Source organism: Cibotium barometz, chromosome 50, assembly GCF_041138505.1.
Source record: "Cibotium barometz isolate CiBa-2024 chromosome 50, ASM4113850v1, whole genome shotgun sequence".
In the NCBI taxonomy this organism is placed as follows: domain Eukaryota; kingdom Viridiplantae; phylum Streptophyta; class Polypodiopsida; order Cyatheales; family Cibotiaceae; genus Cibotium; species Cibotium barometz.
In genome coordinates this window covers 38,309,766-38,381,854 of record NC_141095.1, presented here as the reverse complement: position 1 = coordinate 38,381,854, position 72,089 = coordinate 38,309,766, and the positions used below count along the sequence as shown (strand labels likewise).

Sequence of the window (72,089 nt, the reverse complement as noted above, 5' to 3'; positions counted from 1 at the left end):
TCTACAAAGAATTGGTGGCCTCTCTTGATCCAAACAAGAGTAGAACCCTCAATCCCTTAAGCCAAAGGAAAGCTCACAAAACTCCATGTAAGTTATTAATTCTACTTTTTTTAAAATTCTAATCTATAATTTTTTGAATTCTTTGCTTTTTAATGTGATTATAATCACATTATAATCTATGGTTTTTTGAATTCTTTGCTTTTTAATGTGATTATGGATTATAAGCCTTGATGAAATGGTTTCCCCCTTCTCTTCATTAAGAATTTTAGCCTTTCTTTATCCTAAAATGAGTAACAAATAAATTGAGTTAAACTTTTCCTATTGATTCCTCTTTAGAAGTGAAAATTTGATTAGATTAGAGTGCTTTAATTCATCTTGGGATAAATTTTAAAGTAAATTTAGAATGTAAAAATTGAGAAATGGTTAGCCATACAAAGGAGGTTATGGCAAATTTTTTTAAAATTTTGTGGAAATAAGTTTTATCTTTATGTTATTCAAAAAGAACAATCCCCACCATTTGTGCATTCTAAAAGCAATTCTTTTTATTTTAAAAGTGTTATTCCTATTTTATGCATAAATAGATGTATAAAAGGATTTTCTTTTATCATAAAAGTGTTATTTTCATTAGATTCAATTTCTATGCATAGAAAGATGCATATTGGATATTTTTTTATTATAAAAGTGTTATTTTCATTAGATTCAATTTCTATGCATAGAAAGATGCATATTGGATATTATTTTATTATAAAAGTGCTATTTTCATTAGATTCAATTTCTATGCATAGAAAGATGCATATTGGATTTTTTTTATTATAAAAGTGTTATTTTCATTAGATTCAATTTATATGCATAGAAAGATGCATATTGGATTTTTTTTAATTATAAAAGTGTTATTTTCATTAGATTCAATTTCTATGCATAGAAAGATGCATATTGGATATTTTTTTTGTTATAAAAGTGTTATTTTCATTAGATTCAATTTCTATGCATAGAAAGATGCATATTGAATATTTTTTTATTATAAAAGTGTTATTTTCATTAATTTCTATGCATCGAAAGATGCATATTGGATATTTTTTATTATTAAAGTGTTATTTTTATTAGATTTAATTTCTATGCATAGAAAGATGCATATTGGATATTTTTATAATAAAAGTGTTATTTTCATTAGATTCAATTTCTATGTATAGAAAGATGCATATTGGATATTTTTTTATTATAAAAGTGTTATTTTCATTAGATTTAAATTCTATGCATAGAAAGATGCATATTGGAAATCTTTTTATTTTAAAAGTGTTATTCTTATTAAATTAGTTTTATGCATAATTAGATGCATAAAGAATTTTTATATCAAAATTAGATTCTCTTTAATTCTATGTTTAATTTCCATGAATATTTGATAAATGAGTAAGTAAATACTCTGAGAGAGAAAATGCTATCGTTTCATATTCACTCGGTTTGTAAAGAGAAAATTCAAGAAATCTATCGAAGTCGAAATATTCAGATAAATGATTAATTTATTCCTCATCAAAATTAATGATTAATTTAGAAATTAGTTAAGTGAATATTGAATGAATGAAATTCAATAAATTAGTAATTGAAATATCACCCCCTTTTTGAGAAAGAAAATTCAGGAAAAAGAAGAAGAGATGTGAGGTAAATATAGAAGTAATAATTTGTGAGAATCAGATAGATGTGAATGAAGGGATGAATAGATGTGATGTGAATAGAGGTGATAAGATGTGAGGTAAATAGATGTGAAGAGATGTAAATCAAATAGATGTGAATGAAGGGATGCATAGATGTGATGTGAATAGAGGTGATGAGATGTGAGGTAAATAGATGTGATGAGATGTTTGATGTGAGTGAGATAGATGTGAATGAAGGGATGCATAGATGTGATGTGAATAGAGGTGATGAGATGTGAGGTAAATAGATGTGATGAGATGTGTGATGTGAATCAGATAGATGTGAATGAAGGGATGGATAGATGTGATGAGATGTGATGTCATGTGAATCAGGATGTAAATGAGTGATATGGGATGTGAGTGGATGTATGTGAAAGAATGGATGTGAATGTATGTAAAATAATGTGGTGTGGATGTGTATGCGAAGGAATGTGATGTGATGAAAAATGATGTGATATGACATGAATATATGTGGATGTGAAGTGATAGATATGAATGTATGAATAGATGAGGGTAGTCGTACAAGTGAACGATTGGATGGATGTGTATGAATGATGAGATATGGTGTGGACAGAAGTGATGTGATATAATGTGGATAGAATGTATGTGATGGGACGGTTATGAGAATGTATGTGGTGGTATGAATGAACGAATGTGATGGATATGAATGAATGAGATGTGATGGGTGTAAATGGATGTGATGTAATTGAATGTGATGTGGGGACGAGAATTGGTGTGGTGTTATGTGAATTGTGATGTGAATGATTATGATGTGATGAGAAAGGGAATACAGATGAAATAAATGAAGAATGATGTGGAACAATGTGGAAAGACGAGAGTTCACTATAGAAACTGTATTTATGACCTGTTTTTTTTAAATGACTGTTAAATGTCAAGAATGCTGGGAAAGCATTTTGACCGTCTTGTGAATGAGGTCGTGGAGACCTAATTAGATAAAGTTACAAAAGCTGATGGAGAGTCAATGGAAGACGTCTCGCGTAGCAGGGTCAACCGAGGACTTGACCAGCCTCGGTTCGATTAAAACGGTGAGCTTCCAGTACGGTGGATGAGGGGAGAGACCAAGGAAGCAGCCTATGAGTGAAGCATTAAGTGACCTGTGAAGGATCCTAGAGGGTGCTAACCATACGGTGCTCGGGCTCTGGGTCGCCGAACGTGCATCCTGGAAGATATTGGAACAAGGAGTAAGAGTTGTTTTCTGAATTCGGGCACGGATCTGGTTGATTGACCTTGCTGGACCTCAACAGATGAGTCCATGGTTCTTTTATATGGATCTATTGGTTGATCTTGCTAATCTTCAACGAAGATTCCATTTTGATATGTGAATATTGCCGAGTACTATAAGAAGCTAGGAAGCATCGAAAAGACCCCTGAGTAGATAGGTGGTGAGCATTCTGGTTGCCAATGATGCCATAGGTACACTGAGAAAGGATTGATCAGTGACTATGATTTCATTAAATGATTGTTTTAAAGACAATTGAATCTGTGAAAAAGGCAATTTTATATTGGGTGTGTAAGTGGTGTGACTAGTTTTGAGTTTGCATGAAAAACCGGCTAGGGGGCCTGGGAACTCTTTTTCATGTGGTACCCGAGACAAAACCTAACCAAATTCCTAATTGGATCCCATCACTACAGTGGTTGGGCGGTTGGCTAACCCATGGGACTGGATGGGCTGGACTGATGGATCCCTAAATTAAGACTCAATTCTATTATGGTATGATAGATGAAGTAAATCCCAGACAAAAAAAATTGTTCTATGGAAAAGAATCAATGGCTATGCCTCTCAATGAGGAAAAAAGCGTTGGTCTCTATGATCCAAGTGCAATCTTTCCCTGATCTGACTATGGGACTTATGGGTTCCGTCAGATCACTTCAGTTAGTTAAGACTTTTTGACTACGTTAGAGAAAATTTATCCTGGAGGAATCGCCTGTGCTTTCCGAGTAAGGAAAGTTTTTTCCACGTTCGGTTTTGGAAGAACCGATGGATTAGTCTCTTATCTGGATATCCGTGGTGGGCGAGGCCCCAAGTGAGGGACCCTGACCCGTGTAAGAAATGCTACTTTAGCTACTAGCAACCCTGAATTTGTTGCGCGGTGGGGACAGGGACCTTACACATAAGAATTATGCTAGCAACCCTGAATTTGTTGCGCGGTGGGGATAGGGACCTTACACATAAGAATGAATTATGCATCAATTTCTTAAAAATTTTGCCATAGCTCTGCTGCTATTACTGGCAGTTTTTAATTTTTATGAAAAGAATAAGACATAGTAAAATAATTATGATAGTATAACTATCTTTTAGCATTAAATCCAATTTATGGATTTATCCCATACTATTACCATATTTTTCAAGCATGAGCATAAAAACCATTTTCTCTTAAACCTCTAGCTTCACAAGCCTAGAGTTTGATTTGTGAATAGAGAATTTCTCCATGAGAAGCATTAATTGAATATAGAATGGGTCATAGGAATGACCATTCTTTGGGGGAGAGAGAGAGAGATGCTTTAAAAAAAACATTTTAATTTAACCATAAATAAAAACTTTGTGTTTAATCACTAAAATCCATTAGAGAGCTTCAATTGCATTAAAGAGCCATCCAATTGAATACTTCTCAGGTAGCTTGAGAGGGATTGAGAAGTGAGAAACATTTAGAGATTAAGAAAAAGACCATAAATCACACTTTATCTCTTATTTTGCTTGATTCTTTAGTCTAAGGAGAGGCCCCCAACTAATCAATTGGTTTAGTATGTTGATGAAGACTCCAAAGAAGGTTGATTAAGAGAGAGAGAAACTCAATTCTCTCCAAATTGTAGAGGATTTTTAGAGGATAATAGAAAATATCATTATTTCAGTATAATATTGGCATGGTATAGTTCACATACTTTTTACAAAGGGCTAAGGATCTAGTTATAGGTGAGGGAGGCCTCTAACCAAGTCCAACTAGGTTCTAGAATTTTCCAGGTTCAGTTTGGCTAAATTTGGACAAGATTTGGACTAATTTGGTTCCCTTTTTAATTTGGTTTGATCTAGGAGAGAGGAGAGATAAAAATATCAGAATATTTTTGAGTTAAAAACTCCACCACACATGTGAAATAGGTGCCTCCTTGAAGTGTCCCCTTCTCCTTACCAAGATGTCAAAAATATATCATTATACCCAAAATATCTCATTTTTTAGTAATATTCATAGTTTTTTACTAATAAACCTTGTACTCAGTCAACTCTTCATCTTATGTGGGCATTTACTCATTTTTGTGTATTTTTCTTTTATAAATTGGATTTATCTCCTCCCCACACTTGGATTGATCTTATTGGCCCCATAGGAACCTTAATTGGACCATAATCCAAAAATTTCTGAAAATCTAGACCCTTAGGCTAAGGTCCTTTATACCTATTTTCAATTAATTCCAATTACACATTGGAAAGTTCTTTTTAAATTTTTATTTTAGGAGAAACCATTTTAGACACTAGGAGGATTTTTATATCCAAAAATATCTCAATTTTGGATTACCTCCCTCTAGATAATTTTCTCTCTCCAGGCCAAAATAGGGCAAAACAGGATCTTTCTTTTATTTTAGAGAGGGAAATAATTATAAGATCAAAAGGGGAGGTTCTTACACCTGCACACCTCAAAGGCCGGAGAGGGAGGAATCTTACAACATATGCAATGAAAAGTTATTTACATTTGTGTGGCCCAAAAAAGCGTAAAGAAATAAGCCTTTGTTTTTTTAAAGCCCATGTTTTTTTAACAGTTAGCAGCAAACTATTCAAAGGTACCGTCGTTGCCACCACGAATTATCCTTTTCTCATTCTCTCTAAAAATAGGTACCCCTTCCACTCCCTCCTTCTTGTTTCATGATGTAGGTTTCCTCCTCCACCTTCTCATTTTATGATGCACGTTTTTCCATTTATTGCTCCTCCACCTTCTTGTTTTATGATGTAGGTTTCCCCCTTTTTCTCTCCTTGACCATTCCTCTCCCTCTCCTTAACCATTCTTCTCAAAGTAAGTGCATGCATATCTCTTCTTCTCAAAGTAAGTGCATGCATATCTCTTCTTTTTTTGTTTTTTCTTTTAATATCCATTAGGGTTTTGCTATTAGGTATTTTCTATTAGGTTTCTCTATTAGGATTTCTATTGACCCTTCTGGCTATTAGGGTTTTGTGTTAGCAAGATTTGGTATTCCTAATAAATCCTAAATTCAACTAGCCCATGTATAGTCCATACTATTCTTAGGGTTTATATTTGTTCTTATGGCTATTAGGGTTTCAATTATATTGTATAATCCATATTGCTATTAGGGTTTTTATTAGTTCTTATGGCTATTAGGGTTTTGTATTAGAGCAAGAGCCCATATAGCAAAATGACTTTGCTAATCTAATAGAGCCCTTATGTATAAACCCTACTAGCAATTGTTTTTATGGCAATCTCTATAAGCAATATCTTTTATTGTTAATACTATCGCACATTAAACCCTAATGCAAAGGAAATGAAAAACGTACAAGAAAACTTACTTGTGGTTTATCTTCCTCTCTTCTTATTCTCAAACACTCCTTTTACACTCTTTTTATTGAATAAAGACTAGGGCTAGTGTATTAATAATTTTTATGGTTCACCTACCTCATTTTATTTTTTGGGTATTTGATTTTTTTTTTGTAGGTTGATTTCCCTCCTCTTGTGGAGAAATCTGCTACTCTAGGTAAGCATGCTCTATGCATCTATGCATGACCTAAGTATGCTCTTAAGCTCTCTTTTTACATGCTCTATGTATCTATGCTCTATGTATCTATGCACACTCTAAAGTTTTCTTTTTGCTTGTTGTATCTCTATGTATATTGTAGAGAGCTCTATGTTATGATGCTTGCTTTTCATATGTAAGGTAGATTCTTTATGTAAATGCATAGATACCTCTTTGAGCTCTATGTATAAAATAGATCCATTATGAAAATGAATAGATCCCTCTTCCAGATCTATGCATACAATAGATCCATTATGAAAATGAATAAAGATCTCTTTGAGATCTATTCATTTGCATATGGTAGAGCCCTCAAGTAAATGCATAGATATCTATCCATAAGGTAGTGCCCTTATGCAAATGTATAGAGCTCTATGAACTTGCACAAGGGCTCTACCTTCTTATGCATAGATATCTCTACATGGTACATCCCTTATGAAAAATGCATAGAGATTTGTTATGCAAATGAATAGAGATCTATGTATTCGCATATTAATGGATCTAACTTTATATATATATATTGTTGAAATATGTAATTTAAAATTGCAATGGGTTTTTATGTGTGAGTTTATGTTTGTGTGGGAACACACCTTATGGGTAACATGAGATATTATGTGAGATGTGATTTATGAGAGTCACACAAGAAGATGTGGGATAGAGATTTCCACATGGCATGATGATGTGTAAAGGAGATTGGATCAATGGCTATCAATATTGGAAGCCTTTCATTGTATGGTTCACAATCTATGCAATAGAGTATTGTTGAGTGTGCTACTGTCTCTCTCTCTCTCATGGATTTCTTGCTATGGTTTAACCCACCTTAGTTTATGCTTAATCTATGTTGCACAATACCATGATCAATCCCATATTAGGTTTCTTAACATGGTATCAAAGCTAGGATGGGCTCTTGATTATGGTGGATATCTATGTATAGTAGTTTTTATGAGAATTTGTCTGATTAAGCATATTACAAGTATGATTTTGCATCTTTTATAATGAAAAAATTAAGCACACTCATTATCATTATCATTGCATTGAGAGAGTATGAAGCTACCAATGGAGTTGCAAGAAGAGAATCTTGCATTTGGAAATCATAAAGTTGCCTACAAACCTAAAAATGGAGATTTCAGCAATATGAAGGCCTTGGAAGCTACCTCATCATCATCAAGTGTAAGGGTCCCCCCCTTCCTAAATAGGGCAAACCTTTAAGATAGTCTACTAAGTCTAACTTGGGATAATTTCCTTCTCTTCGACACCTTAACCATGTAAGATACAAGGATACAATTAGTAGGTATGACCTAGTTCTATCCCACAAGGGGAGCGTGGTCTTTCTAAAGGATTTCTAAAATCAAACCACCCATAGAATGATCAACCTTAACTCGGGCAACCTCTATTCTTGACTTCTAGAAATAACACTTTTTTCCTTGTCTATGCAAGGCACAGCCCCACTGACCTAACCCTCTAGAGTAGGGTTGCCCAGGGATTTATTCACCTAACGTAGAGCTTTAATTAATTTATTGGAAAGTTACCCACTAATCGAGTCCACCCGGTCCATAGGATGTTACCGTCAGGGCATTCCATCCTCCCACTTTCCACCCAACTCACACGTCAATTTCTTTTCTAATTTATCCCACCACACTGTTTGACATAAATAAACAAGTTTCTTAATTAAAGTCCTTACACATGGTTCGTTTAAATAGTCTTTATCAATGATACACAATGTTTACAAACAAAGAATTTAAAAAAATAGATACACTGTTCAAAATTATTCATAGCCAAATATAGGCTCTTTACTTTATTCTATGCCGCTGATCTAGAAGTCGACCTTCTAACCTCTATAGACTAGGTAATCCCTAGGGGACCATACACCTCATTGTCAGTAGTTGGTGAGGACTCAAGCCGGCCTCTCACCCTCTCAGGCTCCATCGCTTGACACCCCTCAGAGGGATGTCTATATGCTAGGGAGGGCTTATTCACTACACACTGGCCTAGGCCCACAGAACTAGGCAGCATCATAATATTCGCCTCCATTGGCAAAATCTCATTCTCCCAATGGGGTCAACTTCAAGCCTCGCTAACGTCACTGCGCCCAGCTACACAAGCATGGAAATATGTTTAGGTCGAGACGACAGAGAGAAGATGTACATGTACTTCTTAACTCAATCAAGATAAAAATTTATAAACTAAACTATAGAATATGATAGATATCATCACTTATCTTGAGAAAACATGAATTTCACAAAAAAATTTGGTATTAAAAAAAGTGGCATCTTCTTTCTTAATTTCTTAAAGTTAACACTAAAGATTAATCAAAAATATCTTTTTGAATGATGACCAATCTAACATGGCCATTATATCCTTGTGGGGCTCCCAAGGGGAGAGAAGGGGGTGACATCTGGAGCAACCTCTCTAGACTCGTACGCATCTCTCGAGGTGATATTTTGGTGCTTACATGAAGTAGCCATTCTACTTGCATTCTTTTAGCCCAAGTTGCCATGAATCCAATGCTTCAGTCGGATCACAAATCGGAGCTCGTTTGCTCAAGTTATGAGCAAAAAATGCCTAAGTGTGAACCACCTCTAAGAGCCTAAAAGCCCTTACTAAAGTTACCGCTAATGGGGGTGGGGAAGGTGTCCTTAAACTAGATTTGCAAGGGAGAAGGCTTCACCTAGAGGGAGAGAATGGAGAGTCCTCCCTTAAGTTTATTCACAGCGGACACTCTACCCTCAAGGATGAGAGGAGGCAAAATATTCTGGAGAAGGGCTTACTTGGAGGATTTTCGGGTAGAGTCCCGCATAGAGTGTTGGGTACGGCCTGTCGGGTCAGACGCTATGCAGAGTGTCAGGTACGGGCAGAGCAAGGTGTTGAGTGTCTTGACTACGAGGTGCTGGGGGGTTTATACAGGTGTAGGTATGGGTACGAGTGCAGGGAAGGGAAGAGCAAAGCGTGGGTGCAAAGGATAGTGTATGGTGAAAGTACACCAACCTATCGCTTGATGGGCATGGGAAAAGGAATGGTACCTGTACGTGGGAAAAAGGTATGGCAACATGGGCGACCATGTGGCAGTCTGTGTGGAGTGTACACTAGGACGTTTAGCCCTTTGGTCCTTGTGCGGGCATTGTACGAGCGTCGAAGTGTGTGTACGACATCTTTTTGGGACACGGACCCCTAATTTGGGACGTCAGTCTCAATATACACGTCGGAGTACCCAATGGTGCGAAAAAAACATTTCGGCGAAAATGTCTAAGGTGTCTCCCTGGTCATAGGGCTGCAGACCGCCGCCTGTCAATCAGACACCCGGTTATGCATTTATTAAGGTTTAAGTTTACCATATTTTAATTGAAAATAAGTAAAAATTTACATATAGGTTTGCTTTGGTGTCCGTTTTGGATATTGTAAAATCTTATATTACGGTAAAATTGCACGCAGATTCCAAATTTGGACTCATCATTCTAAGATTCTAAGTGGAAATATCTTGTTTATTAAATTTTTTATTTTTACACCACAAAAAAACCATAAATTCATGGGAATATATTATTATTGAAGATGGGCATGTTACATTCTTCCCTCCTTAAAGAAATCGAGATGTTCTTATCTTGTCATGAATTCGGGGTAATCCTTTAAGAGTGTTACTTCATCTTCCCAAGTTGCATCCTCTTCAAGGTAATCTTTCCACTATACTAGATGTTCTATAAGAGTTCTATTTACGAAGTTGCCTTTCTCTAGAATCTATGATCCTACTCGGCAACTCAAAGACTCCTTGAGTTGGGATTATAACTAGGCTCATCATCAATAATATTATCGAGATTGGGTACATAAGGCTTTAACAAACTTACATGAAATACACTGTGGACCTTGATATGGGCTGGGAGTAGGAGCTTATAGGCACTTTTACCCAAACACTTGAGAATTGTATAGGGCCCACAATATCTTGGGCTGAGTTTCTTATATTTTCCAAGCGACACAAAACTATGCTTGGGTCACACTCGTAGAAGAACTATGTCTCCTTCCTTGAAGATCCTTTCAAACCTCCTTATGTTAGCATAATGCTTTTGCCAATCTTAATCAGCTTTAATATCTTTTTAGATTGCCTTTGTTTGTTCATCCATCTCTTCGAGAATTTTTTTGGATGCCTCAACTCTTATGGTTGGATTAGAGAAATTTAGAGGAGATAAACATTCTTGCCCATAGAGTGCTTTGAATGGTGACATTCCTATGCTCTGATGATAAGATCATAGATGTATTATAAGTGAATTCTACTAGAAGAAGATATTGAATCCATCTTTTTGGTTCCCATCCACAATATGCTCTAAGGATGTCTTCAATTACTTGGTTGACTCTCTCACTCTGACCATCCGTCTCTAGACGATAGGCTGTACTAAAGCAAAGTTGAGTTCCCAAGGCCTGAAATAAGGACTTCCAGCACTTTGAAATGAAATCAAAATCCCAATCACTTCTTTGACCTTGTCGAGTATGCGATCATTTGGCATCAAAATTGCACTCAAGAAAGATTTGCGGTTGAGTGTATCCACTACCACATTATTCTTCCCAGGGTAGAATTTCATGTCGAAATCAAATCCTTGTAGGATTTCAATCCATCTACTCTTCCTCATGTGGAGGTTAGGCTGGGTGAAGATCCACTTCAGACTCTCGTGGTCAGTTTTATGAGATGGAATTTCCCCCCAAGAGATAATGTCTCCATAATTTGAGGCAATGAACAACTACTAAGAGCTCCAAATCATGGGTGGCATAATTTGCTTCATATTGCTTCAACTTGCGAGAAGTATAAGCCACTGGTCTTCTTGCTTGTCCTAAGACACCACCAAGTGCTAGAATACTGACATCAATTACCACCTCAAATTACCTGGTGAAATCAGGAAGTTTCAGGACTAGCGCTCGCGCTGAGGTAATGGATGGCTTTGAGCTTGATCAAAAAGCTGACTTGATGGATTTGAGCTGAGGTAATGGATGGCTTTGAGCTGATCAAAAAGCTGACTTGATGAATTGGCGAACGCACTATTTTGCAATCTTTCTTAAGAAGATCCATCAAGGGTGCATCTACCAGGGCATAATCTTTGATGAAAATCCTGTACCATCCTATGATTCTCAAAAATCCACGAAATTCACGGATTGATTTAGGGGATGGCCATTCCAATATATCCTTGACCTTGACGAGATCTACCGAGATACCATCTTGGGAGACAATGAATCTAAGATACTCAATTTGATGAGTAAAGAAGGTACATTTGCGTTTCTTAGCATAGAGTTTATGTCTGCAAAAGCAATTGGCAGAACTCTATGCACATACTCAATCTGATGAGTAAAGAAGGTACATTTGCGTTTCTTAGCATAGAGTTTATATCTACGAAGCAATTGGCAGAACTCTACACACATGCTCCTCATGCTCTTCCACCAGCTTGGAATATACTACGATGTCATCAAAGAAGACAGGCAAGAATTCATCCAAGTAGGGACAGAATATATCTTGCATTAGGTGGTTGAAGGTCGCAGGAGCATTAGTTAACCCGAATGACATTATAGTAAACTCATAATGGGGCCATAATGGGTATTGAAAGATGCTTTAGGTGTATCTGCTTCCTTGATTCTGATCTGGTAGTAACCAGACCTTAAGTCTATTTTTTAGACATGGTGGACTTCTTGAGGAGGCGGTAGCCCTGTGAGCTCGTCAGGAAGATGTTAGAGAATTCTTGGAGCCAAGACGGTTTTGTTTCTTTACTAGGTTCAGCAGTTTTGTTAAGCTTAACTACGAAAACTTGTTGTCCCCTACATGCTCCCTTGAGAAGATTCTTTGCCTTGACTACCCTAGACTTAGGTTTACCTGTCTTTCCCTGACTTGATACTACTTGGCCATGCTCATTTTAAAAGTGATACTCCCCTAGTTATAGTGAATACTAGCATTTTTTGCAATTAACCAGTCCATCCCAAGGATCCCATCATAAATTCCTAGCAGGACTCTAAAATGACCATGAGTTTTCTAACTACCCAATTCGAAATCAAGGTTTCTTGCACAAAATGCTGAGACACTACTTGCTTCCCACTAGATAGTTCTACAACCATTCTTCTAGCTTGTTTTTGACCCAAGTTTGATTTTTGTAAACACCTTGGAGAAAGAAATGAATGGGTACTGCTACAAGCAATCAAAAGCTGGAATGGCTTACCATGATGAGTGGCTTACCATGATGAGTGGCTGGGGTTCTACAACCATTCTTCTAGCTTGTTTTTGACCCAAGTTTAATTTTTGTAAACACCTTGGAGAAAGAAATGAATGGGTACTGCTACAAGCAATCAAAAGCTGGAATGGCTTACCATGATGAGTGGCTTACCATGATGAGTGGCTGGGGTTTGAATAACACCAAATTCTTTATTTGGACCTTGATTTTCTATTGCCGCATGGATGGTGGCACGTTCCCCTTTAGCTATATCACCAGAGTTTGTTCTTTGCTTAGCAACACAGGCGGTGCACGGAACTGCTCTGCGGCCTCTGCCATGTCCACCACCTCTTGCACCTTGGTGGATGAGGGTTCCACGCCCTTGATTTGATCTACCACTTTCAGGAAAAGATGATGCTAGCTTGGGACAGTTGGCCCTCAAGTGCCTCAACTCATTGCATTCGAAATAGAGAGGGGCCTCTCTAGAAGAAGCAACATACGAGCGGGGGACAAAAGAGTTGGTTTGCCGCCCTCGAGTGTAATAGGGAGCATTCTGTTGGGGCTTCTTGTAAGATTGATCTTTAGGGTTTGCTTCTTCAGGGTAAGATCTCTTTTGAGGCTTAGCTTTATTAGACTTCAGCTCTTTCACAAGAGGCTTTGCTCGCACGAACCAAAATAAATGGACCATTTTCAACTTTTTGATCTAACAAATCCGCTCTAAATCAGTGGTGATGTTCCCAGTTCGGTCCGCTCTGATGAAAAAATACCTCAGCCCACGATTCCAAAGGTGATATCTACCCCACCCTTGTTGGATACAAGAGGTATGAGGGAGGGACAATCCCTCAAGTATCTGCACCATGATATCATGGAACTCAAAATTTGAAGAGTGACAAGCCATCTAGAAGATGCACTAGAAGACTAAGAATCTCAAGTAGGTGTGTCACCCTCTTCCTACAATCATTCAATCTCAAGTAGGTGTGTCACCCTCTTCCTACAATCATTCAATCACCAATTCAAATTGTTCTAGTAAGTTATTTTATCAATCAGCATTAGGTAAAGCATCTATTCCAAAACAATCTTAATTAACAAGTCCTAGGAACTAAGATTGGCTTCTCTGATACCAATTGTAAGGGTCCCCCCTTCCTAAATAGGGGAAACCTTTAAGATAGTCTACTAAGTCTAACTTGGGATAATTTCATACTCGTCGACACCTTGACCATGTAAGATACAAGGATACGATTAGTAAGTATGACCTAGTTCTATCCCACAGGAGGAGCGTGGTCTTTCTAAAGGATTTCTAAAATCAAACCACTCATAGAGTGATCGACGTTAACTCAGGCAACCTCTATTCTTGACTTCTAGAAACACGCTTTTTTCCTCGTCTATGCAATGCACAACCGCTGACCTAGCCCTCTAGAGTAGGGTTGCCTAGGGATTTATTTACCTAACGTAGAGCTTTGATTAATTTATTGGAAAGTTACCCAACTAATCAAGTCCACCTGTCCATAGGATGTTGCCATCAGGGGATTCCACCCTCCCACTTTCCACCCAACTCATGCGTCAATTTCTTTTCTAATTAATCCTACCACACTGTTTGATATAAATAAACAAGTTTCTTAATTAAAGTCCTTACACATGGTTTGTTTAAACAATCTTTATCAATGATACACAATGTTTACAAACAAAGAATTTTAAAAAAAATCGATACATTATTCAAAATTATTCATAGCTAAATCCAGGCTCTTTACTTTATTCTATCAATGATCTGGAATTTAGCCTTCCAGCCTCTATAGACTGGGTAATCCCTATGGGACCATACACCTCATCGTCAACAACTGACGAGGACTCAAGCCAGCCTGTCGCCCTCTCTCAGGCTCTATTTGATCCTCCCGCCCCTCAGAGGGATATTTACGTGCTAGGGAGGGCTTATTCACTGCACTAGCCTAGGCCCGTAGAACTAGGCAGCATCACAATATTCACATCCATTGGCAAAATCTCATTCTCTCAATTATATGAGAGATACCTTCGGTTGACTTCAGGCCTCGCTAACATCACCGCGCCTGGCTAGCGTCGAGCTAGCGTCGAGGCGGAGAGAAGATGTACCTATACTTCTTAAGTCAATCAAGATAACAATTTATAAACTAAACTATAGAATATGATAGATATCATCACTTATCTTGAGAAAACATCAATTTCACAAAAATTTTGGTATAAAGAAAAGTGGCATCTTTTTCTTAATTTCTTAAAGTTAACATTAAAGATTAATCAAAATCCTCTTTTTAAATAATGATCAATCTAACATGGCCATTAATTCCTTGTGGGGCTCCGAAGGGGAGAGTTGGGGCACCATCTAGAGCAACCTCTCTAGACTCATTGTGTGCGTCCCTCGAGGTGATATATTGGCACTTTTGTGAAGGATCCATTATGCCTGCCTTCTTGTAGCCCAGGTTTTCACAAATCCAACACTTCAGTCGGATCACAAATCAGAGCTCGTTTGCTCAAGTTATGAGCAAAAACCTCCTAGGTGTGAACCACCTCTAAGAGCCTAAAAGCCCTTACAACCGCTAATGGGAGGAAGGTGTCCTTAAATTGGATTTACAGGGGAGAAGGCTGCACCCAAAGAGAGAGAAGGGGGAGTCCTCCCTACACCGCCAGGGGGGGAGGTGGGGGGGGAAGAGAGAGCAGCTAAGGACACTATACCCTCAAAGGTGAGAGGAGGCAAAATATTCTACAGAGGAGTTATTTGGAGATGGGCGAAAATGGCTTGATGGAAGAGGGGTGCTTCATGGGCATATATTATTATTGAAGATGGGCATATTACATCACGAAAGATGCAAAGTGCAGTTTCATCATTGAAGGTTGGTTTTGTGAAGTATGTTTCCTCAAAGTTTTTGGTTTGAATATGGATTTGCTCAAGGTGAATAAGGTTTGATATGTGTATGGGATTTATGAATCCCATGGCCCTTGTGTATGGCAAAATGAGCATGTGAAGATGCACATGTGTGTCGAGGATAACGACAAGCAAGTTAGGGGCTGGTTTGTATTCCATATTGGGCTCATCAGGAGAGGTGTCAGCTCATTAGGTTTGACATAGATGATGCAAAGTGTGTGGAAGTCATGATGAAGGCTTTCATATGGTTGGCACCTCTCGTTTCTTGCAAGAAACCCATAAAGAAGCACCCTTGAATGGTGGTATGCAAGATGGATGCATCTGCATTTTCAAGCTCAATAGTGGGAGCTTGTGCTATAGCCATGCAAATGGTAGTGGAATCCTCATTAGGAGGTTGGGAGGCCAAGAAATTAGCAACAACAAATAAGGCAGCTTGCGAATTCAGCTGCATGAAGATAGCAACTTGTGGATTGAAATGCAATGAAAGATCAAAAATTACACTCATGTGAAAGGAGTGGAGCAGAGCAAAGAGAAGCTTTGGAGCTCCAAGCGATGGTGATTGAATGACATAGCTTTAGGAAGTTTTATTTTAGGTGACATGCCACAGCTACGATGTTGGCAGGTCAAACCCACAAGAGAAAACCTCAGTGACAAGGTTGAAGTAGAGCAGGTACCGGCAGTGAGTGCGTCTCTTAGCCAGCAAGTGTCCTCGTGTGACATGTCCGCTGCACAACAGAGTTGGAGTCCCACAACGAGAGGAATGGCTACTGCACTAGCCTTAGTTGTAGCAATGTTAAACATGGTGCCACTGGCATGCCCAGAGGGGGCTCTGATGCTGCCTTTCTCGGGTAGCATACGGTCAAGTTGAAGAAAGCTGAAGAAGCGCGTGAGAAGGTCGATCGCTATGAGGGTTGAGATAGCAGCAAAAGAAAGCAAGCAAGTAGTCGTGGCGCTTGTTACGCACACAACGTTGGAGCAGCATGGCTACAAAGAAGGGTAGCACAATAGCTGAGTGAGCAAGACAAACAACATGAATCTGTATTGTGTATGTGGTGCATCAAAGAGCAAAGAGAGGAAGTAGTATGATACGTCGCCGAGCATGGAAGGTTTAGGATAGCTTCCTGTGAGATAACAAACTCAGCGTAATCTCGTTCTTTTATGGTGTGAGTGAAAAACTTAACCTAAAAGATAAGGTTTTAAAAAAGCCTTAGTATTTGAAATTTGTGTGGTATAAAGAAATCCAAGGATAAGCCACCATTCACATGATTTAAAGCATTTGCACTCACATGCAATTTTTTGGGAAGATTTTGAAGCTTTTTTAAAAAAATCCGTATATCCTTAGCCCTAAAAAATCAGTTGGACATCGGCTTTACAAACGATGTGGTATTTTTTTATTACATTGAACGGGTTCCCTACCCTTGCATTGGCACGAAATGATTGTATTTGTTTCTTTCACCCAAGTTATGAGGGTACTCTGCCCTAGCCTAGGGAGCTCAAAAGGGATGTAATTGTGGTGTGCGTGAGTTGTGCATGTATGGGCATTGTACTGTTTGGGGTTGGTTCTTTTTCTCAGAAACGTGGGTGTCTTAAAAGCACTTGGGTGGCTCTGCCTGAGAAAAATGGTGCTTGAAATAGACTTGAGGTGTCTAGGTTGACTAGACACATGTACACACACTTGTTGAACACTCCAATTTGCATTGAGGGAGAGTGTTGAGATTGGCAATGCAAAATTGTTGGGGTTGAGAGATGAGTTTCTCAAATTGAGAGATGATTAGTTCATATACCTAAGTTTACATTAACGAGGGGTGTTGAAATATGCAATGTAAAATTACAACAAGTTTTGATGTGTGAGTTTATGTTTGTGTGGGAACACACCTTATGGGTAAGATGAGCTATTAGGTGAGATGTGATTTATGAGAGTCACACAAGAAGATGTGGGATAGAAATTGCCACGTGGCATGATGATGACTCTCATAAATCACATCTCACCTTATGAGCTATTAGGTAAGATGAGCTATTAGGTGAGATATGATTTATGAGAGTCACACAAGAAGATGTGGGATAGAAATTGCCACATGGCATGATGATGTGTAAAGGAGATTGGGTCAATGGCTATCTATATTAGAAGCCTTTCATTGCATGGTTTACAATATATGTAGCAATAGAGTATTGTTGAGTGTGCTACTCTATCTTAGGCTCTCATGGATTTCTTAGTGTGGTTTAACCCACCTTAGTTTATGCTTAATCTATGTTGCACAACACCGTGATTAATCCCATATTAGGTTTCTTAACATAAATCTCTCTTTAAGCTTTATGCATATAAGAAGGTAGATCACTTATAAAAATGCATTATTAGACCTCTAGGGATAAGGTAGACTCCTTCTACATAGAGCTCTCTTTGAGTTCTATGCATAAGGTAGAGCCCTTATGAAAATGCATAGAGCTTTATGAATTTGCATAGTATAATTATCTTTGATCTCTATGCACAAGGTAAAGCCCTTATGTATAAAGTAGAGTAGAGCCTTTATGTAAATGCCAAGAGCTCATGCAAAGGGCTCTACCTTATGCATTTTTATAAGGGCTCTATCTTACGTATATCTAAAAGAGAGCTCTATGCATAAGGTCAAGTTCTTATGCAAATGTATAGAGCTCTATTTGAGATTTAATCATAAGGTGGAAGAGCCCTTATATAAATGCATATAACTCTCTTATACATACATGAGAGCCCTTACGCACTTGCTTGAGTGATTAGGCAATCACTGCGATTGGCTTTAGTGGAGATCCCACATGATCTTTGTGAGAGCGGTTGCACCGTAGGAATAGGAACCTCCTCGGTGTGACAACGAGTGCAGGAGGGTCGCGAGACGACGAGAAGCTATCCACACGTGACGATGGAGCTCTTGAGCATAGCTCAAGCTTGACAGATTGGAAACTTCCCATGACATTTGTTAGGTTTACATTATTTATTCTACCAAGACGTGAGAACCATTAAGTAGAGTTACTCTCCTTGGTCTATGAAGACATGAAAACTGTCAAATAGAATTACTCTCCTCCATAGTTAGTTAACCTACAAGATGTCAAAATGTGTAATATGATGATATTCACAATTCCTTAAAAACAATAAAGTCACTAGATTATTAGCCCAAAGCTATCCCGAGAACATGGAAAAACACAAAAACCTTACTCCACGTAATAATTACGTCAAATCCATCTCATAGCTTGTTGCTTTGGGACAATTGCTTTGGAATAAACTTTGAGAACATAGGAAATTTTATTATGTGCCCAAAATGCAAAGTATTTACATTAGGTTTTTAGAACATGGAATAGACTCTCCTCGTGCTAAATACTGAGCCAAAGCTCCACCAAAAAGGTCCTCAAACAGGTCTTAGACTACCTAAAACTTGCTCCCAACACGTATACCATTGTTGGAGTTTTTACATAAGTTGGCAACCTTTTTTGATCTTAGGCCATATTAATAATGTATTAGCCAATATTACCCATCTTTAGTAGCTTGAAAACCCTATGACTTTACTTGAACAAAAGTGAGGCTCAATCTTCACCTCCAAACTACACAAAACACATGTCAAAAACTACATTTTTAAAGTCCAGTCTTCACAATATGAATTAGCACCCCTTTGAACCCCATAATTATGATCTTGGGGCCTCTAACTTTGCAACTGGATCTAGCCTCGATGGCCTTCCTAAGATGCAGTAACACCATGTCAAAGCTCATATTCACAATGATTCCAAGCTCACATTATTGAGACCAAAAGGCCTAAAAGTCTCTTTCAAACTTTCAAATTCGCGACACAATAGATGAGCTGGAATGAGTGTTGAGTCGAACATGGAAGCTCTTGATTTGTTGTAGAAAAAAATCGTCTCTTAGAGATGATAAATCTTAAGTCATTGACTTATTAATCTTGAGCTAGCCTAAGAACATTAATCTTTAGTCCAATAGCAATAATACTATCAAATCCATCTAATATCTTGATTTGGCACCAAGTTTGAAAGCCCAGTATTTTTTAAGTCTCCTCATGCCAAATATTGAGCCAAGCCTACACAAACTCTTAACACATGCAACATTGTTGCAGCTACTATAGGAGATGACCACCAGTAGGCCCTTTTAATAAACTAAAAACTAAGCCCAAATTAATAATTTTTCAAGAAGAATAGCCAATCTCTCCTAGTTAGCCAGGGATTCACTTCAAGGTCTTCTAATGGAACATCACCACAGCAAATTTGCACAACTAAAACTATAATAGAATTGAATATCTAATAATTTCAAATTCCCTTTTCTTTGGGAACCAAAATTGTATACAGGCCCTCTTGGAAGTTCAGACAGGGCTTGTTGGAAGTTCGGACAGGTACACTAAATGTGAGTAAATTACCTATAACTTTCACATTATTACTCATATGATGTTCCCACTTTTCATATCACAAATTCACATAACATCGAGCTTAACTTGACTTATCGAGTAATTTTTGATGTGTTTTACTATTTTCTATATTATTTAAAAGGCACTAGAATTGTTAAAAAAACACACTATTTTGTCCTCCCACCACATCTACCATTTAAAATGCTCAATTTATATGGATTTGGTGATGATTAGATTGGGGTGGAAGACTAGTAGAATATGGATCTAAGATAAAATTACAAATCTAACGGCTGGAATTTTTATAGATTTACTTTGAAAAATTTGTTATGAATGTTAGAGGCCCATTAAATCAATTGTAATTTAATTCTAGAAAATTAAATATTGAATCTTTTAATCTAAAAACTCTAGGGATTAATATAATTATTATCATGAATTTATTTAAAAAATTTTGGCTTAATTTAAGTATGGAAAGGTCTATTTTCAATCCTCCCAAGTGAAAATTCGCATATTATGTCCACTCTCCCCTTTTCAAGTCTAAAACCAAACCTAGTTAGGTTTGGAGATCTAGGCTTGGTAATCTTCAAATCCTAAATATCATGCCATTTGTGAGGCTTGGGTAGGCACAAATCTTATATGTGCATGCCACTTGTGAGGCTTGGGTGGGCACAAATCTTATATGTGCATGCCACTTTATGTCCACATCAGCTTCAAGAGGATCCACATAAGCACCTTGCCACCTCCACCCTCCATGTCAACATGGTCAACCTAGTTGACTTCCCACCTCATCATCCTAGTCATCATTAATGCCACATCTTCTTGTCACTTTGCATGACACCTCGCACACCTATGACACGGAGCACCTCCTTCCCACCTTCCCTTTTTTTCCAAAAATATATTTTTGAAAAAGTTAATTTAGTATATTTTTAGTACTTTCCAAAAAAAGAGAAATAAACTATAGAACTTTAAAGAATTATATATATATATAACTTATTAATATAAAAGAATTTAAAATCACTAATTTCAAAGATTATATTTTTAAAATTAGATAAATAATATTTTTTGTAAGTCCATGTTATTTTATTTTAAAATTTTAATTTTTTGATTTTAATATTTCTTGAAAATATTTGTGTAGGAAAAACCTTTGAATAAAATTTTTAAAAAAATACATTATGAAAGAAAATGTAGTTATAGAATTATAAAATAAAAGATGAAATTTAAAATATATTTTAATATCTACTAATGATAAATATTTAGATTAATAAATATTTTTTATTAATAATATTGATTTTTAAGTGGATAATAGTTTTCTTTTACTTTATGTTTATCTTAATTATCCAATTAATCATAGATAGAAAATCCAATGAGATTTGAAGTGAATAACCTATTTTTCCTATATAAACACACATCTCTACTATCCCACACACATCTCTAGTATATCTCATCATTAAGCCTTCATAATTTTTTATCTCTTAGCTTCCTTAAGAATGGATTCTCAAAGTTATAGGAGTCAAAAACGTGATAGGATTAGACTAAGTTCAAGAGGAGGAGAGGAAAAGGGTAGCTTGTGAGAGAAAGAGAGAGTGGAGAGCACGCCAACGAGTAACATCTTCCGTTGGCGATGATCCAAGCCTTGCCCCTCCTCTTCCACTTCCTCTCACTCCGCCCTCTTCTCCCCCTCTATCCCTTAGTTTAGATAATCCACATGAACCATCCCTTCCTGAGCCCCCTTCTCTTCCACAAGGACGCCCCCCTTCTTTGGATGCCTATAGTGTGTATAGGAAAGAACTATCAAAGTTAGGGGCGCATCATCGTGCCCATGCAGTCTTCCAATCCTATTTCAAAGACCTCACGCCTTCATCACATGCGTGCTTGATGCTTTGATTAATCTACCAACGCATCATCGTGCCCATGCAGTCTTCCAATCCTATTTCAAAGACCTCACGCCTTCATCACATGCGTGCTTGATGCTTTGATTAATCTACCAACTGCGGGGCTTTTTATGACATTGGAGGAGTCAAAGAGAGAGGAGAGCTGTCATGGTGGTGCTACAAAGTGTTTGTCATTCCTATACAGTTAACAAGAAGAGGAACTCTGCGGACAATTTGGCTACTCCATGGGCTACTGTGGTATCCATAAGTAGCTCCCAAATGAAGGGTAAGGTGATTGCCACATCTCGCATCCTTTCCATAGCACTTCATGCACTTAAAGTTGGGTCTATTAGATGGCAAAGTTTAGATGCCAATGAGGCTACTGCTTTGTGGGCGAGTAGTGGTCATGTAGCTAGGCATGATTGCCTACTAGATGAAACACTAAAGCCTTGATAGAAAGTTTTTGGGAGGAAAATTGTCATGCCTCACCAATTTTCAAGAAAGCTTTGCATAAGAGAGTCACAAGAGGAGTGCTCATTGAACACAATGCTTGCTTTCATGAAATTACCCAAACAGACTTGTATTCTCAGTTTGTGGCATCATATCCAGACCTTAAAATTGGGCAAAAGTCTATAAGCCTTGGTTTGTGAGGTACTCACAACAGTGTGACACATGTTGTTGTCACTAGCATGTTGAGTTCCAACTTTTTTATGATGTGTTCCGTTCTCTTATTGGGCATAAAGAGTTGCCTCACAGTCCTCATGATTTTATCCTCTCTTTTGTGTGCACGAACGGAGGATGCCCATTTCCATAAGATGCCTTGTGTGCAGAGCAATTGCACATCACGTGTTTCACTTGCACATCTACAGATGGTAGACTCTTGATGCAAGTGACCAAGAGATAGTGCCATGGGCAGTCCAGGAAGTTGTAGCTCATGGACAAACATACACCACGTTATCACTTCACAGCCACATATAGGGAGAAAATCTACCCCTATATACGGCATAGTCATTGTGCCGAGTGGAAGGATTGCAGAGTTTCCTATTTTTGTGGTTGTCTATGTAGTTGATTTTGCAGAGAACTACACCCTCACACCTTTTCTCAGGAGATACAATCTGAGTATTACTTCTCGGAGCAGGTAATGGTTATATTTCATAATATTTGTTTTGTGTTTAAGCTATATTACTTAATTGATTTTTTGTGTCCTAATCGTCTCTCTTCCTTACCTCACCAGGTTGCTATTATGGTCCACATTAGCTATCGACATGCAGAGGAACATGTAGATGGGATAGCGACTACCCCTGAGGCCCGTGCCATTATCCGAGAGTATCATTTCTATATCAGTGATGATCGTTCACATGATTCACATTTTGTCAACATTTTTTTCATCTCCATGAAGATTTTTTACGAGATTGTGGGGTCACATGTGGCCAATTCGATGGGTTTGGTCAAATGGCTGTGGTGCATAGTTCAAGTTGGCGCACGATAGTTCTATTGCCTCTACATGTAGTACTTATAGTTCTCTTGGATTCATAATTAAACTAAATTCATTAGAACATCTTAAAGAAAACAATAACTAAGACTTGTTTTATGGGTTTATAGGTGGCACGTGTAGTTTAGTATCCGAGTGATTTGGTCATTCTTTGCGACTGGTCATCGGAAGGGAAAGCATGATGGTGTGGGTGCGTGTGTGAAACGTGCTCTAAGACATCATCAACTACAGGAGGGCAGGATGTTGAGTGGTTCAGAGATGCATGCCATGTGGTTGAGTGGTGATCCCAACATTTGTGTGGGAGTTCAGCATCATCCTATCCCAAACGTGTTACTTGGATTGTCGGGAGATTTTTTGGGTATGTGGATGGTGGCATGATTGGCCGTAGAGGCCCCCATGATTGTGACACAGTTCTAGCATCTTGGGCTTACATCCCATCAGGAGCACGTGCATGGCGATCCCCATGATTTACCCACGACGGTTTGCATGCTTTTGTGGAGCATGTATGGATGGCGATTGGTCAGATTGTGCCTCGAGAGGATGTACAGATGCATGGATATAGACATTCCTCTCCCCCAAGTATCCTTCACATCCCAGTGTTGTCCAATAAGCACACAGGTTTTGTGTTCATGACATATTTGATACAAGAGGGTGATGTATTTGCCGTTATTGCCAGTGAGGGCAATATCGAGGGAGTAGACTACTATCTGATGAGTTGCACTAGGCCAAAGTGCATCCTTGACCAAGTTACATTGGATGATCATGGGTTTTCTTTTGATTCACATAGCATGATTGTGGCAAGCCGGTTCTACCAGCACATTGGACTTTGTCAGGGAGTCTTGAGTTCTAGTAGTGGCAATGGGAGTTAGAGGCATTTCAGTACTCTCATTTAGTGCTTGCTTCTGCCAAGCTCACTCTTGATCGAGGTGGCACAGAGCCGAAAACAAAGATCTTGCCCATGTTTTTGGCTTCAAGTGGATGACCATGAGAAAATTCTAGAGCATTTGAGAGCTAGAGAGGGTGCTGCTGGTTAGATCTCTATCTTGATAGTGGCTAAACTTAGACTAGCTGGGTTAGCTCACTTACATTGTACTCAGATTTATTGGTAGTGACTAGCCTCAGACTAGCTCGGGTAGCTCATTTACATTATGCTTTGATCTATTGAGTTAGTTGGCTAAACCCAAAGTAGCTAGATTAAATCACATTCTGATGTACTTAGTTGATGTTTATATTTTATCAGTTAGCCTCAAACTAGCTCGGGTAGCTCATTTACATTATGCTTTGATCTATTGAGTTAGTTGGCTAAACCCAAAGTAGCTGGGTTAAATCACTACCCGAGCTAGCCTCAGACTAGCTCGGGTAGCTCATTTACATTATGCTTTAATCTATTGAGTTAGTTGGCTAAACCCAAAGTAGCTGGGTTAAATCACATTCTGATGTACTTAGTTGATGTTTATATTTTATCAGTTATGTCTTTATTGAGGATCATTACGTTTTGGTTAATGTTAATGGTTTATGGATTTTTTTAACACTTTGGCTACCATATTGTTTGTTCAACACTTAGTGCTCGAGAGGCCATGGAAAATCCCGCTCTTCCTCATGCCATCTCTCTTCCCCATGCTATCAAAGCATGCTTGGGTACGATGGCATGGGGAAGAGCTGGATTTCCATGGCCTCTCAAGCACTAAGAGACTTGAAAAATCTGCATTGGGCGTTAATTATTGCTAACCCAAACAAACTTTGCCAACATTCACAAAGTTTGGTCAGCATTGGAGCATGTTTGGATTAGCAATTAGCGCCCAGTGCAGATTTTTCAAGTCTCTTAGTGCTCGAGAGGCCATTGAAAATCCCACTCTTCCCCATACCATCATACCCAAACATGCTCTGATGCTGACCAAACTTTGCGACCATGTGGGGGGACCACCCCCACGTGCTCACAAAGTATGGTCAACATCAGAGCATGGTTAGATAAGCAATTAGCACCCATTGTATATTAGATAAGCAATTAGCACCCAGTGTATATTTTTCAAGTCTTTCAATGCTCGAGAGGTTATGGAGAATCCCTCTTCCCGATGCCATCGTACCCAAACATGCTCCGATGCTGACCAAACTTTGCGAGCATGTGGGGGTGACCACCCCCACATGCTCGCAAAGTTTGGTCAGCATCGAAGCATGTTTAGATAAGCAATTAGGGCCAGTGTGGATTTTTCAAATCTCTTAGTGCTCGAGAGGCCATGGAAAATCCCGCTCTTCCCCATGCCATCGTGCCCAAACATGCTCCGGTGCTGACCAAACTTTGTGAGCATGTGGGGGGGATGTATCTTCCCTATGCCATCGTGCACGATGGCATGGGGAAGAGCGAGATTTTCCATGGCCTCTCGAGCACTAAGAGATTTGAAAAATCTGCACTGGGCCCTAATTGCTAATCCAAACATGCTTTGATGCTGACCAAACTTTGTGAGCATGTGGGGGTGGGTCCCCCCCACATGCTCGCAAAGTCTAGTCAGCATTGAAGCATGTTTGGGTACTATGGCATGGGAAAAAGTGAGATTTTCCATGACCTCTCAAGCACTAAGAGACTTGAGAAATCCACACTGGGCACTAATTGCTAACCCAAACATGCTTCAATGCTAACCAAACATTGTGAGCATGTGGGGATGGGTCGCTCCCCACATGCTCAAAGTTTAGTCAGCAGCATCAAAGCATGTTTGGGTATGATCGCATGGAGAAGACCGAGAATTTCCATGGCTTCCAACGCTAGGAGACTTGAAAATTCCACACTGGCCGCTACTTGCTAATACAAACATGCTCTGATGCTGACCAAACTTTGCGAGCATGTGGGGGTTGGCCCCCCTCACCTGATTGCAAAGTTTAGTCATCAATGGAGCATGTTTGAGTATGATGGCATGGAGAAAAGAGGGATTTTCCATGGCCTCTTGAGCACTAAGAGACTTGAAAAATCTGCACTGGGCGGCGCTAATTTCTAATCCAAACATGCTTGGATGTTAACCAAACTTTGTGAGCATGTGGGGGTGGGTCCCCCCCCACATGCTTGAAAAGTTTAGTCACCATCCGAGCATGTTTGGGTACAATGGCATGGAGAAGAGCGGGATTTTCCATGGCCTCTCGAGCACTTAGACTTGAAAAATTCGCACTCGGTACTAATTGCTAACCCAAACATGCTCCAAATGCTGACCAAACTTTGCAAGTATGTGGGGGTGGGTCCCCCCCACATGCTTGCAAAGTTTGGTCAGCATTGGAGCTCGTTTGGATACGATGGCATGGGGAAGAGGGATTTTCCATGGCCTCTCGAGCACTAAGAGACTTGAAAAATTTACACTGGGCGCTAATTGCTAATCCAAACATGCTCCGAATGCTAACCAAAATTTGCAAGCGTCTGAGGGTGAGTACCCCCCACATGCTCGCAAACTTTGTGTGCATGTGTGTCCCCCCACGTGCTCGCAAAGTTTGGTCAGTATATATCGGAGCATGTTTGGGTACGATGGCATTGGGAAGAGCGGGATTTTCCATGGCCTCTTGAGTACAAAGAGACTTGAAAAATCCACACTGGGCGCGGTAATTTTGCTAACCAAAACATGCTATGATGTTGACCAAACTTTCGGAGCATGTGGGGGTGAACCCCCCCCACATGCTCGCAAAGTTTGGTCAGCATCCGAGTATTGTTTGGGTACAATGGTAGGGGGAAGAGCGGGATTTTGGATGGCCTCTCCAGCACTAAAAGACTTGAAAAATCCGTACTAGGCACTAATTACTAATCCGAGTATTGTTTGGGTACAATGGTAGGGGGAAGAGCGGGATTTTGGATGGCCTCTCCAGCACTAAAAGACTTGAAAAATCCGTACTAGGCACTAATTACTAATCCAAACATGCTCCGATATTGACCCAACTTTTTGAGCATCTGGGGGTGGGTCCCCCCCACATGCTCACAAAGTTTGGTCAGCATTCGGAGCATGTTTGGGTACGATGGCATGGGGAAGAGCGGGAATTTACATGGCCTCTCAAGCACTAAGAGACTTGAAAAATCCACACTGGGCACTAATTGTTAATTCAAGAATTATCCGATGCTAACAAACTTTGTGAGCATGTGGGGGTGGGTCCCCCCCCCAACATGCTTGCAAAGTTTGGTCAGCATTGTAGCATGTTTGGGTACGATGGCATGGGGAAGAGCGGGATTTTCCATGGCCTCTCAAGCACAAGAGACTTGAAAAATCTGCACTAGATGCTAACTGCTAATCCAAACATGGTGCGATGCTAACCAAACTTTGCGAGCATTTGGGGGTGGGTCCCCCCACGTGCTTACAAATTTTGGTCACCATCGGATCATATTTAGGTACGATGGCATATTTAGGTATGATGGCATAACTAGATTTTCCATGGCCTCTCGATCACTAAGAGACTTGAAAAATCCACAATGGGTGCTGATTACTAAAGGAAACATGCTGTGATGTTGACCAAACTTTGCGAGCACGTGAAGGTGGGTCCCCCCCACATGCTCGCAAAGTTTGGTCAACTTCGGAGCATGTTTGGGTACAATGGCGTGGGAATATAACTAAAGTGCTAAAAAAAAGCCATAAACCATGAACATCAACTGAAATGCAATGATCCTCAATAATGAAAAAACTCATAATGATATAAACATCAACTAAGTACATCAAAATGTGAGCTAACACAACTACTCTAGGTTTAGCCACTAACTAGAGTGCGACGTGAGATAATGAGGGGGAAAAAAAAATTTTGTGGTTTTATAATCTCGATCAAGGTTTGGTGGCGTGCATTTTAGGGTTTGCAAGATCAACGCATGTGGTTTTAGGGTTAAGAAAAAACGTCCCCAATATTCGTTTGATTTTAGGGTTGGTGATGATCGATGACTTCAATTTGAAATAGGTATCTCGATCGAGATAAATGGATGGCTACGATTTTGAGTGAGTAACTCAATCGAGATACGTTGGACGGTCGCAATTCGACTATATATCTCGATCAAGATATGTCAATGGATGGAATCGCATCTTATGGATTTTAATTGACGAGTTGGATTATATGGACATATCTCGATTGAGCTATTTCTATAGCTTTGATTGCATCTTGGTATCTCGAACGCGATATATGAATGGATGAGATCACATCTCCATATCTCGATCGAGATACCTCAATGGTCGAGATTATATTTCCTTATCTCGTTCGAGATACGTGGACGGTGGAGACGGCATCACTGAATATGATGAATGTACATTTGCGTGGGCAAGTCAAGGGGGATCCACTGTGGCATTGACGTGGATCCGAGTGGCCTACATATTTCGATCGATATAGTGAGGTGGATGACATTTAATTGTGACAGCGATGGTGACTTGCCTTCCGAGCCTTCTGGCGTGGTAGTCGTTGTTGGTATCTCAATCAAGATATGGGGCTTTTGGCTCTAGAGGGACGTGTCATTTTTTTATTGATGGCAATATCACAATAGAGATACTTCGTCCGAGAGTTTTGCTCGTTGTGTCGATGTCCCAATTTTAGAGAGAGTGAAAGAAAGTGAGGTGACCCTCATCTTGCAACCACCCATTTGAGGCTTGCAAAAGCTTGTGGACTTTACTTGACCACCAAAAGTGTCTCCATGTGGGAAATTCTAGGAACCTAGGAAGGATCAAAGTAAAGCCTAATCATGGTTAGAAAATGTGCACAAATAACACTTAATAAAGATGGAAAGTTAATGAGTCAATAAGCTCCAAAACACACACATCTATTGCATTGCTAATTTTCTCTCTTACAAATGAACACCAAAAGCACACACATATGTTGCATTGCTAATAATCTCCCTTACAAATACATTATAATATAGCTCATGAGAGTCACACCACCACACAAACTCATGGCTATAAATGTGCCAAACTTGTGGCCACATATCTTATCACTCTTTTATACCTTTTTGGAAACTTTTACTCTTTTTAGAGATTCTTTCTTCCTTTTTATAATCACCACATACAAACTAACCTTTTCCCAAGATCCAGATAAATGTGCACATTAATTGACAAGGCTCACATGCTTTGCCTCCAATTTCAACTATGCCTACCTTTACAAAAAAGTCTTCAAATTTTTTGAATCATTCTCTCTATTCTTGCCCTTTCCATAACATTCGCCACTCCATGTAGTCATCTCATTTGTGCTTTGCCTCCGATTTCACCTATGCCTACCTTTACAACTACCGTGTAAACAAGCACAAAGGTGACTCAAGGTGCCTCTATTGAAGTTAAAGCCTAAGCAATGGGAGTCAAGTCGAGAGTTGGTCGAGTGACACCACCACCCCTACCCACAAGTCCGTGCTTGGCCCATGTTGAGGATTCCTCCACGGCTTGAATAAGGACCTTGTAATTAGATCTCCATCGCCATTCCTAACCATAAGAAAGCCATAAGCCCATGACTTGTAAAGATGCAATATGATGATTAAGGGAGGCCACACTCTTGCCAAGTAGCAGCAGTCTGATCCCTTTGTACACTCCTATCACGTGGCAAAATGAGATGGCTACATAGAGTGACATGTGAGGTGAATGTTGTGGCAAGGGCAAGAATAGTAAAATATACTAGTGGGGACTGCAAGGCGAGTCAGTAATCTGTGCCCCTTGTACACTATTGCCAAGCAGTAGTCTGTTCCCTTTGTACACTTTTGTCACATGGCAAAATGAGATGACTACATGGAGTGGCGAATGTGCAAGAATAGAGAGAATGATTCAAAAAATTTGAAGACTTTTTTTGTAAAGGTAGGCATAGTTGAAATTGGAGGCAAAGCCAAAATAATACCTTGAGTGCCAAATTTCTGCAGTGCATGGGCACTTTAACGTTGGGCGTCGCCGTCTGTAAAGGCGCTACAGTTCCACCACCTTAAACCTCCTCACTGACTATGCGGATGTGAGACCAATCGTCGTTATCTTTATCATCTAAGCTTCTGTTGCATTAGCACAGCGAAAGGAAGCAGCCATTGCGTCTCTCGTTTCGATAGGAGCGATTCTATCTTTCAAAGTTTTCTGCTCCAGAAACCCTAGCTGGCTCCTCAGTACCATGAAGCGTGCAAGAAATTCTCGTCCTCTGCTTCATACTCACATGTAAGCATTTCACTTCTTCATGCATCTTCTGGAGAAGTACCGAAACCCTAAGGCTAAATACAGTTCATTTGATCTTTTTGAGATTATCAATTGGATCAGAAACCCTAATTATCTCTGCACTGTAAGGCTATACGCAGCTCATTTCATCGGAAAGAAACTTCATTTTCTGTGTGTAAGATGGTGATATCTCACCGAAACCCTAATTTCTCTGCTTTTTTGAGAAAGGGAAAACGCATGGTCGTATTTGGACGAAATCAAAAGCACATTCAAAGGCGATCCACAGAAAATCGACATTTTCTTCCAAAAATTGCAAGAGTACAAATCAAAGAGGTGAGAAAAAGGCTCTGTTGTGGTGCCAATCCTACTATTTGTATCTGTTTACACAGCAGATTGTTTTAAGAGCTGAAAAATCGATGAGAAGTGTGAGTTTTTCTCATGAATTTGACTTCTGAAAGCATGATAATCATCATGATATTGCAGATTAAATAAAGATGCGTTAGTGGACTATGTAAGGGTATCCTTCAAGGATCACCAGGATCTGATAGAAGGCTTTGAAGCCTTACTTCCCAGTACCTCTGAGACAACACCTGAACACGAAGACGACCAGGTATTGCAGATTTTTCTTTACCAAACTTTGCAGTCCGTTGGTCATTGTTAGGCCGTGCAAAATACTGCTGCTCTAGAAGTCTGTTTTTTTCTTTTTTTTGTTGGATGGCGATTGCTATGTGGATACTAACATCTATCAAGTTGTTGTAAAGCTCTTTGAATTGTATTCTGGTGATAGGCATAAACTTTTTGGTTGGAGATTAATATCTTCCAAAGACCTAGAGGGTTTGTGAGTCCAGAAAAGTAGTACAATGTATCCATGATGCATTTTGCAACATGGAAAGAGAGATTAACATCTTCATCAAGAGACCTGTAGGGTTTGTGAGACCAAAAGGGTAATACAGTGTATTCATGATGAATATTGCAACATGGAGAGAGAGAGAGAGAGAGAGAGAGAGAGATTAACATCTTCAAAAGGCCTAAATGGTTTGTGAGACCTACAATGTATCCATGATGAATATTGCAACATGGAAAAGAAAAACTAAACAAAACTAGCTATATAAGTTAAAGTATCCATGTGATGCTACATGATGACAACGTGTGGTGATACAACTATACCATCGTCCTGTAGAATAGGGTGCAAAGAAGCCATAACCAAAAAGATAGTACAATGTATCCATGATGAATATTGTAACATGGAAAAGAAAAACTCAACAAAATTAGCTATATAAGTTAAAGTATTTATGTAATGCTACATGATAATGTGTGGTGATAAGCTATACCATCTTCCTCTAGAATAGGGTGCAAAGAAGTCATAGCATCTCCCCTCTATGAAGGGAGCTAGCCATGTCATCAAAGGATATCCTAGATCTATAAGTGCTTGGTAGAGGGATGAGGTATCTAAGATCTAGGGTGTCTGGCTATTAGAAGAGATCGCACTTGCTCCACTAGTGATACCTTATGTACATGGGTTGAGAAGATCACACATACTTGTAGGCTGTCATGGACCTAGTTGGTCATGTTTGCTATTAATTCAAACATCAGGGAGAGTTCAATGTATGGATTTTGCACTCACCTTTACACATAGATCCACATTAATACCAGATTCTCTCATGTTTTGATCTTCCTAGTAAGTACAAAGATCATACCCTTACTGTTCTTGTATTGGTTTTAAAGTTTGTTAACACCATTCCTACTTAAGTTTTTTTTTTAAATCCAAGGTAATATTAATGCTTGAACAGTAGTATTGCTTAAGTGATAGTTTTTGCCTATGTAATACCAAGAACATAGGATTAATTTCCCTGAATAAAGTTTTACAAGAGAAGAGAGGACGGAGTTGTCATGGCTTTGCTTTGTGAAACTATTTGTCCTTACTAATTTTTACCTAAAATTTAAATATCTCTTATGTTTGCTCATGTAATCGCTTTGTTTTTTCGCTCATATAAACTTGTAAGCTTGAATTCATTTTTGTACTACAAAAGTAATAGTAGAGGTTCTAAAACCTTTATATATTTATGTATGTGTGTGCATGCGTACGTGCGTGCATGTGTGTGTGTGTGTGTGTGTGTGTGTTGCTAGTTTAAAATATATATAATATCCACAGATGAATAGACAAAACTTTTCATGAAGCCATACCATCTTGATTTAAAGAAATACATGAAACAAGTTCAACTATAAGTCATGTACATTTTAGAGCCAATGATGACAAGATGCATCTAGTGGAAATAAAATTAAAATAGCAAGGGAAGCTTCTTTGAAATTAACTACAAGAGAAGAGAAGGTAGGTCCTCCATCCATACAAACAGACAAACAAATTGTGAGCCTGAATGCGTATTATAGTGTTAGTGGACCTATCCACATGTTATAGATGTCACCCTATCTCCACAAGTTTTTTTAAAAAAAGCCTAACCAAGCTAAATTATGTAAGTCCAAGTAGCACCTAACACTACATGTACTGATACATCCAGTTGTTATGTGTTTATCCAACAATCACCATTAAATCTATGTTGAAAGAACCTCCATTTAGCAACTTTATTAATCTTATGAATTTTTTATGAGCCAGCCTGTGTCTCTATCAATCTTAAAATCTTGCTACGGACCTAGAAGGAGGACCTAAACAGAACCAGATCGAATAGGTGAAAGGGGAGTGTACTTCCTCTCAGTAAGAGTAGACTAAGTGAGCTGAAGATAGCAAAGTATTCATTGCTATATAACTAGCAAACCTGCATACAATTTCTAAGGAGTAGCACCCCTAGAGCTAAACCTTGTAGGTTTCAATAAGATGTTATTATTTGAAACAGACTCTCAAAACTCAATAAGACTATAATAATCTTAGTAAGACTGTAAAAACACTTGTGAGAGTGTTGAGTCAAGCTTGAGTCATATAGCATCAGCTAAGAGTCATTAGTATCCAACAGGGTCAAGTGAGTGTCAAAACCCCTCAATTGAGGTTGTGGAAGAATAGAGTCAGTCTTTTTGGGTTGAGAGGAAGCTATTTTGGTTCTAGTTTGACAGTCAGAAGTCAATCTAAGTCAATCAAACAATTTGTGGGCTAAAGGATATCTTATAGAGTCAGCCAAAAGATATCTCATGTTGATTTAGGGATTATAAGGCTGAATTTTTATGAGATTTAAGGTTTTGGAAGGTTTTTAAGCCTTAGAGGATATATAAGTGGAAAGATCTGAGTTAAATCAATCAACTGAACTAGATAGATAGGACTCGAGCAGTTATCATATTTGAAGGTCAGCTAAAGTGAGGTAAGATATTGTAGTGTTCAATATTTGTGGGATCTAAAGTGTTTGAAGGTCTATGAGTATCAAAGAACACATAGATAAGGAGATCTGAATCAGCTGAGTCAACAGAATCAGTTTAGCCAACCTAAGTCAAATAAGAGCCAGTAGAGGATAACTGACAAATTAAGTAGGGTTTTTGGTTCTGGAGGAAAATCTAATGGTCTAGAGGATAAGAATCTGACAAAGGTCAGCAAACAGTTAGCTGAATCAGATTACAACTAGGTAGTAGTCAGCTGAGAGTTAGTTGGGGTTAGTTTAGGTCAGCAGGTTTCCGGAGAAGGTTTGCAGGTTGTCAAAGAAGGTCATGTGAGGAGATAGGGTTGAAGATCAGGGTTGTTCAGAGTCATATCTAACTTAAGAAGACATTTTAGAGGATCAACTGATTCAAGTTGAGTAGAGATTCAAAGGATAGTTGTAAATTTGTTGTGTGCCTTGGGCTAGGCAACTCATAACCATCTATAGTATATATTTAGTATGAGCAGATGTAGTTTAAACAGAGTGATGATCATGGCCAGAATGAACCCATGTTTATAACCATGTGTATTCATAGTTCAAAACAACATTCTTTCATTTTTCTCAAATACTTACCATGCAGAACAATTAAAACAATATTTTGATCCAACAATATTCAGAGCTAAAATACATAATGATGTACATGAATATAGTTCCATAGATAAGTTTAATCACGTGCAAAATACCAACTTATTCAAGTATAAAAAATTCAGAGCTAAAATACATTTCAAAGCCACAATTTTTTGATCCAACAATATTCAAAGCTAAAATACATAATGATGTATATGAATATAGTTCTATAGATTAGTTTAATCACTTGAAAAATACCAACCTATTTGGGTATTAAAAAAATAATGTTTTTCTTAAGTAGTTGTATACTTGGACAAAAAGACCCCCTGCAAAGGCATGGGTGAGAGACATTGTGTAATGCTCAATAAGAAAGCAGACATGTTAAGTGAGTGAAAGAACCCACCTGCATTCTAATATATAGGTCATGACTGAGGCAGAGCGGACGAGTCTTCCATCTTCGTCATAGCAGTAGGTGCCACAAAAATGTTACTGCCCACCACCATCCCTTGTAAGATTATGATGAACAATCATGTACAAAGGTGCAACAAAGTCATAGCAATCCATAAGCAACAGATTCCACGAAAATGTAACTACCCACCACCATCCCTTGTAGGGTTATGATGAACATTCGTGTATAGAGGCACGACAGAGTCGCAACAACCCATAGGCCCAATGGGAAAGAGTGGTAGAAGTAAAGAATCCTATTAAAGTAGGCTATCATGGAATTTGTTCCATTACACATGTCATATGAGCACAAATGGAGTGAGTGTGTGTATGTGTGTGTGTGTGTGTACACATATATATATCTATATATATATCTATATATCTATATATGTATGTGTGTGTGTGTGTGTATATATATATGTACATATGTACCCACATATATATCTATATATGTATGTGTGTGTGTGTGTGTATATATATATGTACATATGTACCCACATATATATCTATATATCTATATATCTACATATGTATGTATGTACGTATGTCTGTATGTATGTATGTATGTATATATGTATATATGTATATACATACTTACATATCTATATATCTACATATGTATGTACGTACGTATGTATGTATGTATATATGTATATATGTATATACATACTTACATATATAGATATATACATGTATACTTACATACATATGTACATGCATACATACATGTGTGTGTGTGTGTACTCACACACATACATATACATACATACCAAATATATGCACACATGCATACTGTGAGACCTCAACCCCTCTATCTATGATAGTGGAATCACACTAATAAGGGTAGAGTGACTTACAATGTCCTAATACTTGGCTATTCCGTCAACTCCTCTCAGTCTTACTAGAATAATGTGTATACATGAAATAGATGAATGATTCCTCTAGGTGTTTTCCCTTCATAATTCTCACAAGAAAGCATATTAAACGGGTCCCCAAGGGTCAAGGAGATATCCTAACTTCTCCATTACAAAGACAATTCTTCTATCCTTGTTTATGATTAACTTACATGTCCTAGTTTTTTCTCGTTCTAACACACAAGTTTGTTTTACTTTGAAAATACTCGCAACTCAGCACACCCGACTACCTACTTTCTAGTGTTTAATCCATTTTTTACTTTGACTAGATCCATAAGGCTCAGCTTAGTCTCATCATCTAATCTCAGGGGTGTAGCCTTCCGCCCTCCATTGCACCTATAGACGTGGGGTGAACTCATACACCCATATTCGAAAAATGACACTTTATTCACACACACCACTTAAGATAAGTTCACACACGACGAATTGCTTTAAAAACCATTCCTTTAATTTTTTTAAAAAAACATGCAATTCTTTTCATCTATGTATATATCATGTGTTCATATCATATATCACAAGTAACACATCAATGTCACATCATCATCATAAATCTCCTCACACCATAACTATGATCCTTAGACCAATACAGTATGCACTAATGAGCCCAAACAATTGCCAACCACTACCATGATGACTAGAAGAGCCTTGCATATCTCACATCCACCTCAACACAAGTAACAAATAATCCTAGGAGTTTCTTCTATTGGTTGTTACTATCTCAAAATCATAAACACTCTAGGTATCGATGTCGAGAGTTATATATGTCTAGTACTAGCATACATACTTACCCACACCAAACACTACCTTCCTCATTTCACTCTTGAGCCGCTTCTTGTACATCACGCCAATTGTGCCATGTTCAGCCAAGAGGGATCAATGTCTCGGATGATTGTCTTTGTGTGATGCATTCAGCGAATGATGAAACCTACATGAAATCCATAAACCTATGTGGTACCTTTATAGGCTTCCACAAAGAAACACATATAAATCACATGAATACATCAATTTCAAATAAATAAGTAGAATTTCAAATATTTTACACCATATTCATATTTGAAGTAGTGTAAATCATCATAAGCTCAACAAGACATCACATCTCTCCACAATGCTTCTCAAGATTCTCTTTCCTATGATCACTTATGAGCCTTGATTCTATGAGTCAATCTATTCAATTTCAATTGGGGTCTTTTACATACAAAGAAGATCGTTCTAAGGTCATTGATCTACTTCTCTTATTCGGGACTTATCTTTATGTTTAAAGTCTAAAGGTCTTTAGCATTCTTAAGGACTTCCCCTTCCTTGAAGGTTTCTATATATTCCAACCTTGATTTCTTGAATTCATTTTCCTTGATTCCTATTGGGATGTCAAATCCTTCACAGCTTAAGGACTTGGTCTCTTTGAATTAAGCACATTCTCAGTCCTTGCTTTTATACTATGAACCTAGTCCTTATTCATCACCAAGGATTATTTATTTTGATCTCTTTAGTGCACTTAAGACTTTTCTTCTAAGATAGAAATTTGCACTTGATTAAGGTACTTTCTCCTTGATTTCAAGATTAATCAAAATTTTCTCTCCCTAAATATATTTTCTTGAGAGATATTGATTCAATCTATCCACATCTGTACAATTTGGTTTTCTCTCCCTAAATATATTTTCTTGAGAGATATTGATTCAATCTATCCACATCTATCCACATCTGTACAATTTGGTTTTCTAAATTCAATTCTATGATTTTGAGCTATTCTTAACCTTCACCGTATCTATGCATATTGGATAACTTCTCTTGAAATTCTCTCTCTACCATTCTGTTCTAGAATTTTCTCTAGAAAGAAGTCTTGAAATCTCTGTACCTTAAAAAACAGTTCTAAATTTGAATCTTAACAAACTCTAATGTTTCTTTTATTAAATTAAGGGATTTTTTCTCATCTTAGGACTATTTTTCTCTCTCTGTAAGTATCACTAATCCTTCTCTCTCTATAGGCATGGGAGTAAAATCCTAAATTTATAAATTAAATCTAACTCTCCTAATTAATCTTCATCATCTATAATTTAATATACAATCTTATCTAGAGTAAAAACAATTCTAAATTTGAATCTTAACAAACTCTAATGTTTCTTTTATTAAACTAAGGGATTTTTTCTCATCTTAGGACTATTTTTCTCTCTTTGCATCACTAATCCTACTCTCTCTATAGGCATGGGAGTAAAATCCTAAATTTATAAATTAAATCTAACTCTCCTAATTAATCTTCATCATCTATAATTTAATATACAATCTTATCTAGACTTAGATTTGACTCAATTTAATACGTCTAAAGCAATATTCTCTCTCTAAATTTTGATTTATCCTAAGATTTCTCGAATAATTTATTTTATTTTAGACTAGTTAGAGATTTTTGGACTTGAAAATTGTGTAGAGATTATTAAAACATTTTCTTAATTTGATTTAGACTAATATATCTAACTAAATTATAAGAATAATGGAAAAAATATAATTATATAATTTAGATTAAAATATCCAACCTTATTATAAAAATAATGAAAAAAATATAATTTATGATCAAAAAGTAATTGTATCTTGTAAAAAATAGCTTATAGGAGACCTACTATACCCAATGAATCATAAAGAATTGAGCTCCTTGCCTCTTCGAAAATCCATGAATTTTTTTTTTAATTCCTAGGCTTATACAATCCTTAAATAATCATCTCTTATACTACAAATGAATACTTTAAACCTTGGTAAAGCTACCCTAGAACCAATTGGACATGTACTATATTAAAAACCAAGCAAAATTGCTCTCCTAGGAAAAAAACCTTGTGGATTTCTCTTAGGAGGGAGGGGCTTTTTTTATTTAAAAATAATGTATCTCTTCTAAACTTACGTGCCTGTCTATGAATTGAATTATGGCTAGGCTTAAAATTGAGGGCCAAACTGGGTTGAGTACCAAACTCTACGGAATCGACATAGTGATCTTCTATGCTATTTAAGTCTTTTCCAGAGATGTTGAGAATGGTAGACTCCTGACTGGTCTCTGGATGCTAGTCTTTCTCTAGTAAGCACATCTGCTACACTGGGTTATGCTGACCAGAGATGGACTTGGTCATTTCTCCAACCTGTTGGAAGAGCTGACCATGTCTAGTGTGTTGATCACTCCACTGGGGGCACTTGGCGCATCGTCAGGAGCCACTTAAGTGCTTGGTGGTCTGGGGGATGACTGTGAAAATGCATCCATAAGGAATAGGTTTCAAATGTTTGAGAAATGACTGTTGTTTTAGCTTGCCTTTGAAAGTCTTGGAAAGACAAGTGGGAAACTTGCTAGGAGGTTCTGCCCTAGGGACCAAATCGATATGATGATCCATAGGATGAGAGGGTGGGATACTGGGTGGGAGATCATCCTTAAAAATATCTGAATGAGAAAGGAGATCTGCCAACTGAGGGACTGAAGAAGATGAGACAGCGGTTATCGACGATGAGATAGAAGTTGTCTGAGCATGAATCAGCGCTCCTTTCGCTCCTTGTGGTAGCTCGTCGGGCCTGGAGATGAGAAATCATAGGAATGCCAAGAATTCTCCTATCCCCACGAATCATGATAGGCTTAGGCAAACCTTTAGAGATAGTAAAGGTATCTTGTCCCCAATTGGGAATAGGTTTATACTGACAAAACCACTGGATTCCTAACATCATGTCACACCCCAAAAGAGGAGAGACAATGAGATCTCATTGGAATGAGGCCTTTTGAACCTGAAAAGAAAACAATTGTGCCCGGTGAGATATTTGGGTGTGGAGACCAGGTGTAAACCCGTCTATCTCCAAATGATAGGGCACTAAGGTACAACTCATGTTGGTAGCCAACTAGGGAGAGATGGCATCCTCAGAACTGCCCATGTTAAAAAGGATTATGAACTGGCGGCCCTTGGCAGAGCCATAATCTCGGATCAAGCTTTTCTGTGTGGTGGTCGCCTCACCCTCCTGTTTAGCATTACCCCACGGATGGCATGGGATGCATAGAAGGTAAGATCTGAATTGCATTTGTGGTAGCATATGGGTCTAGAGGAGTGGGGGATACTATGAAAACTATGGTAGAAAGCTCTTTGGAGGTTTGTTCTGCTTGACGTTTTGGATAATCCTTCTTACCATGCCCAATGGTATGATAGAAAGAACATGAGTTTTCTGATTAATACTGTCTTTGCTTCTCTAGAGGAAGATAGCCTCGAATAATGCCTACTGTAGCCTTTTCCTCTCAGGGGTTTTCTTAGGCTTGGATTCCTTACCCCCTGAACTGGAGCTAGGAGTGTTGTCTGTCTTAGTGTATTTAGAAGATGAATTACCCTTTCCCGGTTGGGGTTTGGTACTGGAGGACTGTGATGACTGCTTGGGCTTGCCTCCATTCTTCATTTCTTCATTCTAAGCGAGAGTCAAAGCCCAATCATATGTAATGGGTTCAAAGTTGCAAATTGTGAACCGAATGTTAGGATCCAATCCACGAATGAATTCCTCCATCTTGGCCTGCGCAGATAGCCCTAACTGTTGTGCTAAAGTAAGAGAGGAATCTCATCTTCAGGTCATGGACAAAGGTATCCGAGTTAAAAGCTATGACACCTGTGGTCTGGTTTGTATAAAGATTACACCAACACTGCCACCAAGTGACTGCCTCACCAGAGGGATGGGGAGCCACTATGTGGACTCTATCCTAAGGATCTGTGATCCTAGCTAATGGAAAATGAGCAATAAATTGATGAATAAACTGATTAACTGCTAAATGATCACACTTACCATCATACTGACTAAAATTTGGTCGACTGTGTGAATGACGGTAGTTGATGAGTGCTGGGTGGCTGGTGGCACCTGCTGAGGCGGGGGATGTTGAAGAGAGGTGCTGGTATCTAGGATGAATGGCCTCCTTTTCCCTTTGGTGCTCCAGTAACATAAGTTCTCGATCGAGCTCTCATTAGTGCTCCCGAGTGGTGAGTTCAGCCTAACACCGGTCTTTGTCGATCCTGCGTTGGGCTTCCTCATAGTCCCGTCTTTCTACTTTTTCTTGTTGTTTTCTTGCTTCTGCTTCTACTTTTTCTTCTCTCCTTTGTTGTTCCCTCTTAAAGACAAGGGAGATGTAGTTGGGGGCTGCTCTGGAGGAGGAGGTGGAGGAGGATGTGTTGCTACTACCTCCAAGAGTTGCAGACGCTCCATGAGCAGAGCAGGCTCTAAGAAGAGCTATGGTGTCTACTGTAGTTGGAAGAGCAAGGTCTCCTTTGTGGGGGAGACTTCTTTTGGCTGATGGGTACTCTCCTTTATAGATGCTGAAGTTGATGGTCATCCCAGAACGCAATCTAAACATCCAAGGATGCCCTCATGCTAGGATACGGTGTGTGTGGACAAGCTAAATCTGATACCAATGTAACATGCAATGGAAGTATTTGTATTGGAGGATCCTGTCACACAAATGCTCACATCGTCTTTTGTATCCTGAGTTTTGCGAGTTTAGCAATCCACTTTAAGACTTCAAACTTTAAAGAGATGTGAGAGAGAGAGAGATGAGAGCTGTACACCATATGGGGTCCCAAATTACCCACACTAAAGGGCCCCCTATCCTGTTTACCAAGATAGTATTTGCTTTATTATCTTTAAAGAGACTGACAGTGTGACTGACGATAAACCAAACACAAGACCTCTGAAGACCAAGTGTAGGGCTAAACTATACACTGCTATAGAAACACCAAAGATGTCCAATCTCGAGCCTATGCACTCTTCCCAATGGAATGAGGGAGGAATGCAAAGCTAGGGCTGAGAGAGGGGTTGTTTGGGATTGTTCTAGAGAGTATGAATGCTGTAAATGAATATGAAGGCTACGTTTTTACCTTCACCAAGTGGCTGGAGCAAAACAATGATAAGATGAATGTTGAAAACTGTATGGATGCAAAAAACACAAGATTTACTGATGTGAGAACTACTGTGTTTGCTGATGGAGGACTAAATGCACAAGCGTTGATGCTCTTCTAGTAGGTGTAGGATGACACGCTTCTCCAAAACGCATAGGGCTGAGATGAATGCAAGGCTAAAATCTAATGCGCTTGAATGTTGTTGGCTGAATATGATGAAATGAGAGAATGATTATGCAAGGACTCTATTTGTATGGACACATGGATCCAATCGGCTGGCTACTACTACTAAGCTGGCCGACTACTCATGTCTAATCATAAATGTAGATATGTGTATAAAATGCTTAAAAATGATGGAAAAAATACCCAAAAAAAGCCTAGTAAATATCCTGATAACTATTGGATGATATATGGGGTTCCTGCAATGGTCTAGATGCTATGCATGAATGACGTGCAATGGTCTAGATGCTATGCATGAATGACATGCAATATGCAAGATGCTTTCTAATCCAAACCCTAAGGCTTTTCTTGATTGTATATGCATGAATGTGTCTCTTTAAGTGGGTTAAGGGACTTAGACTGACTGACTGACTTGCTATGGCTGAGAATGACTTGCGTAGCTTGTGCCTGACTTATCCTAGACTGAGGATTACAACAATGGGGTCACGGCATACGACAAATATCATCCTGAATGGAACTAAAACTATACAATATTGCATTGATGTGATGATGAGCCAGTTTGTCACCATGCACTATAGTGTAGAGTGCATGTGACATTCCCTCGTACTTAGCTTAGTAGCAGGTTCATGGCTTCCAAGTAGTCCACCAACAACTGGGGGTACTCTTGAAAGAACTCCTTGTCTAACCATAAGGATTTGTGGGTGCCTCGATCTTAGAATTTTGTATAGAACTGACGTATCCATTGACTAGAACCATGCTTCCAACGATGAAGAAGGATCTGCTTAGGCTCGATGACTTCTGCTTCATCTACCATGTCTCGCTAATGTTCATCTAAAACATCAAACACTTTTGGTCCAACATATGGTTTTAGCCAAGAAACACGGAAGACATCATGCATTCTTAACTGGTAGGCAATTTTAACTTCATGGAGACATCACTTAACTTTTTGACTATTGGAAAAGGTCCAAAACTACGGAATGAAAGCTTGGGAAAATGTTTGCTCACTTGTTTCAATCTTTGCTTCATGATATGCAAATAGACCCAATCCCCTTCCTTGAAGTGGACATCTCGTCTAAACTTACATGCCTGTCTGTGAACTGAATTATGGGCCAAGCTCAAAATTGAGGGCCAAACTGGGTTGAGTACCAAACTCTACAGAATCAACATACTAATCTTCTATGTTATTTAAGTCTTTTCCAGAGATGTTGAATATGGTAGACTTCTGACTGGTTTGGATGCTGGTCTTTCTACTAAGAACATCTGCTACTACTGGGTTATGCTGACTAGGGATGTACTTGATCATTTCTCCAACTTGGTGGAAGAGCTGACCCTATCTAGTGTGCTGATCACTCCACTGGGCACTTGGCATCATCGGGAGCCACTTAAGTGCTTGGTGGTCCGCCGGTGTTGTGAAAATCGTCCATAAGGAATAGGTTTCAAATGTTTGAGAAATTGACTACTGTTCTAGCTTGCCTTTAAAAGTCTTGGAAAGACAAGAGGGAAACTTGCTAGGAGGTTCTATCCTAGGGACCAAATCAATGTGATGATCCACAAGACAAGAGGGTGGGATACTAGGTGGGAGATCATCCTTAAAATGTCTGAATGAGAAAGGAGATCTGCCAACTAAGGGACTGAAGAAAATGAGACAGTGATTATCGATGAGAGAGAAGCTGTCTGAGCATGAATCAATGCTCCTTCCGCTCCCTTGCAGATAGTTCGTTGGGCCTTGAGATGAGAAATCATAGGAATGCAAGAATTCTCCTATCCCCTCGAATTATGACAAGCTTAGGCAAAACCTTTAGAGATAAGAAAGGTGTCCTACCCCCAATTGGGAATAGGTTCATACTGAGACGAAACCATTGGATTCCTAACATCATGTCACACCCCAAAAGAGGAGAGATAATGTAGTCTTACTGGAATGAGGCCTTTTGAACCTGAAAAGAAAACTCTTGTGCTCGATGAGATATGTGGGTGCGAAGACCAGGTGTGAACCCATCTACCTCTAAATGATAGGGCACTAAGGTACAGCTCATGTTGGTAGCCAACTGGGGAGAGATGGCATCCTCAAAAATGCCCATGTCAAAAGGGATTATTAACTGGCAGCCCTTGGTAGAGCCATTAGGCTTTTCTGTGTGGTGGTCGCCTCACACTCCTGCTTAGCATCAAGTACTACCGATGGCATGGGATGCATAGAGGGTAAGATCTGAACTGTGTTTGTGGTAGCAAGCGGGTCTGGACGAGCAGGGGATATTGTGGCAACTATGGTAGAAGGCTCTTTGGAGGCTTGCTCCGCTTGCCTTTTTGGACAATCCTTCTTACCATGCCCAATGGTATGACAGAAAAAACAACGATTTTCTGATAGATATTGTCTTTGCTCCTATGGAGGAAGATAGCCTCCAGTGATGCATGCTTTAGCCTTTTCCTTAGGGGTTTTCTTAGGCTTGGATTCCTTACCCCCTAAACTAGAGCTAGGAGTGTTGTCTATCTTAGTGTCTTTAGACGACGAATTACCCTTTCTCGGTTGGGGTTTGGTACTAGACTATGATGACTGCTTGGGCTTGCCTCCATTCATCTTCATTTCTTCATTCTGAGTGAGAGTCAAAGCCCGGTCATATTTATCAGGTTCAAAGTTGCGAACTGTGAACCGAATGTTAGGATCCAATCCATGAACGAATTGCTCCATCTTGGCCTGCACAGATAGCCCTAACTACTGTGCTAAAGTAATAACCTTGTCAGAAAACTAAAGCATTGGGGATCCGTTCTATCTGAGTCCAGAGAACTCATGTGCCACGCCAGACCGGTCATGTACTAGGGTGGGAGAATCTGGTCTTCACGTCATGGACAAAGGTATCCTAGTTAAAAGCTATGACACCTATGGTCTGGTCTGTATAAAGATTAGACCAATGCTGCCACCAAGTGATTGCCTCACTAGTGAGATGGGTCATCTGCCAGCCAGACCGGTCATGTACTGGTGTAGGAGGAATCTAGTCTCTTCAGGTCATGGACAAAGGTATCCCAGTTAAAAGCTATGACACCTGTGGTCTGGTTTGTATAAAGATTAGACCAATGCTGCCACCACCAAGTGACTGCCTCCACCACTAAGATGGGGAGCCGCTACGTGGACTCTATCTTGAGGATCTGTGATCCTAGCTAATAGAAAATGAGCAGTAAATTGATGAATAAACTGATTAACTGCTAAATGATCACATGTCATGTGCAAGTTTTCCCATGGACATATCCAGAAGCTAATCCTAGAAGGGAAAGCCAAAACAAATGACTAAAAACTAGAATTTAGGAGCATGAGGTGCAGTAGTGGCTAGGGTTGGACTTGAAACAAGACTTGGAAGACTTTGAAGGACCTGTCGCTCGGCAGAAGCTATCGACTGCACGGTACAGGTCATCATGGATGTTTTTTATGGAGAAAACTGCTAGTCTGCCAGCTCTTCCATTGTTCAAGAGGCCTATAAATAGGCAATAGTGCTCATGGATAGATCATTCACTCCCTCTTTGGGTGTGGGTCAAGAACTAGGATTGTTTTGGTGTTTACCACCTTTTATGTAAGGCAGCCTATGGCTGTAGATTAGGGTACCTTTTTGTACCATAAGAATATACCTAATTTCCAGCATATCTCTCTCTCTCTATTCTCCCCTTCTGCCTGTGTTTTTGCATCAGCATGTTCTAAGTGGTGTTTAGGGCTGAAAGAAGACTCCTAGAGCTTCCGCATGTTACATTGGTATCAGAGCATCAAGCTCACCAAAGCTAAACATTGATTCAGTCCCATATGATGGTGTACAAGTCCAAGGTATAGGAAAGTACACAGGTACGAAGCCCAAGGCAAGGAACACAAGATCGGGAAGAGCTCCCAGGAGGTTTGTTTTGGTAGTGTTCCACAAAGCAAGAGGGGATGGCAATCATGTGAGCCAAATAGGTTCTCGGGCAACGGTCCCAAGGGAGGATTATCCTCCAAGGGGTGATGTGAGAGTGCCAGACTCATTTCTCAGGAATGAAGACCAAGACAGTGTTCGAAGTCAGGGCAGGAATGGATTGGGGACTGGAGGGAATAGATGCATAGATATTATTTAGAGTCACAGTGGTTTTGGAGACCAGGCCGGGTTTTCAGAGAAAAAGGGTTGCGAGAGATGGATGGATGACAGAGGGACTTCAGGAATAGAATGGGATGATGACAGTCATCCAAGAACAAGTTGGAATCCCGTCATTTAGGAGAGGGGGATGTCATGTGCAAGTTTGCCCATGGACATATCCAAAAGCTAATCCAAAGGGGGCAGCCAAAAAAAATGACTAGAAACCAGAATTTAGGAGCATGAGGTGCAGTAGTGGCCAAGATTGGACTTGGAACAAGACTTGGAAGACTTTGAAGGACCTGTCGATTGTGCAAGAAGCTGTCGGGCTGCATGGCATGTTCTTGTGACTCAGATTGGGCAGGAAATTGTGATTCTAAGAAATCAGTTTTTGGATATTGTTTTTTGCTTGGTGCCGGTGCTTTCTCTTGGACCAGCAAAAAGCAACCTATAGTAGCACTTTCTTCCATAGAGGTTGAGTATAAGGTAGCTTGCTTTTTGCTGCCTTATATGTGAGGTAGTATGGCTAAGGAGAATCTTGGTTGACATGGGAGTTCAGATCAGGGAGGCTACAGCCTTGCGGTGCGACAATCAGAGTTGCATGGCGATCTCCAATAACCTTGTGTTTCATGCTTGCACTAAGTACATTGAGATTCAATATCATTATGTGCGGGGGCTGATAAAGGATGAGATAGTGGAGCTGGAGTTTTTATCTACAGAGAAAACGTGCACACCGACATCTTCAATAAGGCTCTTGGTGGGAAGGAACCAGCTCACTCAACATCTTCATCGACTTGGCGTTGGGCCAAAAACCCAGTTCATCTTTGGGTGGACAATACAAATAATGAAGCCACTTTTTAAGAGCATGCACAATTGTAAATAGTTCTTTTTCATAAGTTTAATAGTTACTTTGAGCTTTGTCCAACTTTTAACTTTCAAATTTAATCAACCTTACCTTTGCAAATAATACTTCTCCTACAACAAAATTACTAGCATCCGTTTCCAATACAAATGGTTCATTTGGATCCACTATTTACAAAATAGGAGCAGTAGCTATTACTACTTTCAATTTTTCAAACTAGCTTATTGATCATGAGTCTAACTAAATTATTTTCCTTTTACTTTAAGTTGATTTATCATTGGAATAGCTATCTTAGCATAATTCCTTATGAACTTTCGATAGAACCTTGCAAGTCCTAAAAAGGTTTGTAACTCATATTAGATGGGGCCTTTCATCTTAATATTTCTTAAACTTTATTAGGATCTATTCAAATCCCTTCCTCGGATACTATGTCCCCAAGATAGTGCACTTCTTTTTTGCAGAAATCACATTTAGACTTTTTAGTAAATAATTTATTTTTCCTTAATAATTGAAGTACTTTTCTAAGGTGCTCAATATGTTCTTTCTCATTTTGACTAAAGACTAGTATATCATCAATAAAAAATCACCACAAATTTCCCTAAATAAGTCCATGAAGTATAGTGTTCATCATGGTCATAAAAGTAGCGAGAGCATTTGTTAGACCTAAAGGCATAACTAAAAACTCACAGTATCCAAAAGATGTCCTAAATGTTGTTTTTGTAACATCTTCAATCATAATTCTTACTTGATGATATCTAGACCTTAAATCTATCTTACTACAATATTTATCACCTTTGAGTTGATTAAACAACTCATCTATTCTTGGAATAAGAATTATTATTATTATTATGATTGCATTCAACCCATGATAATCTATGCACAAGTGCATAGATTCATTTTTTTCTTCACCAGTAATATTGGTGAAGCCCAGGGAGACTTATTTGGCCTAATAAAGCCTTGTTCTAAATATTTAGCCAATTGTTTTTCAAGTTCTTATCTTTCAATCAAACTTACTCTATAAGGTGGCTTACTAATTGACTTTAAATACTTCAAAACTTCTATGGGATGATTTATCTCTCTATCCAGAGGTAAACCTTTTGGCAATGTTTCTGGAAAAACATCTTTAAATTCTTCTAATAAATTATTCAAAGAAGAATAAACTACTTCACAAATACTTGAATAAAGATTTTCAAAAATGGTTTTTAAATTGAGACATTGCATAATAATAGAATAACATTTTTTCTATTGCATTATCTTGATGAAGCTTTTGGAGCTCAATATTACATATCAAAGGAGAAGATGGTACATTCTACTCTCCTTGCAATGTAATAATTTTTTCTTTATGCTCAAATGTTTAGTGTACTATGCAAATAGCTTCTCAAAAGTGTTTCCCCCAATGAAAATAACCATTCTCTCCCAAGAATTGGTCAGTAGGCACATCACTTGAAAATCCAAAAGTGCTACATAATCTTGAATTTTTATCCCAACTTGGTTTACCACAGTATCCCACTCAGCTTTATCATAGCCATTGGCTAATAATACTATATACTTATGAGAACTTGGGACTTGAGGCAACTTATGTTTCTTAACCAAGTTGTAAGAATCCTCGTAAGTTTCTAAAAAAGTAAGAATCCTCATAGATGATACGGCCACACAAAACTTTTTAAATTATAACTTGGTTAAGAAACTTGGTTAAGAAACTTTTTAAATTATAACTTGGTTAAGAAACTTAAGTTGCCTCAAGTCTGAAGTTCTCATAAGTATATAGTATCATTAGCTAATGGCTATGATAAATATGAGTGGGATACTGTGGTAAATATGATAAATATGAGTGGGATACTGTGGTAAACCAAGTTAGGATAAAGATTCAAGAGTATGAAGCACTTTTAGATTTTCAAGTGATGCGACTATTGACCACAGATGTAATTCTTGGGAGAGAATGGTTATTTTCATGGGGGAAACACTTTCAAGAAGCTATTTTCAAAATACACTAACATTTGAGCATAAAGAAAAATTTATTATATTGTAAGGAGAGAAAAATGTACCTTCTTGTCCTTTGATATTGTCCTTTGATATGTAATATTAAGTTCCAAAAGTTTCACAAGATACTGAAATAGAACAAATGTTTTTCTATTGTGCAATCCCTCAATTTAAAAACCATTGTGAAAAGCTTGATTTAAGTATTTTCAAGTATTTAATTCTTCTTTGAACAATTTATTAGAAGAATTTAAAGATGTTTTTTTGGAAACATTTCCAAAAGGTTTACCTTTCGATAGAGGGATGTCACATGCACTCTGCACTATAGTGCATGGTGACAAACTAGCTCATCATCGTCAGTGCAACATTGTACAGTATTAGTTCCATTCAGGATGATATTTGTTGTATGCCGTGACCCCATTGTAATCCTTAGTCCAAGATAAGTCAGGCACGAACTACATAGGTCATTCTCAGCCATGGCAAGTCAGTCAGTCAGTCTAAGTACCTTAACCCACTTAGAGAGATGCATTCATGCATATACTGTCACCATCAGTAGAAACCTTAGGGTTTGCATTAGAAAGCATCTTGCATATTGCACATCATTCATGCATAGCATCTAGACCATTGCAAGAACCCCATATATCATCTAGTATTTATCAGGATATTTACTAGGATTTTTTTGGTATTTTTTCCATCATTTTCAGCATTTTATACACATTTATGCATTTATGATTAGACATGAGCAATTGGCTAGCTCAGTATAGCCAGCTGATTAGCTCCATGTGTCCATATAAATAGAGTCCTTGCATAATCATTCTCTCATTCCATCATATTCAGCCAGCCAACAGCATTCAGGCGCATCAGATGTCAGCCTTGCATTCAGGCGCATCAGATGTCAGCCTTGCATTCAGGCACATCAGATGTGAGCCTTGCATTCAGGTGCATCAGATGTGAGCCTTGCATTCAGGTGCATCAGATGTGAGCCTTGCATTCATCTCAGTCCTATATGTTTTGGAGAAGTGTGTCATCCTACAGCTAGAGGAGCATCAACGCTTGCGCATTCAGCCCTCCACCAAACACAACAGTTCTCAGCATTCAGCCACAGCAAACCTTGTGTTTTCTGCATCCATACAGTTTTTAGCATTCATCTTATCATCGTTTTGCTCCAGCCACTTGGTGAAGGTAAAACGTAGCATTCATATTCATTCACAGTATTCATACTAAGTCTAGAACAGTCCCAAACAACCCCTCTCTCAGCCCTAGCTTTGCATCCCTCCCTCATTCCATTGGGAAGAGTACATAGGCTCGAGATTGGACATCTTTGGTATTTCTACAACACAGTGTACAGTTCAGCCCAACACTTGGTCTTCAGAGGTCTTGCATTTGGCTTATCGTTAGTCACACCGTCAGTCTCTTTAAAGATAATAAAGCAAATACTATCTCGGTAACGCGATAGGGGGCCCTTCATCAGTGTGGGTAATTTGGGACCCCATATGGTGTACAGTTCTCATCTCTCTCTCACATCTCTTTAAAGTTTTAAGTCTTAAAGTGGATTGCTAAACTTGCGAAACTCAGGATACAAAAGATGGTGTGAGCATTTGTGTGACAGGATCCTCCAATATGAATACTTCCACTCATGTTACATTGGTATCAGATTTAGCTTGTCCACACACATTGTATCCTAGCATGAGGGCATCCTTGGATGGTCAGATTGCATTTCGGCACAACCACCAACTTCAAAGCATCATGTCTTCAGAGGAGAGTACCCATCATGTCTACAAAGGAGAGTACCCATCAACCGGAAGAAGTCTACAAAGGAGAGTACCCATCAGCCGTAAGAAGTCTCCTGTGAAGGAGACCTTGCTCTTCCGACTACAGCACACACCATAGCTCTTCTTAGAGCTCAGAATCAGCTGCTCATGGATTGTCTCCAACTCTTGGAGGTAGCAGCAGCACGTCCTCCTCCGCCTCCAGTAGAGCCGCCGACTACATCTCCCTCTTCTTTCTGTGAAACGGAACAACAAAGAAGAGAAGATGAGGCCCAAAGAAGATAAGAAAAAGCAGAAGCAGAAGCAGAAGCAAGAAAACAACAGGAAAAAGCAGAAAGACGGGACTATGAGAAAGCCCAATGCAAGATTGACGAAGACTGGCATCAGGCTGAACGCGCCACCGCTTGGGAGAACCAACGAGAGCTCGATCAAGAACTTATGTCACTCGAGCACCAAAGGGAAAAAAAGGAGGCCATTCACCTTAGATATACCAGCACCTCTATTCAGCATCCCTCGCCTCACGTGCCACCAGCCACACAGCAGGTCAGCATCAATTACTATCATTTGCAGTCAACCAAATTTCAACAAGTATGATGGTAAGTGTGATGTAACGCACAGAAGCTCTGGGAGTCTTCTTTCAGCCCTAAACACCACTGAGAACATGCTAAGGCAAAAACGCAAACAGAAGGGAGAGTAGAGAGAGAGAGATATGCTGGAAATTCAGTATATTCTTATGGTACAAAAGGTACCCTTATCTACAGCCATAGGCTGCTTTACATAAAAGGTGGTAAACACCAAAACAATCCTAGTTCTTGGGGGAGTGAATGATCCATCCATGAGCACTATTGCCTATTTATAGGCCTCTTGAACAATGGAAGATTGGCAATTTTCTCCATAAAACGCATCCACGACCTGTAAGTGTCACGCATGTTGTGAGTGATGCCATACTCAAGAGTACCTCGGATGTACCTATGTACCCTCATCCCTTCCTTCCAATGACTCTCTCGTGGCTTGTTGGAAAACCTACTCAACACACCAACTGTGAAGCTGATATCAAGTCTAGTGTTAGTGAGAAAAATCAAACTCCCCACCAACTTCCTGTACTTCCTAATTTCAACAAGTGATGAAGAATCCTCTACAAAAAGCTTCACGTTCACTTTCCTTTGTATAGACACAAGCTTGTCGTTTGTCATCCCAAATACTTTAAGAATCTCCTAAGCATACTTTTGCTGTGAAATGAGGCTTTTACTTTACTCTTGCATGACCTTGATCCCCAAACAAGAATGCATAAGACCCAAGTCTATCATCTCAAACTCATGGCTCATCATATCCATTGTCTGCTGGATCATCTCTTTATTGTCGTCACACCTGAAGTGTTTAAGTCATCTACACACAAGACAACCAAAACAATCTTGTCGTGCCTTTTTAGAACATACAAGTTAGCATAAGAAATACTTCTTATAAACCCAATCTTTTTGAAAAATTGGTCTATCCTGTGATACCATGCCCTTGGGGCCTGTTTCAATCCGTACAATGCCTTCTTTAGCTTGCAAACTTTGTTTTCTGATCTGGACATCTCAAAACCTGGTGGCTAAGCTACATATACCTCCTCGTTGAGATGGCCATTTAGAAATGTTGATTTAACATCCATGTGAAAGATTGGCCATTTTTTGTGAGCAGCCAACGCAAGTACCGCCCTGATAGTTGTCATGCTGGTTGTGGGAGCAAAGGTTTCATCAAAGTCAAAACCCTATACTTGTGCAAATCCCTTTGCAACCAACCTAGCTTTGTATTTTTCAAGTGAGCCATCAGCCTTATACTTAGCTTTCCAAAAAGCCTGATACTTAGCTTTCCAAACCCATTTGGTACTAATTACCTTTCTGTTTGGTGGTCGGTCATCAACTAGCTCCCATGTGTTGTTCTTTATGATGCTGTCATACTCAAACTACATCACGGTTTTCCACTTTGGATTTGCTAAGGCTTCATCCATGGTGGCTAGCTCCTTCACTGTTCCCATTATCTCAGCCACCATCAAGGCCATATTGACAATGAGATCAAATGCTCTTTTATGCTCCTCTATTCTCCTTGATCTGTGTGGTCCATCTGCTAAAGATTCTGGCTTCTCAGGTATTGGATTACGCTCATCAAAGAGCTGTTGTGCCCACTTTGGAAGTGTCTATTTTTCCACAAGCTTATGCCACTCTTTGAACTTGCTAAAAGCTTCAACCTTATCCTGAAGGAAACCAACATAAAGTAAGAAGATCTCCCTAATACAGTAGTGGATATTTTACCACAAAGATCAACCTGTACCAGCTCTAGAGGAGTCTTTGCCCGATTGCTGCTTTCCTGTGGAAATGCCTTGCGTTGTTGCTTGCCCATCATGCAAGCTTCACATGGTTCTCGCAATTCTGAAAATGTAAGAAAATTAGCTACCATACCCTTTTTCTGTATCTCCTTTAGCACTACAAATCCAATGTGACCAAATTACTCGTGCTAAAGCTTGCTTGTGCCCTTTAGTACTGCAAATCCAATGTGACCAAATTACTCGTGCCAAAGCTTGCTTGTGCTCTTATTTGTAGACAATGTAAGGGCACTCATCTCGTAGATATTGCTGCACCTTACTCCTTTACGGACTACCTTTCCAACAGCATCTAGAATTTCTACTTCAGTTTTCTTGAAGCGTACTTCAAGCCCACGATCTGTCTCATCGCAGCACAACTGATAGTAGATTTCTCTTTATTTGGCGTACATAGAGCACATCTGACAGCTTCTTCTCTTCACCTGTAGCTACCAGAAAAGATATGGTTCGAGACCCTTCGGTTGGACATTTAGCATTATTCCCAACAACAACACTAATGGGTTCCTGTAGAGGCTTCCAGGAACTATACTAGCCCTTCTTACTGGTCACGTGCTAAGATGCTCCACTATCCAAAATCCATGAATCACCAACAACTAGATCCTGAGCATATGAGCATACCTCTTTAATGGCAACTCAAAGTTCAAGCTCAGTCTTGACATTGTTGATGAGATTGACACCTTTTCCTTCCATAAAGACTTCAAGGTGTCGTTCTTCTCGTCAGCATGCTTCTTCTACAGTCTTTAACAGTGTGACCCTTCTTGTCACAATAATAGTAGCTCCCTTGAAACTACTTCTTCTTTGGCTTCTTCTTCTTCTTCTCATCAAAAGATGCCACGCCTTTACCTTTAGCATTGCATCACCACCATCGCGAGTCTTCAGCCACATCTCCTCCTCAAGTAACATAACACTAAATTCTTCAAATGATAAAGGTGGTACTCTAATCCGAGTGTTTAGTGATGTAGCCAATCCATCATACTTCTATGGAGGAATTTAGATGCACCTCCGGGCCAACTCCTCATCACTAGTGTGTGTAATCCCTACAGCAGCCATTTGATCTCACAGATTTGTTATCTGCGAGATAAATTCTTCAGTAGCTTCTCCTCTTTATTTCGTAAATAGCAAGCTGATTCTCCAGGTTTTGAATCCTGGTTTGATTCCAAGTCTCATACTAATTTCTCATTATTGTCACCCATGCTATAAGTGTTGCCATACTCAAGAGTACCTCTGACGTACCTAAATACCCTCATCCCTTCCTTCCAATGACTCTCCTATCGCTTGTTGGAAAACCTACTCAGCACACCAATTGTGAAGTTGATATCAAGTCTAGTTTTAGTGAGAAAAATCAAACTCCCCGCCAACTTCCTATACTTCCTAATTTCAACAAGTGATGAAGAGATTCTCTACAAAAAGCTTCACATTCACTTCACTTTGTGTAGAGACAAAGCTTCACGTTCACTTCACTTTGTGTAGACACAAGCTTGTAGTTTGTCATCCCAAATGCTTTGAGAATCTCCCAAGCATACTTTTGCTGTGAAATGAAGCTTTTACCTGACTCTTGCCAGACCTCAATTCCCAAACAAGAATACATAAGACCCCAATCTGTCATCTTAAACTCATGGCTCAGCATATCCATTGTTTGCTAGATCATCTCTTCATTGTCACCTGAAACGTTTAAGTCATCTACATACAAGACAACCAAAACAATCTTGCCATGCCGTTTTAGAACATACAAGTTAGCATCAGAAGCACTTCTTATAAAACCAATCTTTTTGAGAAATTGGTATATCCTATGATACCATGCCCTTGGTGCATGTTTGAGCAGCCCGTACAATGCCTTCTTCAGCCTGCAAACTTTGTTTTCTAATCTAGACATCTCAAAACCTGGTAGTTGAGCTATACCTCCTCCTTGAGATGGCCATTTAGAAATGTCGATTTGACATCCATGTGAAAGGCTAGCCACTTTTTGTGAGTAGCCAAGGCAAGTACCGCCTTGATAGTTATCATGCGGGCTATGGGAGCAAAGGTTTCATCAAATTTGAAATAGGCTGATTTGACATCCATGTGAAAGACTGGCCACTTTTTTTGAGCAACCAAGGCAAGTACCACCCCCCTGATAATTATCATGCGGGCTGTGGGAGCAAAGGTTTCATCAAATTCAAAACCCTCTACTTATGCAAGTCCCTATGCAACCTACCTAGCTTTGTATTTTTCAAGTGAGCCTTTAGCCTTATACTTAGCTTTCCAAACCCATTTGGTACCAATTATCTTTATGTTTGGTACTAGCTCCTAGGTGTTGTTCTTTATGATGTTGTCATACTCAGACTACATCATCACGGCCTTCAGCCTTATACTTAGCTTTCCAAACCCATTTGGTACCAGTTATCTTTATGTTTGGTACTAGCTCCTAGGTGTTGTTCTTTATGATGTTGTCATACTCAGACTACATCATCACGGCTTTCCACTTTGGATTTGCTAAGGCTTCATCCAAGGTGAGTGGCTCCTTCATTGTTCCCACTATCTCAGCCACATCAAGGCCATATTGACAATGAGATCAGATGCTTTTTTTGCTCCTCTATTCTCCTTGATCTACGTGGTCCATCTGCTGAAGATTCTAACTTCTCAGGTACTGGATTACGCTCATCAAAGAGTTGTTCTGCTCACTTTGGAAGTTTCTTTCATTGTGGTACAGCAGAAGAGCAGGCTGTTGTGATGTTTGAGAGCCTTCATCCTCTGAAATCTCCTCCTCTTTGAGATGAAATTTGATTGGTGGGTGGGTGGACTAGTGTGGACGGACCTCCTTCCTCCACTAAGTGTGATTGTTCTTCAAATACCACATCTTGGTTGGCCACTATCTTCTTTGCCTCTATATCATAGAGCTAATATGCATTCAACTCTTGACTATATCCAAGGAAATATACACTTCTTGATTTTGGCATCTAGCTTAGTCCTAGATGCATCTAGAATATTCACATAACATTCACAGCCAAATGTTCTAAAATGAGAAACTAAAGGTGTCTTACCAGAGTAGGCCTCTTGAGGTATAACATCCTTGAGTGCCTTTGTGTATCAAGGACATAAACTGCTGTGTTGAGTGCTTCAGCCCAAAATGTATTGGGCAAACCCTTTGCCTTCAACATGCATCGAGCCATCTCCATGACAGTTTGATTGTGACATTTTACAACACCATTTTGTAGAGGTGTGTGAGTAGTGGTGAGTTAGAGCTTGATGCCATTCTCCTTTTGCACTTGTTGTCAAATTGCATTGAAAGGAATTCTCCTCCTCGATCTATACGAAACTTCTTCACATTCTTTCCTGTCTCAATTTTCATAAGCTTATGCCACTGTTTGAACTTGCCAAAAGCTTCAACCTTATCTCAAAGAAGGAAATAAACCCACATATTCCTACTATAAATGTCGACTAATAGTATAAAGTAAGAAGATTCCCCTAATGCAGTAATAGACATTTCACCACAAAGATCAGCATGTACCAGCTCTAGAGGAGTCTTTTCCCGATTGCTGCTCCTCCTCTTTGAGAGGAAATTTGATTGGTGGGTTAAGCTCATGGTGGACTAGTGTGGATGGACCTCCTTCCTCCATTAAGTGTGATTGTTCTTCAAATACCACATCTTGGTTGGCCACTATCTTCTTTGCCTCTATATCATAGAGCTGATATGCATTCAACTCTTGACTATATCCAAAGAAATATACACTTCTTGATTTTGGCATCTAGCTTGGTCCTAGATGCATCTGGAATATTCACATAACATTCACAGCCAAATGTTCTAAAATGAGAAACTAAAGGTTTCTTACGAGAGTAGGCCTCTTGAGGTATAACATCCTTAAGTGCCTTTGTGTAGCTCTAATCGAGGACATAAACTGCTATGTTGAGTGCTTCAGCCCAAAATGTATTGGGCAAACCCTTAGCCTTCAACATGCATCGAGCCATCTCCATGACAGTTTGATTGACGTTTTACAACACCATTTTGCAGAGGTGTGTGAGTAGTGGTGAGTTAGCGCTTGATGCCATTCTCCTTACACTTGTTGTCAAATTGCGTTGAAAGGAATTCTCCTCCTTGATCTGTACGAAACTTCTTCACATTCTTTCCTGTCTCATTTTCCACAAGCTTATGCCACTGTTTGAACTTGCCAAAAGCTTCAGCCTTATCCCGAAGGGAAATAAACCCACATCTTCCTTCTACTAATAGCATAAAGTAAGAAGATCCCCCTAATGCAGTAATAGACATTTTACCACAAAGATCAGCATGTACCAGCTCTAGAGGAGTCTTTTCTCGATTGCTTCTTTCCTGTGGAAATGCCTTGCGTTGTTGCTTGCCCATCATGCAAGCTTCACATGGTTCCTGGAATTCTGAAAATACAGGCAAATTAGCTACCATACCCTTTTTCTACATCTTCTTTAAAGCACTACAAATCCAATGTGAGCAAATTACTCGTGCGTGCGTGCCAAAGCTTGCTTGTGCTCTTATCTTGCCAACAGCATCTAGAATTTTTGCTTCAGTTTTCTTGAAGCATACTTTAAGCCCACGATCTATCATTGCAGCAACATAACTGATATTAGCTTTCTCTTTATTCGGGGTACATAAAGCACATCTGACATCTTCTTCTCTTCACCTGTAGAGCTGCCACAAAATATATGGTTCCAGACCCTTCGGCTGCGCCTTCTCCATGCTTGCACAAGTGTAGCATCTGGCAAAAGCATGTTTGCAGGATTGTTGGGGTGTCGGGACTTCCCACTGGTTCGACATCCATTCCCAAAATAGTTTCTAGGATCTCATAAGAGTCTAGAATGGCATTGATTTTGAATTTCTAGAGAGTGTAGTTCCTCCCATCAAGCTTTCCTTTCATGAAGACAGATGGACGAATGCGCAAAACTCATGTAGCAGTAGCAACAGCAGCATTAGAGATAGAAGCCATCACTCCTAGGATTCTATGCAAAGAAAGAATAAACTTTATGCACTATTCCTACTAAGAGCACCTAAGCTCTGATACCATATAAGAATATGGCACAGCAGAAAGAGATAGCAAGACAAAGAACAATAGACAATGCAATAGATACACAATGGAGAGAATTCAAAAATTCTAAATATACCAAAGAGCTATAAATGATGGTGTTGTGCACCTATGTGCTCTCAAGTAGAGCTTAGATGGCGATCTAGATAGACTCTGGATGGAGGATGTACAAAGTGTAGAAGGGGGTGGATACTCACAAGTATTGGATGCCTTAGTTCATGGCAACCATGTCCATATATTGTATTGTAGGTGGTGTGATAGACGCATATACAATGAGGGCAGTTACATTGCATAGACACGGTCACCACCCGCGTATCCAGAATGCAGCCCACACAAACCACCACCCACTAATGATGGACCTGGTATCCGAGGAAATATTCCAGGGAATACTCCTCATACCATCACCTCGGGCCCCAGCTAATGCTGCTCGTACCCCTGACCATCTCCTAACCATCATCAATGGTCACAATAATGATCCCATCGCTGTCTAAGCCAGGGTTCCCACTAAAGAAATATGCACCATGGCTACTCCTCATAATGTGGGGACCTAATAAATGTGCATTATACATCAAAGTGAGGTACATGGGCATTCAGTGTATATTAACATAGAATGTCTCGATGCATGTGATGAGTCTTTCCTATTTTCAAGTCTATTTTCAAGGACTGGTTGCCTTTCCATATAAAAATGTGAAGAGTTTACCAATCATAAATCAACCTTACTTCTCTCATGGAAGGCCTTTCCTATTATCAAGTTTATTTTCAAGGATTGGTTACCTTTCCATATGTAAATATAAAGAGTTTACCACTCATGAATCAACCTTACTTCTCTCATGTAAGGCCTTTTGAGGATCATGGTGTAGGACTCTCTTCTTTGGAAATCCATAACCACAAATGTGTGATGGAAACTTAGTTTAAAGGTCTTAACCTTTGCATCTTGCAAGACTCCTAAGGGTTTGAATGTATTCCCATCAACAAGCTTAACCTACGAGTGGTGGGCTTCTCGAGGATTCCGAATAATCCGTGGTGATTATGCTGACACGAGTACCACCATCCAAGATTGCAGAGACCATAATTCCTTTATAAAGGATAGGTAATACGACATTCATTACGTCACTTTCAAGATAGTGTCCCAGGTTGTTCATGGAAACTTTGGGTTTTCCTTCGGTTTGGGTACAAAGGGAGAGTGCTCAATGTGGCACGGCTCATCCACCTCCTCTTTAGGTTCAGGTTCAGGTTCAGGTTCAGGTTCAGGTTCAGGTTCAGATGTGTGGGCTCTTGGGCTTACATTCATCCAATCAAATAAGTCTTTCCAAAGTTGAGAATTCCCTTGTAAAAGAGAACTTGAGACGACATGGACTTTCGAGGATAATTAAACATGCTATGTGTTGTAGGACATATTCACGCTCACTTATTTCATACTAACTATGAGGTGGGCTTGGAGCTACCAATGTGTAAGGGGAATCTACCCTAGGAGGCGGTGCCTCTGAAGGGGATGATATGGGATCATTGTCAATCACCTAGGAGGCAGTGCCTTTGAAGGGGATGATATGAAGTCATTGCTAATCACCTCAGAGAAAACATTATGGTGACTATGATGGCCCATGGAAGGCCAACTTTTTCCTCCCATTGAGTCCTCACTCATTGCATCTAACAATGTGCAGTATGGGTGAATTATTTCTATAGACAGAGGCTCCGGAACTAACTCTTTATGTGGTCTTTTAAGAATGGTCACACTAGTTATTCAATCAAGCCTTTGGGTGGTAGGCTTTGAGGTTGGTTTTGATTGGCTCTAGAGTAAGGTCTTGGATATTCTCTAATGGTGTCAGCGGTTCGTCCTTGACCTGTTGCTCAAGAATAGCTACATACACCTTTCTTTACAAGCTCTTGGGCTTATTTTATTAGCTCTCTCTTTGCGTTTCTTGGGAAGTTCTTCGTAATCAATGGGCTTCTTTTCTTTGATAAGAACACGTTTGAGTTGGAGATCACTCATTGTCTCTTGAAGGGAGGTAGTTTCAGAGCTCTTGTTTGAACTTCTTTCGATAGTCACCACGTGGTTTCCCTTAACAATTGATCATGTGTTACGTATTTATGTGCTCTTTATGATCTTCTTTTTTTGACCTCTAGTTCTAGTTCATTAGCCTTTTAAGATGCTATAGTCTTTGGGGCTTAGCTTTTTTAGGGGCTACATCCTTTGGGGCTTACGCCTAGTAGAACCTTGCTTTGAAGTGGAAGCTTGGGCTTTCTTCTTATTGGAGCCTTAGATGTTCCCTTGAATGCTTCATCTAGGGAATCGTACATCTCAAGCTACAAAATATATTTTTTTAAAAGAAAATATGTTTTTTTGCTAGGCTAACATCTCTAGGCTTGAGCTTGTAGACTTACGTCTCTAGGCTCACGTATGTAGGCTTGTCTGTGGACTCACAACCCTAGACTCGTGTTGTCTGTAGGCTCATGCCTTTTTGTATGAAATTATTATGTACTTTGACAATAAACACATAAGTGGGGCGGCCTAATCTAGGGTTGTCCTACTTGAGTTCTTTTATGCAATCCTAAAGCACTGCAATCTTTATAAATATTTTTTGGAAGACACTTTGAGACAGTTGTGTGTGGGATTATCCTTTGCAAATTCATAATGATGCTCACATCTCTACTTTTGGTGCAGATTCATAATGATGCTCATATTGGGCATGAGAGTGAGCAAAAGCATTGTGCTATCAATGTGGATACAAATAAGGTAGATGAAGACCATAGGCAAGTGCAAGCAGGCATGGAAGAGATTTATGTAGAGCAAGGCAAGAAACTTAAGTTGAAGAAGTAGGGTGCAATGCTGCAATTTTGCTTCTCTCTAGAATGTTTGAATTGCTACACAAATATGTGTGGATTTTACATCATGTCTTGAGTCAATGTATGAAAATGTTGTATTACATACATGTTTTGTTCAGATGTGATGGTAAATTGTGGCTGGATGTAGGAATGCAGCCAAGTGAGGGATTACAACTACCATCATTTAAGTTGGAGAAGGAGGAGATATTCAAGGAAAGGGAGAATTGTACCCCAAGCTATTGCTTTTCAACAAAGAGTGTAAGAGGTTTACCTTTTTTAAGAGATTGTACAATTTTGTGTGAGGGAGATTGATATATATTCGAATACGCACACATACCCGCGTCATGTAGACCTGATGGCATCGAACATGGGTCCTCTCGTCGTTGGAACCCAACCGTCCTACCGACTCAACAACACACCACACCGTGGGCAAGAGATTGTACAATTTTATTGCAATGTGCCCAAAGGTTCAAATTGTAGCATGACCCTTGTGAAGACTATACATATAGCATCTATGGCGCAACTCTTCTTATCAATTGAAGCCCATGGTTCAGACCATAGTGGAAGGATCTGGAAGACCTGTTGATGTCCGTGGTGGTAGAGTCAAAAGCATAGGAATTAATCTCTGAGGATCAACAGATTCCATGAAGGGTGGAATAATGAGGTTTGTGATTCAGCCAAGACTGAGAGCGTTCTCTCTCTCTCTCTCTCTCTGGTAGATACATGAGCCTTCTTAGGTTGATTGTCACCTTGATTCGTGTCAAAAGACTTTGAGAAAAAGAAGAGACATTCCATTGAAATTTATGCAGGTGCACATCACGTGAAGGTTCAAACTTCTTTGGGATACCATTCTTTCTTTCATAGTTCAAAGCAAGAGAAGAAAGAGAATGTGGGTGAAGCATGTTCACCTCGGCCCTAATCTTTGGGCTAAGACCAGCTATAAATTTGGCCTTTCTCATTCACTCACTCTATGGCTTCTAGCTGAATAAGAGTATTTCAGAATTTGCCTATATACATCTGCACATTTTCTCTTTCAAGATGTCTAAGGTTATCCCACTGTTGCCTCACTCTAGCCTTATGTTATGGAGTAGGAAATTCTTTTTAATCATATGTTGAAAGACTTCCAAGAATGAGGGTTATACTCGGCATGCTTTGTTGCATTCCACCACAAAGCTGCACTATCCACACCAAATGGTTGCTTAAGTGGTTGCCACATCATGGGCTCTAAGAGTAGCTTCCACCATTCAACCGGGAGGGTCTTCCCCTCGTACACGGGGAGCAGACATCATCTTTTTCTTCTCTTACCACGGGAAACAATTTCTTTTAAATCCATCCTCTTCTCCCTTTCTTCATTCAATTGGGTTTGGACTAATTAGATTTGTTCAAGGATAGTAGGAGATTGCGGATTCCTCTCATGACAGGAGAAAAGAATATGAAGAAGAAGAAATAATGATATTACAAACTAACGGATAATAAAAATGAAAAAGCAGTTGATAATGTCTCCAAATTGCAAATTCTCAAGTTCATGAAGTGCGAATCAAGTAATTTTGTCGAGTGATAGCCCGAAAATCGACAAATGATAGTAAGAGTAGAAACACACCTTAAATGGAAGCCAAAAATTATTTTGTTGAAAAAGTCTCTAAGAAGATGACGTGTGTGTTGCTACTCGAGAATTAATGGGGTGGATACCAAGCTTCATCTTTCACTACTGTTTTTTTTAAAGCAAATTTTCAAAAACAAACTTTGGGACCTCCATTTGTGCCAATTAAAAATTTTAAGCTTGTTCAAGGCTTTTTTTTAATGTCTTAAAAGCCTTAAACTAAGGCTTTAATTGCCATTAGTAAAGGCTTTATAAGCCTTATATCTAAGGTTTAAGAGTAAGCCTTTAAAGCTTAAGGTTTTAAGCCTATAAGGCTTAATTCTTAAAAGACCGCTGGTGGGATGACTGAAAGATTTCGCAGCTTTGCCTTCTTCAAAGAATAGAAACTAGGCTTCTTCTCTCTCTCTCTCTCTCTCTCTCTCTCTCCCCTCTTCTCTTCTCTCTTCTCTCTCTCCTCTTCCGTGGGAGTGAATGTCACCATTGTGACTCAATCCTCTTTACATTCAATTACTTGATTAATCATCGATTATTATCCAACAATTGAGCTATTGATTGGGAGGGGTTCCATTTTATTAATCTAGTATCAAAGGCCTACCCCCCCATATAGGATATTGTTGTTGGTATCATACCATTGCTGCACATTTGAAACAAAATGCAAGGATATTACTGCCCCAAAAAAGCATCAGGCGCCATAGATGTGGCCCTTCCCATTACATGAGATAAGGCATCATTTCAACCCACACCTCCAATGACTGGAGTTGCAGTTTGCTTGAATTACATTACTGTGATCTTCTAAAATAACTGGAGTTATGACATTTGCAGCTCTTGCTGCCATGTGAAGTATGTAGATGATTGCTATTTTCTTCTTTCTTGTGTACTTGTTTCTAATGAGAATGCCAATTTACTTGCTTTCTTGTGGTGGCAAAGTATCAAAGATTAACGTCGAGCAATCGTACACCTATGGTAAAGTCAGTACTCAATGACAGCTATATTTCTGTAACATCTGGGAATAAGGATTACTCATTCAAGGGTGCATTCAAGAACCCATACGAGGAGGTCTTGTTTAGTTGTGAAGATGACAGGTTTGGGTTTTCTTTACAGTGCCTTGCCCAAAAAAGGGCAGGCTCATACAAAGACAAGCTCTATCTAAGCTTCCTTTATATGCCAAATAACTGGCACAGAACCTTGTAATGCCTTTCAGGTATGAGCTGGATATGCTTTTGGAGAGCACTGTTCGCACAATCAAACACATTGAGGGCATACTGGAGAGTATTCAAACTGTAGATGAGCCTTGGATTTGCATCAATGATTGTCTGTCAGGTAGAGTTATCCATCTGTGTGTTCATGACAACATGTTTCTATTTGAGGGCTTGTTGTTTGAAATCTGACTCTCAGTTTTTGAATTTTTAAGGAGCCTTTTCCACCCTGCCAAGAGCAACCCCCACATGCCATTGCATAAGAGAGAGAGATATTGGAGTAGTGCTAGCTTTTGTGTGTGCATGGGCAGCGGCAGTGGTGGCCGAAGGATGATTTTTGACAGGCTGGTTCACCTTTCAAAATGACGGGTTTAGTAGAAACAGAGCCTGTTTTTTCACATTTTACCTTATTTTTGGACGGTCGGAAAAAAAAAAGTGGCTGTTTTTTTGCGGCCGAAAAGCCTAAAAACGGGCACAACGCCCGTCAAAAAGCAGCCCTGCATGTGCATGCGTAGGCGCACATGTTTGTGTTTGAGTGACAGCTTTTTTGAGAAAAAGCATAGAAAAGAGGAATTGACATTATGCCTATGTGAGTGTATGTACTGTCATTTGTATGGGCATCCGGGCAGTGGAAAGGGAGATGTATCATGTAATGGCAGCTGCTAACATATTCTTCTGTTTGATGCCACAGTGAACAATCGACGCTGTATTGAGCAACTCTATGGTGTTCATGGGCTTGAGGTGATCCAGATGTTGCAGACAAATGCAGTTTCCACACTTCCAGTCATACTAGACAGACTCAAGCAAAAGCAAAAGGAATTGACCAAAGTCCGTGAAGGCATGAACAAAGTCTGGGGTATAGTATATGCTAAAAATCATCACAAGTCCTTAGATCAATGTGGCTTTTTATTCAAACAGCAAGATGTAGAGAACCTTAGTATCAAAGGTAAGCACTTACATTGCAACTCTGAACCTTGCCCCACTCTGACTCTTGCATGTATTTGATATGTTATGTTTAATATAGCCTCTTCTAGGAATTGAATTGAACCTGGAGTTCCAAATTAATTTTCAGCACTCTTGGCGGATATAAAGAAATGCAGCAAGGAAAAGAGACCAGAAGAGGATTTTCTTAGAACAATTTCAGTTGGAAACAGACCATCCTCCATGCCTGACATGGTATTTGATTTATCAGATGCACATGTGATGAAGGATATAAAGCAGATTATCAAACATTCCTCCAATCAAATGTGCAAAACCAAGGCACAATCAGACAAAGTTATGGAAACCTGGACAACATTTCTCAAATGCATGTTTGTTCCTGGTCAGTGTCATGCTGCAAAAGACGCACAAAAGGTCTTGGAGACGAAATCTAAAGGTATGCTATGTGATGAACTATGATGCTAGCTTAGGAGGTTCTGGCATGCTTGTTAATCAGAAGACATTAGCATTAGGAGGTTCTGGCATGCTTGCTAATCAGAAGAAGTTAGATGCGGTTCCAAAATTTGTTGGTATTATTAAGGTACTGGGTGTGCGATTTCTGGCAAAAGTGGTAATGCTGGAATGTTCACATCTTGAATTGAAGCTGAATCTGCTGCTAATTGGGGGATTACGGCTCAAAAGCTGCCATCACAGGGCATCAAGCAGTCAAAAAGCTCCCAAAAGCAAGCGAGAAGAACCATTGAAAATGAACCTCTTGGGGATATAACCACCATAAAGCAGATTCCAATCATGTTTGAAGGCAAGTCAGAGGCATTCTACTTAGTGACAACAAGCATGTCGTCTTGATTCACTTCTTTTATTCATGTTTGCAATAGCACTTGTATGCTGCACTTTTGGTAAAGCCATGAGACGTTTTTGCTGTGCTACCCTTTTAGATGGACTCTCAAAACTCTGTCGTGTTGGTAGCCAAGATGGGCACGAGGTAAGGTTCAAATTACGCTCTTTTCACATTGATGCAGGGAGTTTGAGACCTAGTTTGATTTCTACTTTTTTTACACAACTGCAGGTTATGCAGGCGAGGTCTGTGGAGGATAAAGGTTCAGGCTGCTTGTCAAATTTCAACTCTCCGAGTGATGGAAAGGATGGAGCAATGCAGAACAAAAGAGCGAAGAGGATAGAGGACATGACTCTCCCAGCTCTGAAAGTTGAGAGAGAACAAAAGGCACCCAAAGACAAGCAGCTTGGCTGTGCACAAGAAGACGGCGAATACTTCAGGAAAGCTGAAGAAGAGCAATATGCATGTGCTGAAGACAAGGGGGAAGAAAGCAAGCATCATTACACTGAAGGAAGTGAACATGAGGATCTCCAAATGAAAGGTGTTTGTTTGTCTTCAGATGAAGAGCAACCAGATATTGAAGATGAGGGTGAGGTGAAGGCTAATGAAATCAACTGCAAGCCTTTGGCAGTGCATGATCCTTCTGCAAGTGCCATACCGTGTCAAAGAAACATCTTCTATGGAGACACGAAGTTCTACATTCTCTTCAGGCTCTATCAGGTACAACAACATACGGATACCAAATGCCACATCAGAACCTGTAATTGACCCGTGCACATGCACACACATTTTCTCACATGAAAATTAGCTTGTTACTTTACTGCTGCGCACGCGCAATTGTATGGAGTCAGTGGTTCTTGGAATCCCCTAATTTATTGACCTACTGCTTATTAGAAGCACTTTTGATGCACCTATCCTGCAGATCCTTTATGACAGAATACTCTCTGCTAAAACTTATGCAAGGGCTGCAGAGCAGGAGTGGAAGACAACCAAAGATACTGTTCCTCCTGATCTATATGTAAGGTAGTCCCTGATCTTTTCTAATAATGCTCACTACCTTTAAAACCATTTGGAAGCAAGGACAGGTGCCATGTAGCTAGAAGAATTGACATAGATTTGATGTGTGGTGCAGCTTCTTACAAGAGCTCTATAACTTTCTAGATGGTTTGGAGGATAATGAGGAATTTGAGGATCATTGCCGTTCCATCCTTGGGAGGCAATCTTATGTTCTGTTTACGCTGAACAAGCTGATTTTCAACCTTGTCAAACAGGTGGGTCTGTTCATTTATTTTTCATGTGTTTCCAGTTCATGTCAAGTATACTGTCTCTAATTTTGCAGGCCGTACGTCTACAAAGTGGTGTGTCCTTTTATTAGTTTGCTGTTCTTGCAACTCCAAAGCAGGAGCAGGTTGATATCCATACATATAGCTCATTGTGTTAAAACATGCTGCAGCTTCAAACTATTGCATCTGATGAAATTTGTGACAAGCTGCTAGAGCTACATGCATATGAGAGGTCTCGCGGTGCTGGTATCATTGATAGCATGTACTATACAAATGCGTCTGTTCTTATGCACGATGCATTTAGGTTTGAGCATGTAAGTTTTGATCTCAAGTTTCCCACCAGAATTTTAAGCTTTTCCCTCAAGCTGTGGCTGACAAAGGGATGCCTGGCTTGTCTGTTGTCATAGGCCTCAGACACTAACCAGATAACGGTCCAGCTCATTGAGACTGAAACACAGAGTTGTGAGGTGGTTGCAAGGTCCTTGGGATCAGATTTCTCCAAATACTTAGAAGGATATATACTCTCAGACCCAGACATCGAATCTACACCACCAGTATTTCTTGCTAGGTCGATCTCTCATGTCCCTGTGCGTCACCACTCTGGATAGAAACCAACCCTTTCAAGGTGTCATTTGCAGGAACAAGAGGAGCTTCTTCTGCAACGAATCAGAAAGCACAACACACACCATCAATGGGTTGGTGTGTAAAATGTCTTGTGCCACATACAAGGTTGGTTGTTCTGTTATGCTTCCATGTGAGCCCCATTTCTCATGGTAGCCTGCCTTATTATTTTCCATGAAGAAAATAACCTTCTCTTTGCTGTTGCTGTCATGCACCTGGTCGAAGATTTCTTATGCACAGGATACAGAAGATACTTTCTGTCGATACAGAAGGAAGGTGTCTTACGTTCAGAGTAGAGAAGATATCTCTGTGCATACAGACAAAAACGATGAACTAATGAATGTCTTGCAACAAGAACAGCAACGGACCTGGTCTTCCAGAAGGATGCAATGATCCTATCTATGGGTCAAACACCACGAGTGTGAATAACTCATCAGAAACCATGACCATCTGAAGTACATCTCTGATACTCTCAAAAATGACACACCCTTTAACACAACTTTCAATAAGAGTATGTCCTTTAATACAGCTCATTATATGCCTGATTAAAGCATAATCACCCTTTCAAATTAGGAGAAATTTACTATATACAGAAGCAAAGGGAGCATGCATGTAAGGCTCCTGAAAAAACCGGTGCACCTGCCGTGTCGTACATTTATGGCTCTTGAAAACCTATTGCACCCTGCCATGTGCTGTATATCAAACTGACAAGACTAAAGGAGTCATAGTTACAAATAGGTCCAACTCCAATTCCATTGAGCCATTTGCAAGGATTTGAGGAGGCTTCCATTGCAAGACCCTCGAGGGTTATCGAGAAAATCAGGCAATATTATGAGTTGATATCTGTGTGTAATCAATAGAGAGAAGTGTAGAAATGTTTCTGGAAGCACGAAGACAATCCAACCACACAGCCTCACATGAGTATGTATCCCCAAATTTCTCCAAGGAAACCATTATAACACTCGACTTTGCTAAGTAGAACACAGAAGTGTGTGTTTGAGAGGCCGCCTTGGCAGGGTATTTTGCTGCCTTGAGAGAGCACAGACACCCATTTTGTGCATTTATATGATGAACTTGGTGCAACATTCAGATGAGGAGCAGGTCCAAGAAGCTCATGGCCTACTGCTCTTCTCTACTGGCATGCATGAGAGTCCTTGATTATGAAAGGCCACATGCTAGGGACCATATCAAAGGTATTAGGACAGTAGTTTCAAGCTTTTGGTCAAGTGAGATGCAACTCATTTTGAAACCCAGGCAACACTAGAATAGTCTAGGTTCTTAGAGAAAGTAAACCTCCAAAGTCTGTTTCCTCTTCAATTCAACACACAAGCAGGCTTAAGAGAGAACATAATTCTACTCAAATTTCTCCCCTTTTTGAAAGATATAAAAGACATAATTCTATTCAAATTTCTCCCCTTTTTGAAAGACATAAAGGGAGTGTTTACCGTACCTACATTGCATGTACCTCCCTAAGCTAGGTCATGAATATCTGGTTAGGGAACATAAGGTTAAAGAGCTGGGAGCATCTGGAGTACGAGTGTACGGTGGATCCTTTAATCAAGATTTACTCATGGTAGATTAAAAGGATTTTATGTTATAAAAGTATATGACAAAGGTGATTGAATCACTCAACATGAATGCTCAATGATAGCCCCACACCTCATTGACAAAAGCATAGGCATGCAGTAATTTTACACTAGTCAATGAAGTTAGAAGATTAGCACTAACACAAGGTTTGACTTTTTGAGATAAACATGGTCTGTAGATCAATCATGGACAAGTCTTTTCTCTCTCACACCACCAATCTTTTCTCTCTCACACCACCAACTACTTGGGTGGTTACAATGAGGTATTGCATGGGATGCATGGTGGTGAGTTATCATATTTTGTGAATCCATAGGAAATTACACTCAAATTTGATTTATGCAAGGTGATGGTTATGATATTTTTCAAATCCATAGGAAATTACACTCAAATTTCATTTATGCACGGTGCTGAGCTATGATATTTTGTGAATCCATGGGAAATTACACTGAAATTTGATTTATTAGGAGGTCTTGATTGGTGAACCAATGTCACCAAAGTCTGAAACCTTTAATCTGGGGAGAGGTATCTACACAATGTCCTAGATGTCAAATTCTTGTTAGTGGGATTTCCATAGATGCCTAAGTGCAGTAACCACCATTTTAATTTGTGCAGATCAAACATCATCTTGGCTCTTGCTAGTCCCAATCCCAAAAAGAACCTCACCACATCGATGAAGGATTTTGGGGAATTTTGTTCATTGTAAGAGATGGCTAACCTGGTGATGACACACAGTGATTGTTTTGGAGCAAGTGTTTTATGCACTCTCTCTTGAATCTATAACTGGAGGTGGGCAGGCAAGCAAGGGAACGATTGGGTCCAGTCGTGTGTGAGAGACAAATGCAGTAATTGAATGGATTGGAAGAGTGTTTAGACAATAGAGCTTGGTCCTCTGGGCAAAAGAAAAACCCTAAATTTTCATGACCAAAACAAAAGAGTTAAGGTTCCCAACAATTATCACAGAAAAATACATAAACATAAGCTTCCCAATAATGGTGGCTTTTGAGGCCAACAATAGATAAACATCAAGCGTACCATTGAAGAAAAATTATTGTCTTTGCATAAGTTATCATTGACCAGACTTATAAGGTGTAACATTATATTACAATTGATTATAATTGTTCAAGACAAGAGCTTAGCTTAGCCGATGTCAAAACAAGTGTCATTTGGTCTTGCCTTCAACCCACAAATGCAACTTCCCAATCTGAGTGTGCTCACCTGTCCATCGCACCCCACTTCTTTTTCACACAAGAATGCTTCATGTCTATGGGGGTGAAGGAAGAGATGGTCTATTTACCTCTTGGAGGCAAGAAGAGAATGGCCTTCACGATTGTTCTGTCTTACAAGGCATGGATGGAGAAGAAGCTAATGACAAGGAGAAGCCTACACTCAAAACTATTCAAGCAAGCAAACTATCTAGCATGCAAGAATCTAGTAGAATACAAGTAAGCAAAGAGAGTAGCAAGAGAGTAGGGAAGAGAGAGAGCTCACAAGTATTCTATTGTAAGGGAATGGATGCAAGCAAACTATCTAGCATGCAAGCAAGCAAACTATCTAGCATGCAAGAATCTAGTAGAATACAAGTAAGCAAAGAGAGTAGCAAGAGAGTAGGGAAGAGAGAGAGCTCACAAGTATTCTATTGTAAGGGAATGGATGACTTGCTTAATGTCAAAATTGACGTATATACAAATAAATGTGTCTTGCTTAGTACCAAAATTGATGTATATACAAATGACTGTCGAACAAAACTTAAAAATAGTATCCAGCCAATAGTTCTAGTCTTAAAGCAAGTATGTACATGAAGTTAGTGGCTTCCCTATTTTGCATTAAACTAAGGGTAAGGTTGCCACTGCCGTCTTACAAGAATTGGACTTCTGTTACATGCGCGGATAAGATGACAGGCAGGTGAAATCATGTTAATCTATGAAGTGGTTAACATACCCCCCTTCCTAATGGTGATCGCATCCTCGCATCTCACCAATCTTGGGTGGTGAAGATATATGTTTTGGAGAGGTATGGATGGTCGAAGATGAAGTCGATAAAGAAACCAATCCACGTGATCAGTGCATTTGGTTGGCCCATGAGGGTTGAAAATGTGGGAGCACATGTAATGTAATGTGGGAGTGAAAATGGTTGAGACAAGGCCTCATCTCTCCAAGGTTGTGAGTTGGTTGGGCATGTACACAGAAAGAGGACCCATGACTTTGGTTTACAAATTTATGCACCAAGACCACCTTCATTTGATTTCCAATAACCAATGGAAGGAGGTATTATCTGAGGCAACGGCTTCTAGCTTATGATTTTCTACATTTGCCTTAGTGATAAGGTTTTCTTTGTGTTAGAGGAGCTCTTGGTAAGCCATTTCTCTAGTCATTCTAGCATGGTTATACTCATCATGGGAATTTGGTCAAGGTCTTTGTTGACTCTCTAATATGCCTTTTTTAAGTGTGTCCTTCCAACGGGGTTTCATCCAAGGTGATGATTTCGAGCTTATGAATTTTTGCATATGCCTTGGTGATGAGGTTTTCTTTGTGTTGGAGGAGCTCTTGGTAGGTTGTTTCTCTAGCCGTCCACTTGGCCATAGCCTGGTTATACTCTCATCATGGGGAATCTCATTAGGCTTCTTTGGGGTTAGCTTTATTAACCACTTCCAGTAGTTGTTCATGCACTTCACGTGCCATGGTTGCCTCTGGCTACCTCATGCTTCGCTCCTTCTAATTCCTTGCATTGTAGGTGCCCACGCGCGGAGGGCATCCATGTCTCGCTTTTGAGAGTTGGACAACTCCTCTTGGGTAGCATCGGCTACTACAAGCTCGTTTTAAAGCTTTTGGACTTCTTTTTTTACTTTTGTAAGCCCAGCTTCTAATATGGTTACATTCTCATCCATGTATTGCTTGTGAGAGTTGGAGAGATCCTCTTGGGTGTGTGCCTCAGCTCTTACTACGAGCTTGTTTTGAAGCTTCTAGAATTCTCTTTTTATTTTTCTGACCTCAGCTTCTAACATGGTTACTTTCTCATTTGCATCCTAAAGATGTTGATGGGAATGGCTTAACTTCTAACACTCTTCTTGGATAAACTCATCCCAACACTTCAATTGTTGGGAATGGTTGAACTTCCGGTGCTCTTCTTGGATAAACTCATCTTGACACTTCAGTTCCTATTGTTGACAATGGTTAAACTTTCCATGCTCCTCTTGGATAAACTCGTCTCGACACTTGAATTCATGTTGTTGCGGGAGTATGTGCTTTTTGGATGTGTTGACGGGCCACATGACTAATGAGCTCAACCTAGAAGCAGTTAGTGTTGTATCGGTTTTCGTGGTGCTTGGGTGAGTAAGCTAGGAGACCATTGGTGCATGCCTGCACCCTATGGAATAAGATGGTCAGTGAGGGACCAAACTTCCTTGAGCATTTGTCAGAGATATGCATGTGATAGGCCTAATGGTAGGAGGCCGAG

General features: G+C 39.5%; 2 protein-coding genes across 4 annotated transcripts; both read left to right on the top strand.

The window, feature by feature from the left end:
* Window positions 1-30,211: 30,211 nt before the first annotated feature.
* LOC147610099 (paired amphipathic helix protein Sin3-like 1) lies at window positions 30,212-60,570 on the top strand. Its single transcript, XM_086787261.1, has 4 exons — window positions 30,212-30,342; window positions 30,568-30,672; window positions 30,823-30,949; window positions 60,415-60,570. The coding sequence occupies exons 1-4, from the start codon at window positions 30,299-30,301 to the stop codon at window positions 60,568-60,570; spliced, it is 432 nt and encodes a 143-aa protein (XP_086643387.1). The 5' UTR covers window positions 30,212-30,298.
* A 157-nt stretch (window positions 60,571-60,727) lies between these two features.
* On the top strand, window positions 60,728-67,594 carry LOC147610098 (paired amphipathic helix protein Sin3-like 4). 3 transcript variants are annotated; one of them, XM_086786740.1, is made up of 14 exons: window positions 60,728-60,833; window positions 63,103-63,257; window positions 63,377-63,495; window positions 64,063-64,317; window positions 64,444-64,746; window positions 64,954-65,109; window positions 65,246-65,292; window positions 65,377-65,865; window positions 66,068-66,168; window positions 66,278-66,416; window positions 66,599-66,742; window positions 66,836-66,996; window positions 67,067-67,157; window positions 67,275-67,594. In XM_086786740.1, the coding sequence occupies exons 2-14, from the start codon at window positions 63,136-63,138 to the stop codon at window positions 67,440-67,442; spliced, it is 2,295 nt and encodes a 764-aa protein (XP_086642866.1). In that variant the 5' UTR covers window positions 60,728-60,833; window positions 63,103-63,135; the 3' UTR covers window positions 67,443-67,594. The 3 variants fall into 3 exon arrangements, with proteins under 3 accessions (XP_086642866.1, XP_086642865.1, XP_086642867.1); XM_086786739.1 differs by lacking the exon at window positions 60,728-60,833 and having other exon boundaries at window positions 62,501-63,257; XM_086786741.1 differs by lacking the exons at window positions 60,728-60,833; window positions 66,599-66,742 and having other exon boundaries at window positions 62,501-63,257.
* Window positions 67,595-72,089: the final 4,495 nt, after the last annotated feature.

Coding starts and splice junctions, on each gene's coding strand:
- LOC147610099 (XM_086787261.1), top strand. CDS start 30,299: ATGAAGCGTGCAAGAAATTCTCGTCCTCTGCTTCATACTCACAT. Junction 30,673..30,822: donor CAAGAGTACAAATCAAAGAG/GTGAGAAAAAGG, acceptor ATGATATTGCAG/ATTAAATAAAGATGCGTTAG. Junction 30,950..60,414: donor CTGAACACGAAGACGACCAG/GTATTGCAGATT, acceptor CTTTTGGTGCAG/ATTCATAATGATGCTCATAT.
- LOC147610098 (XM_086786740.1), top strand. CDS start 63,136: ATGGTAAAGTCAGTACTCAATGACAGCTATATTTCTGTAACATCTGGG. Junction 65,866..66,067: donor TTCTCTTCAGGCTCTATCAG/GTACAACAACAT, acceptor CCTATCCTGCAG/ATCCTTTATGACAGAATACT. Junction 66,743..66,835: donor ATGCATTTAGGTTTGAGCAT/GTAAGTTTTGAT, acceptor CTGTTGTCATAG/GCCTCAGACACTAACCAGAT.